The 72,089-nt window shown below is 41.3% G+C and overlaps 1 protein-coding gene and 1 pseudogene across 1 annotated transcript; one reads left to right on the plus strand and one right to left on the minus strand.

Annotated features, from left to right (window-relative positions):
- The first annotated feature begins 1,848 nt into the window (after positions 1-1,848).
- Positions 1,849-2,385, plus strand: LOC102668736 (uncharacterized). The gene has a single exon (XM_006603297.1). The coding sequence runs from the start codon at positions 1,849-1,851 to the stop codon at positions 2,383-2,385; it is 537 nt and encodes a 178-aa protein (XP_006603360.1).
- Positions 2,386-15,830: 13,445 nt separating this feature from the next.
- Positions 15,831-23,147, minus strand: LOC100775948 (extra-large guanine nucleotide-binding protein 3-like; annotated as a pseudogene).
- Between the last annotated feature and the right edge of the window lie 48,942 nt (positions 23,148-72,089).

A 72,089-nucleotide genomic window follows, 5' to 3' on the forward strand; every position in this document is an offset into this window, starting at 1 on the left:
ACAATGGTATTGGGCTTGCAAATTCATTATTTGTTATTTACTTTCCAAATTTTTAAATAAATACTACTTTCATGGCATTGCAATTTATGCTGTACAAGACTAACAACTGGTGATCCTATATCAAACAGTTCTAAAAGTATACCAGTAATGCATACAAACAATTTGACAGTAGTTTTCGAATAAAACATATAAATACCTGAGTTCGAGGCTTCAGCACAATTCACTTTCCAGCAATGACCGCAAGACCAGTTTTAATTAATTTTGAAACAACAATGACCTCTGCCTTCTCAACAATGCCTATCACCACAGGATAATTTCAAAGTCAACAGAAGCACAATAAATCTTATCATAATAATAATAGGAAGAATTTTATAGCTTTATATCAACTTAAGTGAACTCAAAAACATCAATGACTGTTCACCAATCAGACCAGAAAACAATAAGCGAAACCATTAAGAAGATTTAGAGGTCAATTATTTTTTCTGTAAACAGTATTCATAATAAAAGATTATGGTTCTATTTGATCTATGTAATTGACCCTCGTAGTGGGAAAAGGCTTGGATATGGCTTGTGTGATGCACTTGTAATAAAATGAATACATGTTGAATCAGGAAATTGGAATATTTATGTTGGTGGACACTTTTTCTTCTGTGAATCTTAATCAGGCTAGATGCTGTTAGTGGTAACTGTGGAAGCTGCCTTTTTCTGTTTTAAACTTGCATGTTGAATCACGCATGAATAATTGTCAAGGGGTTGCCTCATTGAGCTTTGAAAACCCCTTATGTTTTGATGAAATAGAAACTATACTGGTCAGTCCTTTGAATGGCAGAAAAAACAAGGAGATAGTATAAACACAAAAGAAATTAGCTCAAGACAGCACCCAATGACTCAATACTTCCCATTCCTAATAACAAGTATAACATTTGCTCTGCAGGTATGAAGACATTCTTCTACCCTTGTGGAACATTTTAAAAGATTGCTTCTGTTGCAAGAAACAGGCCCATATGTAAGTTAGCTATAATGCACTGTGTTAGTATTAAAGTGATGAATTTCTGATTGTTGTTTGATTTTAAATGTTTCCTGCCAACAAAGCTTGAATTTAAGATCAAGTTGACATCAATCTTAAGTTCTTAACACTATATGGGTTCAAATTAGATTGTGCACCTTATTCAAATATGTTCCTTGTTTACTATGACATTTTTGGGAAGCTAGAATGATGAAATCTGGAATCTTTACTTCATCAGCTTAGCTGAAGATTAGATTAGGGTTTCCTACAACCACCACACTGCATTACAGAACAAGATCACTCGTTGATAAGGACTCAGACCACCCACGCCCACAGAGACCCACTATTTGGAAAGTATATTCTTGGAAAAATAGGACTTAAATTTTAATAAATGTAATGTTAGAACTCGATTTTTGAGAGAAAACCTGTGAGTTTCTGAACTTTAGGACAACCAAGAAACTGCTGTAATTTCTGTGATCTGGTTTCATTTAATCCTATTTTTGATCTATTACAATTGGTGTTCTATCAGAAGCAGAGTGTTACATCTTGAATATTTTTACCTGCAATACTTATCCATAACTTACAAGTTAATGGTAAGGGTTCTCTTTGTTGCAAAAAGAAATTCATTAATTATAATGCTTACCTTCAATCTGGTTGGTTTGAAACATTTTAAGCATTATTGAGGTTCTTTAACTATGATTTCAGTTTTGTGTTTTTTCAGCCTCTGGAGAAGCATGTAATGACTTGATGGCATATTCTTTAATTTTGTCTTGTTGTTGCTATACTTTGCTGCAGGCCACTACTCTACAAAAAATGGATATGAATTGTTATGGGGGGAATTGATGGAAGAAAGACAGGAACTTGAATTCGGGGAAATATGGAAACTCAAAATTCCCCTAAAGACAGCAGTGTTCACTTGGAGGCTAATTCGGGATAGATTACCAACAAAGACAAACCTTCGAAGGAGAAAAATAGAAGTAGATGATATGCTGTGTCCTTTTTGCAGAAATAAGGAGGAGGGGGCTGATCACTTGTTCTTCAATTGTAGCAAAACCCTCCCGTTATGGTGGGAATCAATGTCTTGGGTCAATCTCACCACTGCTTTACCACAAAATCCTAGGGACCATTTCTTACAACATGGAACTGAGCTAGCAGAGGGAGTCAAGTCTAAAAGATGGAAATGCTGGTGGACTGCCTTAACCTGGACTATATGGCAGCATAGAAATAAGGTGGTGTTCCAAAATGCAACTTTTCACGGTTCTAAGCTAATGGACGATGCTTTACTCCTACTATGGTCATGGACCAGAGCAATGGACAAGGATTTCACTCTACACTTTAATCAATGGTCCTCCAATCTGAAGGAAGGATTCTGTAATTAGGGGGGCAGGTGTGGGTGGATTCTTGTAACTCATTTTTGTGTCTCCAGCTCTTTCCTAATATTTTGGAATAGCTGGATTCACATTTATTCCTATGTATTTTCAGTACCACTGGTACTAGTCTATAAATATATTATATTTTTGCTGAGCAAAAAAAAAAAACAACCACTAATCACTTTCCACCGCAGTTAAATTTTCAAACCCCCCAACCCCGATTTGGATTTGGCATACACTTCTATAGTCCTATCTGATGCAATCCTCCCTAGGAAAGGACCAGTTACCAGAGCCATGAGCAAGAGGCTCCAAGAGGATTGGGCTAGAGTTGATAAAGAAGGCCTTAGGGTTCTCATGAACCTTAGGGTAGATTTTTGAGCCCATGGGCCAAGGTTGGGTCCACTCTTCTTTGTAAATAGTAGAATAGGTTGTTTTCTTATTTTGGGCCTTGTATTTTGGCCATTCTAGTAGTATAGGGTTTTAGCCTTGTATTTCAGCCTTGTATTTCAGGGCATTTTGAGTAGTCTTTGTAGTAGGATTTTTTTTGTATTTTCATGTTTTTTTGTCATTATAGGGGTGTGTAGCTAAGCTCTAGCTTCTCAAGAAAGCTTCTCAAGGAGGTGAGCTTAGTTTTTAGATGGGTGTGTGTAGCTAAGCTCTAGCTTCTCAAGGAAGCTTCTCAAGGAGGTGAGCTTAGTTTTTAGATGGGTGTGTGTAGCTAAACTCTAGCTTCTCAAGGAAGTTTTCTCAAAGAAACTTCTCAAGGAAGTTTTCTTAAGAAAGCTTCTCAAGGAAGCTACCTAGTCTATAAATAGAAGCATGTGTAACACTTGTTGTAACTTTGATGAATGAAAGTCTTATGAGATACACTTCAAAGTTACACTTCTTTCCTTCTTTTATTCCTTCAATTTCGTGCTCCCCCCTTCTGTCTTTCTTTTCCTCCATTAAAGCATCCTCTTCAAGCTTCTTATCCAAGGCAATTCTTGGTGGTGAAGCTCCTTCTTCCTTGGCTTATTCCCTAGTGGATGGTGCCTCCCCTATCCTCTTCTCCTTTGCCTTCCGCTGCATCTCCATGGTGAAAAATCACCATTGAAGGACCTCATTGAAGCTCAAAGATCCAGCCTCCATAGAAGCTCCACAAGCAAGCTTCCATCAAGTGGTATCAGAGCACAAGAGCTTCAAGTAGGTGCTCCTTAAACCTCCATTAATTTTTTTGCTTTACCTTCTCTTCCATTGTTGTTTCTTCATTTTTCTCCATGTATCTCCTCACATGTCTTGTTCTAAATGTTGTTAACATGATTCTTTAGAGTTTCCACCGATTAAACTTGCTATAGAAGTTAGATTTGATTTTCTATGGTTCAAATTTCTTGTTCTTGTTCTTGAACCATGAATTGTGTTGAGTTTAGGTTCCTTTGAGTTTTGTCTTGTTATTTTTTGTGGCTGAAACCTAAACCATAAAATTCTTACAAAAATATTAAAGTAGAAGAAAACCTCAAAAATCTAGAGTGACTTGTTCACCTATTGTAGTTTTGTCATAGAAGTCATGTCTAGTCATGAAACTTGTCACATAAGATTTCTTATGTTGTGCTGAATTTTATTTTCTTGTTTCTTTGTCTAACTCATTTGTTCATGAGTGTATGAAATTCTTTTAGCCTATTATTTGATTTGAGTCAAATCTTTCATGTTAATTAGTCCTTAACATGTTCATGCAAAATTCTTAGAGAGTCTTTGATTGTGAACCTTTTCTTGAACTTTTAGGTTTCTTTATGATTGTGTCTATTGTGAATTTGAGTTTTGGTGATTGAATTGCTGGCTGAAATGTTGATCCTAAGTGAATATTGAACTCCGAAAACTGTGGTAAACAATCCTAGTGAGTTCAAAATACATAGGAAGGTTGAAAGTAAGCCCAAGGCAATCAATATACCATGCTTAAAGAAACAAATCGCTGGTGCTGGCAGCTTGGGCATACAAACTTGTAAAAATTACTGAGAATTGCTTACTTCGAATTTTGAGCTGAAATTTTTACTGAATTTTCTAGACATCTGGAAAAAAGTTATAAAAAAAGAAACAAGTGATTTGGATAAAAGGAAAAAATACGAAAAATCGCACAAGTTGGCAGGAAAATCAGTATCCAGAAAAAAAAGGTGAAAGGGAAGGGTGCTTGTTGTTTTGGCTCAAAATTTATTCTATAATTGGAAATTTCAATTCAAAATTAGTGTGAAGACAAGTGCCAAAGCTAGAGTTTTGTTGAGTCTTTTTTTTTTCAGTTTTTTTTTACTCTACTCTAGAGCCATTCTAAGTTTCTCTTTGAGTTCTAGCTTGCTTCTATGTCCTTTTCATTGCTTTAATTGTTGAATAATCCTTGAAAAATTGTCTTGTTAAAACTCCATTGGTTTAGCTTTCATTTCATTTTTCTTGGTCTTTGGTTATTGCTTATCTCTTTGTTTCCTTGTTTGTGGGTTGCCATATAGGGAATTGGAAGGAGGATTGGTGCCATCCCTTGAAGAATTTGAGTCCAGAAGCAAGGGGCCAACCACCTTAAGAGCTATTGGACGAAGAAGCACTCCAAATTGAGTGAATCACCAAAGAGAGAACAACCACCAAAATTGAGGACCGTTTTGTAATTTTGTAATTTGCAATTTACTTACCTTCATTGCTTTCAAGTTTTTGTAACAAAAAGGCCTTTCATTGGAAGTGTGTTGGGAGCCTCCAATAGGTTACCAAACTTCCATTTGTGTGTAATAATTTTAGGCAATTTTTGCTTAGGATAGTGAGTGCTTTGTTGGGAACCTTGAATGTGGTCATCCAAACACTCTTAGGATTCACCTAGTTTACATTTCTTGCTTACTTTCATAGCTTATTTCTTTTACCTTCCATTGTCAAATCGCCTAGATAGCTTGCATTTTACCAATTAGTTTTTTTTTACCTTATCTTTCACACCTCTTTTAGTGTTTATTTTGGCTAGTTTCAACCATAGTTTCTTTTACCTTTTGTTTTCAAACCTCCAACAAGAAAGAACCACAACTTAGAAACCAACATGAGTCATCATTCAACTAGTGTTAATGATGAGGGTACTAGTCATAAGGACCCTCTATCTAGAATCTTAGATGAGTTGAGTTCTCTCAAGTTATGGAAAGAAAAACAAGAGAGAAAAGAAAAAGGAAAAAAAAGAGTGGAAGAAACAAGTCAAGATGAAAGAGAGAAAATAAGAGAGGAAGAAAGAAGAAAAATAATAAAAGAAATGAAAAGAGAAAAACATGCCTCCTATAGTAGTCATGACTCTTGCAAGAGTTTAAGTGAAGAACTTAGCGACTATTATAGAGAGCGCCATAGTTCACATACTAAACATCACTCCCAAAGAAGGGAAAGGGATAGAAGGCCTCAAGAGGTTAACATTAGTCTTCCATATTTCCATGGAAAAGATAATGTTGAGGCCTACTTAGATTGGGAAATGAAGGTTGAACAACTCTTTGCTTGCCATCATATTAGCGAAGAGAGAAAAGTTCCATTGGCTACCCTTAGCTTTCAAGGGTATGCCCTCTATTGGTGGACTTCCCTTGTTAGGGAACGAAGGATTCATGGGGATCCTCCAGTAGAGTATTGGAATGATCTTAAGAGTGCCCTTAGGAAGAGGCACATTCCTCCCTACTATGAAAGGGAGCTTATGGACAAGCTCCAAAGGCTTAAACAAGGGAGTATGAGTATTGAAGAATACAGACAACAAATGGAACTACTCTTTTTAAGAGCTGGACTTAGGGAGGAGGAAAGGACAAGCATAGCGAGGTTCCTTAGTGGGCTTAATATGGAAGTAAGGGACAAGGTTGAACTCCTTCCATATAGGGACCTAGATGAACTAGTCCAACTTTGTATAAGAGTGGAACAACAACTAAAAAGAAAGCCTTCTTCAAAATCTTATGGCTTTCACTCTTATCCAAGGAAGGACCAAGCCCAAGGAGTTTTGGGGGCTACACCTTCAAAACCCAAGGAAGAAAAGGGTAAGACCATAGAGAAATACACCCCTAAGACTAGTTCCCAAGAAAGGACTAGCAACATTAAATGCTTCAAATGTCTTGGGAGAGGTCACATTGCCTCTCAATGCCCCACCAAGAAAACCATGATTATGAGGGGTCAAGACATTTATAGTAGTCAAGAGGAAACTACTTCTTGCCCTTCCTCTAGTGGAAGTGAAGATGAAGTAAGGGGTGAAGAGTCTAGTGAGGAAGTCTACCCCCATGAAGAAGGTGACCTCTTAATGGTTAGAAGGCTCCTTGGAGGTCAATCTTGTGATCTATCTCAATCCCAAAGAGAGAACATATTTCATACAAGATGCAAAATTTTAGATAAAACTTGTTCTCTCATTGTGGATAGTGGATCTTGTTGCAATTGTTGTAGCACAAGATTAGTTTCCAAGTTGAACCTCACTATCATTCCCCACCCAAAACCTTATAAACTTCAATGGCTTAATGAGAAAGGGGAAATGATAGTTAACCAACAAGTGAAGGTACCTTTCTCCATTGGGACATATAAGGATGAAGTTAATTGTGATATAGTTCCCATGGAGGCAGGACATATTCTTTTAGGAAGGCCGTGGCAATTTGATAGGAAGATCATTTACAATGGCCTAACTAATGAGATTACCCTCACCCATCTTGGCACTAAATTTGTGTTGCATCCTCAAACACCTTCACAGGTGGCCAGAGATCAACTAACTATGAAAGATAAGAGGGATGAGGAAGAAAAACTAGAAAAACAAAATAAAAAGAAGGATAGTAAGGCCTTGTCTTCAAAGGCCAAGGGGAAGGAAAAAGAGGAAAAGGATTCCTCCAAGAAGATTGTTAAGAAGGAAAATCATTTTGCAGCAAAAGGTGATATTAAAAGAGCACTCCTTCTTAAACAATCTTTCTACCTTTTCCTATCAAGGGAAACATCCCTTAGCACTGCCACAATTCCTACATTTGAGACCTTACCCCCAAAGGTCCAAGAACTCTTACATGAATTTGGTGATATATTTCCCAAAGAGATACCCCCTGGGCTACCTCCTTTAAGGGGAATAGAACACAAAATAGATTTAGTCCCAGGAGCAAGCCTTCCTAATAGGCCAGCCTATAGGACTAATCCTCAGGAGACTAAGGAGATAGAGTCTCAGGTAAAAGAATTGTTGAAGAAGGGCTGGGTCCAAGAGAGCCTAAGCCCATGTGCTGTGCCGGTGTTGTTGGTGCCCAAAAAGGATGGTACATGGAGAATGTGTACAGATTGCAGGGCCATCAACAACATCACTGTAAAGTATAGGCACCCCATTCCTAGACTTGATGATTTGCTTGATGAGTTGCATGGTGCCAATATCTTTTCAAAAATTGATCTTAAAAGTGGGTATCACCAAATCAGGATGAAAAAGGGTGATGAGTGGAAAACCGCTTTCAAGACCAAGTTTGGTTTGTATGAATGGCTAGTGATGCCTTTTGGGCTCACTAATGCACCAAGCACCTTTATGAGGCTTATGCATCATGTCTTAAGGGATTTCATAGGTAGATTTGTAGTTGTTTATTTTGATGATATTTTAGTGTACAGTAGGAGCCTAGATGATCACTTAGGACATCTCAGGCAAGTTCTTTCAGTCCTTAGGAAAAACACCCTCTATGCAAATATAGAGAAGTGTACTTTTTGTGTAGATAATATAGTTTTCTTAGGGTTTGTAGTTGGTAGAAATGGGGTCCAAGTGGAACCTGAGAAAATCAAGGCCATCCAAGAATGGCCCACCCCAAAAAGTGTGGGAGATATTAGGAGCTTCCATGGGTTGGCAAGCTTCTGTAGAAGGTTCGTTCCTAATTTCTCTACAATTGCATCACCTCTCAATGAGCTAGTGAAGAAGAATGTGGCATTTACCTGGGGTGAAAAGCAAGAGCAAGCCTTTGCTTTGCTTAAAGAAAAGCTTACTAAGGCACCTGTTCTAGCTCTTCCTGACTTTTCTAAAACTTTTGAGCTAGAATGTGATGCCTCTGGAGTGGGAGTTGGAGCTGTTTTGTTGCAAGGTGGGCACCCTATTGCTTATTTTAGTGAAAAACTTCATGGTGCGACCCTTAACTACCCCACCTATGATAAAGAGCTTTATGCCTTAATAAGAGCACTCCGAACTTGGGAACATTACCTTGTTTCCAAGGAATTTGTCATTCATAGTGATCATCAGTCACTTAAGTTCATTAGAGTGCAAAGCAAGTTAAACAAAAGGCATGCAAAATGGGTAGAGTACCTAGAGCAATTTCCATATGTTATCAAATACAAAAAGGGAAAAACAAATGTGGTAGCTGATGCCCTCTATAGGAGACACACATTGTTTTGCTCACTAGGAGCTCAAATTTTAGGATTTGATAACATTAGGGATTTGTATGCTTTAGATGAACATTTCTCTCCCATTTACAAGAGTTGTGGGAAAAAGGCCCAAGATGGATACTATTTGGCTGAGGGGTATTTTTTCAAAGAGGGAAAGCTTTGCATACCCTAAGGAACCATCAGGAAATTACTTGTGAAGGAGAGCCATGAGGGTGGGCTCATGGGCCACTTTGGGATAGACAAGACCCTTGTCTTACTCAAAGAAAAGTTCTATTGGCCCCATATGAAGAAAGATGTCCATAAGCATTGCACTAGGTGTGTGGCTTGTTTACAAGCCAAGTCTAGGGTGATGCCTCATGGGCTATACACACCTTTACCTATTCCATCTGCACCTTGGGTAGACATTAGTATGGACTTTGTCCTTGGGCTCCCTAGAACCCAAAGAGGTGTAGACTCTATCTTTGTAGTGGTGGATAGGTTTAGCAAGATGGCACACTTTATACCATGCCACAAGGTGGATGATGCTTCCCATATCTCAAAACTCTTTTTTAGGGAAGTTGTGAGACTCCATGGTTTGCCTAGGACCATTGTGTCAGATAGAGATGCTAAGTTCCTTAGCCACTTCTGGAAAACATTATGGGCTAAGCTAGGAACTAAGCTTCTTTTCTCTACCACTTGTCATCCACAAACTGATGGGCAAGCAGAGGTAGTGAATAGGTCTTTATCCACTCTTTTAAGGGCTCTTCTAAAAGGCAACCATAAGTCTTGGGATGAGTATCTTCCTCATGTAGAATTTGCCTACAATAGGGGGGTTCATAGAACCACCAAGCAATCCCCTTTTGAGGTTGTCTATGGGTTCAATCCCTTAACACCCTTAGACCTCATTCCCCTCCCTCTTGACACTTCTTTTATACATAAAGAAGGGGAATCTAGGTCAGAGTTTGTAAAGAAGTTGCATGAGAGGGTTAAGACCCAAATAGAGAACCAAACAAAGGTGTATTTAACTAAGGGCAATAGAGGAAGAAAGGAGCTAGTTCTTAATGAGGGGGACTGGGTTTGGCTCCATCTTAGGAAGGAAAGATTCCCTACTAAAAGGAAATCCAAGCTTAGCCCAAGAGGGGATGGACCTTTTCAGGTCTTGGAGAGGATCAATAATAATGCCTATAGGTTGGACCTCCCAAGAGAGTATGGAGTCAGCACCACTTTTAATATTTCTGATTTAATTCCTTTTGCAGGTGGAGCTGATATAGAGGAGGAGGAACCAACAGATTTGAGGTCAAATCCTCTTCAAGGGGGAGGGGATGATGCAATCCTCCCTAGGAAAGGACCAGTTACCAGAGCCATGAGCAAGAGGCTCCAAGAGGATTGGGCTAGAGTTGATAAAGAAGGCCTTAGGGTTCTCATGAATCTTAGGGTAGATTTTTGAGCCCATGGGCCAAGGTTGGGTCCACTCTTCTTTGTAAATAGTAGAATAGGTTGTTTTCTTATTTTGGGCCTTGTATTTTGGCCATTCTAGTAGTATAGGGTTTTAGCCTTGTATTTCAGGGCATTTTGAGTAGTCTTTGTAGTAGGATTTTTTTTGTATTTTCATGTTTTTTTGTCATGGGGGTGAGCTTAGCTATTATAGGGGTGTGTAGCTAAGCTCTAGCTTCTCAAGAAAGCTTCTCAAGGAGGTGAGCTTAGTTTTTAGATGGGTGTGTGTAGCTAAGCTCTAGCTTCTCAAGGAAGCTTCTCAAGGAGGTGAGCTTATTTTTTAGATGGGTGTGTATAGCTAAACTCTAGCTTCTCAAGGAAGTTTTCTCAAAGAAACTTCTCAAGGAAGTTTTCTTAAGAAAGCTTCTCAAGGAAGTTTTCTTAAGAAAGCTTCTCAAGGAAGCTACCTAGTCTATAAATAGAAGCATGTGTAACACTTGTTGTAACTTTGATGAATGAAAGTCTTATGAGATACACTTCAAAGTTCCACTTCTTTCCTTCTTTTATTCCTTCAATTTCGTGCTCCCCCCTTCTGTCTTTCTTTTCCTCCATTAAAGCATCCTCTTCAAGCTTCTTATCCAAGGCAATTCTTGGTGGTGAAGCTCCTTCTTCCTTGGCTTATTCCCTAGTGGATGGTGCCTCCCCTATCCTCTTCTCCTTTGCCTTCCGCTGCATCTCCATGGTGAAAAATCACCATTGAAGGACCTCATTGAAGCTCAAAGATCCAGCCTCCATAGAAGCTCCACAAGCAAGCTTCCATCACAATCATACTTGACTCGAACTTTGGGATTTTGGTTCAATTTAGTCCTGGACAAGCATTTTGTCATTTCCCCAAATGCTTCTGTTTTTATTGAATTCATTCAAGGACAAGCATTTCGTTAGAAGACAATCCCAAAACGAAAAATGGGTTCTTGTCCTTTTGTTTACTGCAATTACTAATTGGATTCTATATTGAGATTTGTTCAATAACCATCCACTAACTGGGGGGAGGGGGGGCATAAACAAAAGGTACCACATAATCTGATTGTAGGTAAACAAGGGGTGCAGTGGGAGCTGTGTAGACATGGAAATGGAAAAAGCTAGTCTGAGCCCAAGGGGTGCAGCGGAGGAGCAGAAAGAAGAAGTTATCGAGGTGGCAGAAATGGATCATAAGCAAAAAGGCTTGGTGGTCTTGTCTGGTGCCAAAGCTGGTATTATGGAGGGAGAAAAGCAAATAACAGGTCCTTTTATCTTTTAATTCTAGAGGGCTGGGTGGTGGTGTCAAAAGGTCAGCCATTAGAAAGTTGACTTTACAAACAATGTTGATGTTCTTTGCATCCAAGAAACAAAAATGGAGTCTATTGATAGAAGACTATGTCAGTATTTATGGGCTGACTGTAATGCTTCTTCGGAGTATGCACCTGCAATTAATGCTGCTGGTGGCCTCCTATGTATATGGAATAATGATTCTTTTTTAGTTGACAGAAAGGTAGTGGGGAGAGGTTTTATTCTATTGGAAGGGCTGCGGATTAAAGACAATAAGAGGGCTTCCATAATCAATGTTTATGCCCCATGCGATTTACAAAGAAAGAGACAGCAATGGGATGAGATCCTTCAGTTCAAGACAACTTCTCAAGCAGGCCTCTGGTGTGTATTAGGTGACTTCAACTCTATAAGGCACCAAGATGAGAGAGTGAGCTCAGCTCAGTCAGTGGGTGTTGACCCTAGTATTTCTGAATTCAATTCTTGGATTTCAGACATGGCTTTAGAGGATGTTAGGTCTGTTGGGAGAAGATTCACTTGGTGTAGACCTAATGGCAGTGTTATGAGTAGATTGGATAGGTTCATCTTATCAGATGATTGGCTGGTGCATTGGCCTGATTCTACTCAGTTCGTGCTTGACAGGGACTACTCTTATCACTGCCCCATCCTATTGAAGTCAAAGAACATAGATTGGGGGCCAAAACCTTTTAAGGTTATGGATTGGTGGTTGAAGGATAAGGGCTTTCAGCAACTAGTGCAATAGCAATGGGGCAATTATCACCCTCCAGGATGGGGAGGATATGTTCTGAATCACAAAATAAAACTCCTTAAACAGTGTTTAAAGCAGTGGAGCTTATCAAATGGTGAAGCTAATGCTAGAAAAGTTAATAATATTAAAAAGGAGTTGAATGCTTTGGAGAATGGATTAAATGACAAACCTCTATCCCAAGTGGAAGTGAATCTTAAGAAATCCCTTCAAGTCTAATTGTGGGAGGCAGCTTATGCATATGAATCTATGTTGAGACAAAAGGCTAGAGTTAAGTGGTTAAAAGAAGGGGACAACAACTCTACCTATTTCCATAGATTGATCAATCATAGAAGAAGAAAAAAATGCTATTCAAGGTATCTTCATGGATGGTGTGTGGGAGTTGGCTAATAATCACAAACAACCTATTATAAGGAAGTTTGAAGCCAAACTTGCAAAATGGAAGCAAAGAAGCCTATCTGTGGGGGGGGGGGGGGGGGGAGAATCACTCTCATTAATTCAGTTTTATCAGCCTTACCTATCTATTTACTATCTATGGGGGGCAAAATGGAAGCAAAGAAGCCTATCTATTGTGTGGCTGGGGGATAATTTAACTCTACAAGCAAAATATCCTACTTTGTATTTAATAAGCAATCAACAGACCTTTCTATTTCTATTTTTTACACATTTAAAACTCAAACATATAAAATATAAAATATATAACAAACTAACAAAGATAAAGACAAAAAAAAAAGGAAATATAAACTCACCTCACTTGCTGTTGCTGCCCATCATTTCACTCTCACAACAAATAGGAATCATGTACCTGCATGGACGAATCCACATAAAGCTCTAAGGAGATGATTGCTCCCATTAAGATATTTTTTGTACTTAAATATATTTAATAAAAAATTTACTTTCCAAATTGAGCCATATGTCTAATTCAATCACCCGCACACCTTTCTTCAGTGCATTTATGATGGGGACGTCACTGTAGTCTCTGCTCCGCTGATTCCCAGTTAAATAGGAATTATGGCCAGTATATATGAAATAATGTGACAAGGGTAAAGTCATATCATGGTGCACCTGAGATGGAAGAAATAATCACACAACACACAATGATCAGAATAAGCAAATGCATATAATTAAGCATGATACAATATCAATATTGATGGAAGTAACAATGACTTGTCAAAAATTTGGATGAAATTCAATATGTAAATCAAAGCTTTGCCCCTGAAACCCTCTGTGTAATATCTCGGGGCCTGATTTTTACCAAATTAAGGCACTAGAGAAGAAGATCCTAATCTAAATGACTGATTCCCAAAAACACAATCAAAACCAATGTAAAAACTAAAAAGCAATGCCATATCCCAAAGACACCGGGACACTATATAGTGTATCCAACAATAAAGGGTATTTCCATGAATGGAATATAAATCAAAAGGCTTCATATGCCTTGCAATACCCTATCCTTCCCAAAAGAAGCAACTTATAAGAGAAAGGATCAACTGCATAAATGATGAATCCATTCAGAAAATTGAGGGGAGAAAAATGCTAATCCTCAATCGTGTTATCATTTTGTATTAGGAACCTGAGTCACAAATCTTCATGGTCAACCAAAATGCAATAAAACTCAGACATTTCTTTGGGGGGTGAGTCCAAAAGTACAAACTAGAAAACCAAGAAGAAGCTAAATCACTACAGATTCAGTTACGATTAACCTTTTGTGCATTACAATAAACGAGAACTAGCATGAGTAGACCAAGCTTTTGCAAAAACTGAAGTAAAATAAAACCAAACACCCCAATTGAAAAAGTACAGCAAACAAATACAGTAAAAAAAATAGAATAAGGGAATGAATCGAGTAAAATCCAATCTAGGGAGAAAAGAATAACACCCAATTGGAAAGTAAACAATGCCAAATCCAGATCTCATAGATCATAGCACTTGTAAGCAACTATAATGACTTAGTATCGTCTTAGTCTAATTTAAATCTCCAAATTCACAGAAACATGAACGGGTAACAAAAACATATTGTTTGGAAAAATAATCATATTGCCTAGTCTCAGCTTACTCAAATATCAATCATATTAGTTAGTCTAACTAGGGTTTCGAAACATCACAACAGAGACAGGCCATTGAACAATGGATTTTCATCATTAACATACAATAGAGGCATACCTTCAATGGCTTCCCTGGGAGTCTTAAAGCCAAGCACAATGGACTTCCAAAATCAAATCCCACCCTTTCTGGGACTCGATTTTTTCCTAGTTTTCTTCGACCTGCGAAAGTGAGCAAATGTTCAAACGAGGAACGCCTAATGTTAAAACCAAAGGACGTACCTCAAAAGGTAAGTGTCAGACACGAACTCCACAAACACGAACTTGACAATGTGGTTGCAGTCACGGAAGCGCAGCCCAGTTTGTGACAAACACGAACTCAAGAAGAAGGAGAAACAACAAGAACGCCCTGGGAGTACCCTTTCCGGGACTCTTTCCTTTCCTAGTTTTCTTCGACCTACGAAAGTGAGCAAATGTTAAAACGATGAATGCCTAATGTTAAAATGAAAGGACGTACCTCAATCAATAAGTGGCAGAGATGATCTCCACAAACACAATCTCCACAATGTGGTTGCAGTAACAGAAGCGCAGGCCAGTTTGAGACAAAGACGAACTCAGGCAGAAGGAGAAAGAAGAAGAACGATAGGGTTCAAGCGCGCGGGTTGTGCAATTTCAGAAGTTTAATATATAATGATAACAACATCAGTTTTTTAAAAATAACTGATGTTAACATCAACTACATAAAAACCGATGTTAACATCAACTCGATAACATCGGTTTTTACAAAACCGATGTTAACAACGGCATACTAACATCGGTTTTTCCAAAACCGATGTTAACTACTCCATAGTAACATCGGTTATTAAAATAACCGATATTAATATCGACTAGTTAACATCGGTTTCGGAAAAACCGATGTTAACTAAGTCTACTTATTTACAAAAATGCCACCGCGCTTTTGTTAACATCGGTTTTGTGAATAACCGATGTTAACCGTCCGATGTTATATGTAAAAATTGTAGTAGTGAATACTTTGCAAGAGACTCATTCATTGTCTAATCTATATTTGGATTATGAGATGATATTTGACTCGAGCTTATAGATAGGAATCATAAAATGATCTTAATCTTATTGTCAAACACACCCTTGGGGAAAATTGCAATGTATGTCACAAATATATTGGTTGAACCAAATGTATTTTCCATAGGAGACAAGCTGAATTGGATAGAATCATTGTTATGGACAACAAAACTCTCATTGAACAACATATGTATAACTCGAGTTCAAGACCATTGGTTAAGCTGAAACAATCCAATGTCTCTTGATCCACTCACATCTCTTAATTTGTTTTCTGCTTTACATTTCACACGAACTAGTTAGAACATGAGTAGTGGATGTGCTAATTGTTCTAATTATCTATTCATGCAGTTTATATGCATGCAGTTATACATATTAAAAAAAATAAAAATCTTGGGGAGCAACTGCCCCCTAACCTCAAAACCTAGATCTGTCCATGTCCATAAAAAATTGTCCATAGCTGTTTGTGGATTTGATTAAGCCAGACATGAAACTAATAGGATAGAAGAGTTCTTCATAATTGGTGCTTAGTCAAGAACATATTTGGCAAGTTCTGCTTCATCTAATTTTGCTCTATTTGTTGCAGAAAAGGCTTCAATATCTTCCATGCCGGGGGAACCAGACCTATAGGAAGAACTCAACAATTAAGCCAGGCATCCACTACAAATTCCAGCAAGTTCAGTAGCAGATTAAGCATAAATGGAATATTAATTCGAGCCACAAACTACATTGTGTGAAACACCAAAAGGTATGCAATAAGGGAATTGTGTAGAATGACATTATGATTACAACTATTTAATGGAACTTCATTCTTTCTAGCAACCATGTTAGGACCCTAATATTGATGCCAATTTAGTATAGTTGCCAAAATATATAAACATTTGCTTCTTCCATTTGTTAGGTGATCAATTTCATATATAATCTATATTCTCAATTGCAAGTAGTAAGATTAGGTCTGAATCAATTAATTACAACCCATATGCACTACATAACAACTAAGCATTGACAAACCTACAATTCCTCCTAATTTCCCCCTCATTTCTTGTAAGAACATTGATGTTTCCCATCTTAATCATAGATTTAGCAAATGAAGCAAACAAAAGTTTTACATTAGAGGCATAAGCCCACACTTGCTCTGTAATCTTTCCATGTAAGTCATGGTTGATAAGAACATTGTCAGAACCTAACAAGCCTTTCCCTTCAAGAATGTTTATGAAGTAGTGATTGTCAAATCTTTTTGGGGTTTCAAAATCAAATGGTGCAACTTAATTGCTTATCTCAAAAGTATTTACCATAAACATACGTCTAAATATTTGAAATAAAATCCATACCTGCTTAAATATAGTGCTAGTACCAGATCCTTGAATTCCAAGAAGAAGCTTCTGAGCTTTTTTTTGTTCCACATAATTAGGAACTATGGTATGGTGACTAGTTTCATCCTTTTTCCCATGAGGCTGACCATGGGGAAAAGGTAGAGAGAATAAGGCACATACAAATCTTGTTGAGGCCTATCAAGGAAAAAGTAAACATTTCTTTCATTGATATTCTACATGCTCATATGATGTCAGATATTTCCTTCAAGAAATATTCAGTCAGCCAATACCTTCTCCCAAATGTTTCCTCTGATATTATTTTGACCTTCCTCCTCATAACGACCATCATCATAAACCAAAAAGTGTGTATCACGTGGGCACTATACATTTGCCAGCTGAAAATTCAAAGAAAAAGGTTATTATTAGTAATACCATAATCCCATGATACTATGATAATGATAATGATCATCCAAAGATTAAAAGGGATCATCATGCACAATTATAGGCAAGTTGTAAATGTTTTACTATTGTCCTTATGGATCATCCAGAGATGTTTTGTTATTATCCTTTTTGATGAGAATCATGAAACTGGCCAAATACAGGCTAAAGGCCCAAGTGGAGAAGGACGAAGGCCCAAGTGGAGAAGGACAAAGCCCCCAAGTGGAGAAGGATGAAGGCTCAAGTGGAGAAGGATGAAGGCCCAGAGGCAGAGACACTATCAAGACTATTAATTGATGCTGAAGGCCCAGATTAATTTGAAGGCCCATAATAAATATGTTCTATTTAGTTATAATTTTTATTTATTGTAATTTTGGCCCAAACTGTTTAGAAGGCCCATGTCTATTTTTATCTTTTTGTTCAGATACACTATAAGTATTGGTTTTTATTTTCAATAAAAAAAAACTTTTGGCATTTTGATAAAATTGGGTGAGAGTTTCTCTCTGGGTTCCTTGTTGAACCAATATCAGACTTATCAAGGTAATCCTTGTGGCGTCTACCCAGACTTATCTTCCTTCATCGGAAGTGGCATCTACCCTGACTTATCTTCCTTCACTGGAAGTGGCGTCAACCAAAAACTCTACAGCCTGTATCAAGCGATCCGTGCCCCGTAAGGTTCACATCATCTGGTATCAGAGCTTCGGCTCTTGATACAGGTTCTATCTTATCCTATTATTTTTCTTTGTAATTTGTCCAGGTTCGTGTTTTGTCCTTGTTCTGTTATTTGTTTTTCTTGTTTGCGTCTTGTTGCGTTCTTGTTTGTGTCTTTGTTTCGTTCTTGTTCTTGTCACGTTTGTGTTCTTGTTGTTGTTCTTGTTTCTAGTGTCTTTCAGACTTTGTGTCGTAAAAAAAAAAATTGTTTGGGTTCTGTTTCAAGTAAAAAAAAAAAAAGTTGCAGAAATTTTGAAGAAAAAAAAAAGAGAAGAAAAGAAGAAAGAGAAAAAAGAGAAAGTGGGTGTTTGATCTTTCAACACGAAATTGAGGCAGTTAGAGGTTTTTTTTTGGCAGAAAATCGTGTACCAAATCCCCTTATCTAGATTCTCCTCTGAATTCTGAGCGTTTTGATATATAGTGGGCCTCAAACGGACAACCGTAGCAAAAGTTATGAGCATTTGAAGTTTACTTGTCATATCTGTTATCTTATCTGTTATCCTATCTGTTATCTTATTTGTTATCATATCTGTTATCCAAATTAAATCTAATTTGTTATCCAAATCTGATCTATTATCCAAATCAAATCAAATCAATTTTTTCATCCAAATCAGATTTGTTATCCAAATCTAATCTGTTATCCAAATCAAATCCAATCTGCTATCCAAATCAAGTCCAAGTTGTTATCCCAAATCAAATCTGTTACTCTGATAATTATATTGTCTTTCCTTTTATTTTATATTACCTTGTGTGTCTAATTCGATCCATCCAGGAACTTAAGAGGGAGTGAGTGGTAAAAGGCAAGAGTGAAAACATCACACAAAAGCCTATATTGAGAGCATCAAACACGAGTGAACTACCATTAAAGAGAGAAACACGTGAGAAGAGTGTGGTGAGGTCCTGAATTTTTTTTAATTTACTGCAAAATTCTTTGTTCCTTAATCATGGCAAGAGCTGGTGACAATGGTGGTGTATATCATCAACTGGATGAATCTCAACGCTTATTTCTGGACACATGGACTACACAAATGCAACGTTTGTTGAACCGTAACAAAGAAAAGCCCTACAGACGAATAGCCAAATCTTCCTCGTTTACTCTTAAACCTCTATCCCCTAGAGAAGTGTGTGATGACCAAATCAGAATGAGAGAAAAGAGAGAACAAGAGAAAGAAAATAGTGAGGCACCACAAAGGAATATGAAAAAGAAGAGTGATACACCCGAGGAAAAGAGTGATACACATAAGAGAGAGAGTGATACACTTGAGAGAAAATTTAATTATTTTGCAGAGGCGAGTGAAGTGAGGAAAGTGTTACCTGCTCATGAACCACTCAATCTACAGTATTGCAAAGACAGTAAAATTTCTACTGATAATTCTAATGAGTTTACTATTTCTATTTCTCCTAGTGTTCAACCATTATTGCAGGAATTTAAAAATGTCTTTCCTAAGGAGATTCCTCATGGACTACCACCTTCAAGAGGCATAGAACATCAAGTTGATCTCCTCCCCGGAGCTTCATTGCCTAACAGGCCAACTTACAAAAGCAATCCCCAAGAGACTCAACGTAAGGATGCACATGCCAAAGTTGAGTATGTGAAAAGATTGTATGACCAAGTGAAGGTGCAAATTGCAAAGAAGAATGAAAGCTATGTCAAGCAAGCCCACAAGAAAAGGAAGGAAGTGGTACTTGAACACGGTGATGATCCTGAACATTTGAGGACAAATGTTTTCCAAGAAGGAGGGAATGATGAGAATCATGAAACTGGCCAAATACAGGCTAAAGGCCCAAGTGGAGAAGGACGAAGGCCCAAGTGGAGAAGGACAAAGCCCCCAAGTGGAGAAGGATGAAGGCTCAAGTGGAGAAGGATGAAGGCCCAGAGGCAGAGACACTATCAAGACTATTAATTGATGCTGAAGGCCCAGATTAATTTGAAGGCCCATAATAAATATGTTCTATTTAGTTATAATTTTTATTTATTGTAATTTTGGCCCAAACTGTTTAGAAGGCCCATGTCTATTTTTATCTTTTTGTTCAGATACACTATAAGTATTGGTTTTTATTTTCAATAAAAAAAAACTTTTGGCATTTTGATAAAATTGGGTGAGAGTTTCTCTCTGGGTTCCTTGTTGAACCAATATCAGACTTATCAAGGTAATCCTTGTGGCGTTTACCCAGACTTATCTTCCTTCATCGGAAGTGGCGTCTACCCTGACTTATCTTCCTTCACTGGAAGTGGCGTCAACCAAAAACTCTACAGCCTGTATCAAGCGATCCGTGCCCCGTAAGGTTCACATCACTTTTTGTGTTATCATATAAGAATATTTTATCATTTTCCAAAATCCTCCGAGCTTTGGGAAATAGCTACAGCCTGTGTTGTTGATATCTTGAACCATCTGGTGGCAGACCCGAGTCTTACATATGGATAATATTTAAACAAGGATAAAAGCTTACCTTGAGTACCCTCAATTCAAGTTCTATGATCTCTCGACCATTCATGTAAACCTCGGTGTTTCCATTACTAGCATCAAGGCTAAGTTTCCCAGTGAAATTCAAGTTTGAACTTATGATTCTGTTAGGTTTCTCCCCCTCCTATTAAATGAAGAAGAACATAAGTTAAATCATGTCATCTAATTACAAATGGAAATATAGAATTTAGATAAGTTAACTTGATGAATTTGAAAATAAAACTTTTAATATGCTGGGAAAATGGAAATATAACATCTTGACTAGTCACTTTGTAAATTTGAAAATAAAATTTCCAACATTCCATCCTATACTAAACAGAAAAATAATACTTTGTACAATGAAAAAATGAAGCAGAAATATTCTTAGTAATAAAGCACAAATCATCACCTTTCCTCAGAGACCAGATTCTTTGTCATACCAATATCTACCAGGCTTCAACTTATGCGGAGGCAAAGGGCATCTAAGTAATTCTGCCATCTCGTCTGGCTTCAAGGGCAATCCATTGACAATCAGTTGTTCCGGCCGAAGCTGATTAGCACAACATTATTTCTCTGCTTTCATAATTTGCTTGACTTCTAGAGGGCTTAATGTTGGATCAAGTGGCCTCGGAATAATTAAGAAGGGGGGGGGGGGGTTGAATTAATTATTAATGAACCTTTACTAATTAAAATTTACCCTTCTTAGGCTTTTACTATGTTGTTAAGAAAGTAAAGAACAAAAATATAAACTTAACCAAAAGTAAAAGCGATAATTAAAGTGCACAATGGAAATTAAAGAGTAAGGAAGAAGAAGACAAACACACAAGAGCTTTATAATGGTTCGGCAACAACCCGTGCCTACATCTAGTCCCCAAGCGACCTGCGGTCCTTGAGATTTCTTTTCAACCTTGTAAATTCCTTTACAAGCAAAGATCCACAAGGGATGTACCCTCCCTTGTTCTCTTTGAACAACCTAGTGGATGTACCCTCCACTAGAACTGATCCACAAGAGATGTACCCTCTCTTGTTCTCAGTCACAACAACCCAAGTAGATGTACCCTCTACTTGTACCACAAAGGATGTACCCTCCAATGTGTTAAGACAAAGTTCTCAGGCGGTTAGTCCTTTGAAACTTTGTGAATGGGGAAACAAAAGAATTCTTAGGCGGTTAGTCCTTTGAAATCTTTTGTTTATGGGAAAAGGAAGAATCAAAAGAATTCTCAGACTTGGTCGTTTTGAATTCTTTGACAAGGGAGAAGGGAGACACAAAAGAATTCAGGCGGTTAGTCCTTCGTTCTTTTGGAAAAGGGAGAAGAGAGACACAAAAAGAATTTAGGCGGTTAGTCCTTGGCGAATTCTTTTTGGCAAAGGGAGAAGGGAATGAAAAAGATGAATAGCACAGTTTTGTTTTCAAGGTTTAGAAAACCAGAAAACTTTAGAAAGTTTTTGGCAAAGGAAGAAGAAGAAGAAGATGTTCAAAGAGATTCAAAAATTGTAAAGGATTGTAATAATTGTTATGAATGAATCTAAAATGCAAGTCAAGGTCTTACTTTTATAGATTCTTCATGTCTGGTCAAGAAAACCATTAGAAGAGTTATAACCTTTAGAAAAATTTGAAAACCATTGGAAGAGTTATATCTTTTGATTTTTATTCAAAACCGATCACTGGTAATCGATTACCTAATCATTGTAATCAATTACACAAAGAATTTTAGTGAAAGGATGTGACTCTTCATAATTGAATTTGAATTTTAACGTTCAAACATACTGGTAATCGATTACCAAATAATTGTAATCGATTACACCATTTTGAAATCAATTGGAACGTTGAAAATTCAGTTGAAAGCTTTTTGAAAACAATCTTTGCTACTGGTAATCGATTACAAGAGAGTAAAAACTCTTTGGTAAAAGGTTTTGTGAAAAATTTATGTGCTACTCAATGTTTTGAAAAAAAAACTTTTTAGTACTTATCTTGATTGAGTCTTTTCTTGATTCTTGAATCTTCAACTTGATTATTCTTGATTCTTGATTCTTGAAACTTGATTCTTGAATCTTGAAATTAAATTTCTCTTGATTCTTGAAGTGTTCTTCAATCTTGAACTCATTCTCTTGGGCTTTTTGTCATCATCTTTGTTATCATCAAAACTCCTTGAATCAGTCTTGATTCATCATCATGAAGCTTGCTTCTACACTTAACATTCGGGACAACACCCTTGAATATCTACCCAATTTCAGTCTCCTCTATTCATCAATTGGCTAACAAATGCATGTTACACATTTGCGTCCTTCAGGCACATATCCCATTGCTCTAAGCACACAGTTGCTACAATACTTGGCATTACAAACTATGCAAGACTCCTTAGTTTCCCACTTCCTTTTTCCACACCTGTAACAAACTCTTATTTTCTTTTTCTTCCTTTCGTTCAAACTGGCTTCACAACCTCCACCTCCTTCCTCTGAGGTCTATCAATAGTATTAAAAGTGGCAACCGAGGCCCTCTTCACTTCATTACCTGGCTTATGAGGATTGCTTAGAAGATTATGAATTGAAGAAGGCGAAGCCGAAGGTGATGCAGAATAAAGATCTGGGTTGTGTAAGACAGAAACCATAGAATCTGAACTTCCTGACACCCTTGGACTTTGATTAGGAGAGCTTGTTACGCTAGCAATATGAGACACCAGTAGAGGGATTGGTTCAATCACCATATGCCCCCCGTGAGTATTTGATCTTTGTGATCTAGAGAGTGGTTGAGCAGTGGGAATTGCTCTTGAGTTTGCATCAAAAGGCTCAACTCTTGGTACTTCATATGAAACTGGTGGACCAACATATTGTATAGCTATAGAGTAATCAAGATTAGAAGCATCATCAGGTATGGAAGCACCAGGAGGAGCATCTTCTTCACTAATTCCCTCCAGCTTTCATCCCTATTTTGATCCATATTCTTTGTAATCACAAACACTCCTCAAACTTCAAACTTTAAGTTCCTCAATCTTCAGCATCAGATTTAATTATAAGACCTCGTTGCTTTCTCTAAAACAACAAATCCCAATATAATTGTAACTAGATAGAAATCAACATATATCTTCAGAAAAAAGAGCTTGAATTATGTTTAAAATATTAAGGGGTTTTAGGAGTTTTGGTTTTGCACATAGAGAATCAGTCACAGCCATGGTCCATCAAGCAGCCACAATCAAACATTGAAACTTGAAAGCCTTCATAGTTGAATGGTTTTCTTTTATATTGGAAAAACAAAAAAAAACTATGCATGCCAAATAAAAATCAAATGAAATTAAATTAAACCAAATTCAACTCATAGTATCTAAGTTTGACAACAAACAAAAACATAGAAACCCTATGAAAAAGTGAATTTATCAACAGTAAAAAATAGACAACAACAAGAAACAAAACATGTAAACTGTTCAACTTTATCAGCCTTAGATGTTAGAAAGATAAGAAGAGGGAAGAACGGGTCACAAGTGTTGGTTCTTTTGAGTGTTGAAAAAACTCGTAAGAGTCAAACCACTTGCTGCTAATGAATGCCACCCGAAGAAAACCAACTTAGAAACAACTCAAATGTTAGAACTTTCATTTTTTGGGTCCTAGTGTTTAAGCCTAATTTTCATTTTTATAAAGCTAGTCAAGCCCAAATAATAACATATGGTTTGTGTAGGGGGTTATCATTAGCTAACTTCATGGGCCAAAAAGAAGTAGCTAAAGTAGAATCCTTTATAATACAGATCTTTGATCTAGCATCTTGAGTACTTAAGTCAAGCTTACAGCTGAGAAATCTGGTTAAAGTGAAAAGTACATAAAGCTTAACAGCCTTGACCATAAATTTGAAGCCAATGCAAAGCCAAAGCTAGTAGATACAAGTTACAGTCCCAGAACAGAATCATCACAAATTTATAACACAATTTTATATTAATTTTAGCATTTTAATCACATGCCATTTTCTTGAAAGGAAAATTCAGTTCTTTTACATATGCATTGTGTAGTGCAAAGTAAGCATGCCGACCTTTATAAATGGGACAAGAGGAAGTTGAACAGAAGTTGGATAACAACCAAGATTAGCAAGTAGACATGCATTCTTTATTTGCTCCCTTAAAACCTCTGTCAATCCGTATATAGCTTCTTGATTGTATTCAAAATTACTTCTTAAGTTTGTCACTTACAAATTTTGCGATGTATTGGTTATAGGTAATACTTTTTGAGAGGCATTGGAAGTTAACCCGTGTTTATCTTCTTGTTGCTTTAGTGAAGATACTTTCATACAATTTTTAACCTACCATCACTGCATTGCAGGTATGTATGTTGGTATCCCCCTTAATTGTTACTTAGAATTGTCTTAATATATGAATTTTGTTTATTATTAGAATTTTATGCATTATGAGTGAACCTTAGTTTCCCGTTTGAGGTTCAATATAGTAATTAATACAGACAGTTTGGATTAATCATTGTTTTGAATCTTGAATTGTCTGTTTGGACAGTTTGGGAACACTTTTTTTTACTTCATTCATAGTCATAGGTTAAGTATGTAGTATTAGATTTTATGAAATTTCAGTGGTCTCCATATTGCTTTGTTCTCTGGGTGCATACTTGATCGTGTTCACCTGATGTGTCCGCTTTCATTTCATGTACTTGGAGACCAATGCGAAATGCTGCTGAAATTTCATCAAATTGATCATAACATACTTAACCTGTACGGGTGAATGAAGTAAAAAATCATGTTCCTGAATGGGATAGGGCCTTACCTTTATATGAAAAAAGTGAGATTTTCATGCATATATGATAATGTAGCCGGTATGACAGGCTAAAAAACATGGATTGAAGTTGGATAAAAGCACCGCGCATAAGTGATGAGTATCAGAACGGGGTTGAAAGTTTCTTGCATTTTGCGCAAGAAAATGGATCAGCGCTAGGTGGAAAATATTTATGTCCTTGTGTTAAATGTGTCAATGGGAGACGTAAGTCAGTGAATGACATTAGAGCACATCTTATATATGAAGGCTTCAGTCCGACTTACACAAATTGGATATGGCATGGTGAATTGACACAAATGTCAACTGCCCCTGACACTGAGTCAAATGATGCACAAACAACAAATCGTATGGAAGACATGATACACAATCTTGGGCAAGAGGGTTTTCAACAAGCTCATGCAAGTTATTATGACAAATTAGAAACAGATTCGAAGATGCCTTTGTATTTGGGATGGACATTCCTCACTCGATTATCAGCGGTGTTAGGTTTGGTGAACTTGAAGGCCAAATTTGGGTGGAGTGACAAAAGCTTCATTGACTTGCTTGTGTTGTTGAAAACTATGCTTCCTAAGGACAACATGTTTACCCAAGAGTCATTATGAGACAAACAAAATATTATGTCCCGTGGGTATGGAGTACCAGAAAATTCATGCATGCCCTAATGACTATATTTTGTATAGAAATCAGTTTGCGGAAATGCACAATTGCCCAACATGTGGCGTATCACGATACAAACTGAACAATGACCAATGCAATGATGATGGAATCACAAAAACAATCGTCCAACAAAGGTTTGTTGGTATCTTCCAATAATACCAAGGTTTAAGAGATTGTTTGCTAATGTGGAAGATGCAAAATACCTTTGATGGCATGCAGATGGTAAAATAGTTGATGGTTTCTTCTGACATCTAGCTGATTCTCCATAATGGGAGAAAATTGATCGGTTGTATCCAAAATTTGGACAAGATCCCAAAAACCTAAGGCTTGCTCTTGCTTCAAACGGAATGAATCCCTTCGAAAACTTGAGCACCAACCATAGTTCATGGCCTGTTTTGCTAATGAGTTACAACCTTCATTCTTGGTTGTGCATGAAGCGAAAATACATTATGTTGTCTATGATGATATCAGGTCAAAGAAATCTAGGAAATGATATTAATGTCTATTTGACTCCCTTGATTCCCCTGATTGAAGACTTGAGAAAATTGTGGGTTGAAGGGGTTGATGTCTATGATCCGAGTGTTCAACAAAGGTTCAGGTTACGTGTAATGATATTTTACACCATAAATGACTTTCCAGCTTATGAGAATTTGAGTAGATATAGCGTGAAAGGACACCATGCATGTCCTATTTGTGAGAAAGACACCAGTTACATTCAACTTAAATATGGAAAGAAGACAGTATACACAAGGCACCGGAGATTTTTAAAACCTTTTCACCCGTATCAGTGATTGAAGAAAGCATTTAATGGACACAATGAGGTTGAAAGTGTGCCTAAACCCTTAGGTGGATGCGAAGTGTATGATCGGGTGAAAGACATCGATACTATCTTTGGTAAGACACAAAAAAAGGATGCATCTAGGAATAAAATTTGGAAGAAAAGGTCAATATTTTTTCATCTTCCTTATTAGTGTGATCTACATGTATGACATTGTCTAGACGTCATGCATGTCGAGAAAAATGTGTGTGATAGTTTGATTGACACCCTTCTTAACATTAAGGGCAAGACAAAGGATGGTTTGAAATGTTGTCAAGATTTGGTTGACATGGGTATACAAGACCAGCTACATCCAGTTGCACGAGGTGATCAAACGTATTTGCCCCCAACATGGCACACAATGTCAATGGCAGAGAAGAAAAGTTTTTGTCATTGTCTTAAAAATCTTAAAGTGCCACAATGATACTCTTCAAATATTAAGAGCCTTGTGTCAGTTAAGGATTTGAAGTGGTTGTTTTGAAATCTCATGATTGTCATGTGTTAATGAAACAATTGTTGCCAGTGGCCATTCGTGGTATCTTGCCTGAAAAAGTTAGGTTTGTCATATGTCGCTTGTGTTTTTTCTTTAATGCTATCTGTAGCAAGGTTATTGACCCTCAACAGTTGGATAACTTGAAGAATGAGGCTTCCATCATCCTTTGTGAATTGGAGATGTATTTTCCGTCGTCATTTATTGACATCATGATTCACTTAATAGTTCACCTTGTGCGGGAGATTTGGTTTTGTTGCCCGGTCTTTTTACGTTGGATGTATCCTGTTGAGCAGTACATGAAGGTGTTGAAAGGATATAAAAAGAATCAATATCGACCAGAAGCAAACATTGTTGAAAAATATGTTGCTGAAGAAGCTATTGAATTTTGTTTAGAATATATTAATACCGCTAAACCAGTTGGGGTTCCTGAAAGTCATCATGACTACAACATTGAAGGTAGGGGTACACGAGGATTCAATGTTGTAACCATGGGGTCGCCAGTAGTTGTCACAAGCTCATTTATACGTATTGAACAACACAACAGAGGTGATCCTATACATAGATGCTGACAAAAAACATGTCACCGCTACTCATCCAAAAATGAACAAGATGAGGTTGTTGCAACAACACAATAGAACTTTGATCAGTTGGTTTAGAGAAACAATCTTGGCAGATGATAGTGCTTCAAAGACATTAAGATTGTTAGCTGTTGGTCCAAATCTAAATGTTCCAACTTGGAAGGGATACGATATCAATCACTATTTTTTCTACACAAAGTCACAAGATGCAAACAGTAGTGTGCAAAATAGCGGGGTTAGTGTTGATGGTCATTCAGATCACTTTTGTAGTGTTTTTGATAACAATCTAGTTCAAGCGTCCATGCCTTACTATGGAGTGATTGAAGAAAATTGGGAGCTTGATTACTGTGAATTTAGAGTGGCTATTTTCAAATGTTTGTGGGTTAATGGAAATACTGGAGTACATAAAGACAAAATGGGATTTACTTTTGTAGACCTTGAAAAGGTTGCTTTGATGGAAGCTTGCTTGTGGAGCTTCTATGGAGGTTGGATCTTTGAGCTTCAATGAGGTACTTTAATGGTGATTTTCCACCATGGAGATGCAGCGGAAGACAAAGGAGAAGAGGTAAGAGGCTGCGCCATCCATTAGGGAATAAGCCATGGAAGAAGGAGCTTCACCACCAAGATGAGCCTTGGATAAGAAGCTTGGAGAGGATGCTTCAATGGAGGAAAAGAAAGAGGGAGAGAAAGAGAGAGGGGGGAGCACGAAATTGAAGGAAGAAAAAGGGAGAGAAGTTGAACTTTGAGTTGTGTCTCACAAGACTCTCATTCATCAAAGTTACAACAAGTGTTGCACATGCTTCTATTTATAGACTAGGTAGCTTCCTTGAGAAGCTTTCTTAAGAAAACTTCCTTGAGAAGCTTCTTTGAGAAAACTTCCTTGAGAAGCTAGAGCTTAGCTACACACACTCATCTAAAAACTAAGCTCACCTCCTTGAGAAGCTTCCTTGAGAAGTTAGCTACACACACCCATCTAAAAACTAAGCTCACCTCCTTGACAAAATACATGAAAATACAAAAAAAAAGTCCCTACTACAAAAACTACTCAACATTCCCTGAAATACAAGGCTAAAACCCTATACTACTAGAATGGCCAAAATACAAGGCCCAAAAGAAGGAAAAACCTATTCTAATATTTACAAAGAAGAGTGGATCCAACCTTGACCCATGGGCTCAAAAATCTACCCTAAGGTTCATGAGAACCCTAGGGCCTTCTTTAGTAGCTCTAGCCCAAGCCTCTTGGAGTCTTCTATCCAATACCCTTGGGGGGTAGGATTGCATCATCCCCTCCACCTTGGAAAGGATTTGACCTCAAATCCCGAGGTTCTTCATACTCTAGGCTCCTTCCCTCGACACCTGTAAAAAGAATAAAAACATATGTATTAGTGGTGTTGGGTATGTTAGAGTAGGGTAAGGTCTGAAAACTCCTTTCATGGACATCTTCCCATGAGGGAACATGGTTCCTCACCAACTCAATGAGTAGTGCTACAAGTATAGAAAAATATGGGACAAACCTTTTGTAAAAGTTTGTTAAGTCATGGTAGCCCCATATTTTCCTTATACTTGGTGGAGTGGGCCAATCAGGAATGACCTTTATTCTCTTAGGGTCCGTGGGAACCCCTTGATCACTATTTAAAAAATTAAGGAATGTAATGCAATAAAGCGTACCTTTTTCTGTATTTTTATGTTGATTATTCCTACAAAAAAATACGACAAACCTAAGGTGTCCCATATGAGCACCTAAGTTTGTATTAAAACCAAAAATAAGAACAAACCTACCTAATGAGTCCCTATGTACATGAATCATAAAGACGTTGGGTGCATGACTGGTTTTACGAAAGAGGGTTGTAACACTCAACAAATTCATCATATCACTTATTGTAGGGATTTGGTGCCTAATAATACCTATTTTGGGCACCAACAAAGCACAAGGATTTAAGCTCTTACGAACCAAACCCTCATCCAACAACTCCTTTACTTGAGGAATAACCTCAAGCCCAAGAGGTGTGGCAGTGCTAACAAGTGTCTTTTTACAAAGGAGAAGATGTGGAGGTTGTCTAAGAGGGGAAGTTTCTTTAATATTTGTCTTTATTTCAAAATGACTTTCCTTCTTAACTAACCTCTTGGAGGAGACACTTACCTCCTTACACTTCTCCTTAACCATTAAAGGTTGTCCTTCTTCTTGGGGGTAGATTTCTTCACTAGATTCTTCCCTTTTTGCTTCTTCACTTTCACTAGAGGAAGGTGACGTAGTAGCCTCATCTTGGCTACTATAAATGTCTTGGCTCCTCATAATCATGGTTTTTGTGGTGGGGCTGATGTGCCATCATTTTCTTCTATTTTCTAAACCCTTTTTGCACCATTTTAATTACTGATTGGTCTTAATTGTCAATTAATCAGGCAGTTTTATTATTTGGGCTCATTTAGCTAATTTGATGTTTTTAATCTAATTTCAGGAATTAATGAAACATTGGGCTTAATCCGGATTTTGGTTATGGACTTGAAGAGGGCAAATAAAGCAGCGCTTACCTTAGTTAATTTCTAATTAGGAAATTTCGCAATTTTATTTTAGGTTGTTCAGTGTTTATTTCGTTTTGGGCCAGAGTATTGTAATAGAGCCCAGTGACTTTGAGTGACTCTTTTTAAATAGCTGCCTTGGGATTCGTGCAGGGCATTCTGTTATGCTATTCAATATTCAGAGCTTTGTTTTAGGGTTTTCGTTTTTCTGTTTTGATGCTTCTGAGTTCGTAATGCAATTATACGTTTTCTGCTTCTAATTACAATTTCGTTCTTGCTTCTTCTTCTACTCTCATTTACGTTTCTGTTCCATTTTACATTTCTGTTCGTTTACATTTCTGTTCATTTACGTTTCCGTTCATTTACGTTTCTGCTTCATGTTTCAATTGCGTTTTCTGTTTGAATCCATGGAAGGCTAGATTTTCTGGTGTTGTTTCCTTTTGAGGACGAAGCCCAACTCTCTTTGAGGTTTCGCTTGTAATGTGGTTTCCTGGCAATTCTCCCTTCACCAGTATCCCAAATTCATGAATATTAATCAGTGCACGCTTCGTGTTCGATTAATTGCCTCTGAGCCTAACTTGCGTTCATGCTTAATGGACGAAGGGCTAACTGGTGTATGTGGTGCCTAATCACGTATTGAAAACCCTAAGTTGATTTTCGCTTAGTAAATTGAAATAGGGTTGGATTAAGTGGTTGACTGTTAGGGACAAATTCTCCATAACCCAGGATAAGAGAATGGCTTCTGAATCAGAGGAAACAACCCGTTTTTAATATTAGTAGTTTCGTATTCCAGTTTACTTGTTCTGCTTTTTAATTACCAAATAATCAAACCCCCCCCCAATCGTTACTGTTACTGCAAGTATATTATGAACATTTGGTTTGTCACTGCTCGTTGGGAAACGATCTAGGATCACTTCCTAGTTACGAAATTGAAGGAAGAAAAAGGGAGAGAAGTTGAACTTTGAGTTGTGTCTCACAAGACTCTCATTCATCAAAGTTACAACAAGTGTTACACATGCTTCTATTTATAGACTAGGTAGCTTCCTTGAGAAGCTTTCTTAAGAAAACTTCCTTGAGAAGCTTCTTTGAGAAAACTTCCTTGAGAAGCTTCTTTGAGAAAACTTCCTCGAGAAGCTAGAGCTTAGCTACACACACCCATCTAAAAACTAAGCTCACCTCCTTGAGAAGCTTCCTTGAGAAGTTAGCTACACACACCCATCTAAAAACTATGCTCACCTCCTTGACAAAATACATGAAAATACAAAAACAAGTCCCTACTACAAAGACTACTCAAAATGCCCTGAAATACAAGGCTAAAATCCTATACTACTAGAATGGCCAAAATACAAGGCCCAAAAGAAGGAAAAACCTATTCTAATATTTACAATCGATTAAAACTTATTTTACAAAAGAAAAGCGATTACCGATGACAGGAGAAGGAGATGAAGATGCACAAAACAATAAAGAGGACCCCTAAGGGTCCATGAATCATGTTCAAATCCTTAAAGACAAACACTAACCGGATGAAGAACGAAGAACGAATGAAGAACGATTACGGTTGCAATTTGGCAACGACTTAGCTTATTTTTCTCTTCTTCCTTCTTCTTTTCTCTTCTTTCTCTCCAATCCTTCACCCTGGACCTTATAACCTCTCTCTCAGCCCTCTTCACACCTATTTATAGCAAAACAAGGCATTTGGGGTCATGACAGCTCACCCAGGCAAGCTGAGCTCGTCCAGGCAAGCTGGTTACTTCACCATGAAGTTATTTGGTGGCCCAGGTGAGCTAGAGGCTAGCCTAGGCGAGCACGGGGTTAGAAAAAGCTTCCAAATGACCCTTTTGCCCTCCCTTTTGGGTATTTTCTGCATTCCTTACCGAAACATCGAAAAACCTTTCGTATTGCACGACAACTGGGGCCAAGCAGCTCAATTCGACTAGCAAGTATAAAAAATTTAGCAAATAATAGCCCTTGGGCGAAATTAGGGTATGATAGTTGCCCCTATTTACTTATCTTTTATTGGAAATAAAAGGGAAGTAAAGATAAGGACACTAATTTCGTTTGAGCGATCCTACTATTCGACCGGGCAACTGGTGAACCAAGGAAGTGAAACCGAGAAAACATGCAGACATTGAAGTTCTTTTTTTTCAAAGCATGGAAGTAGAGGATGTCGAGTCCTATGAAGCATAAACAAGGATATTGAGTTCTATAAAAGACAAAAGGCATTGAAGTCTTTGAAATTTAAATAAAGACAATATCGTTTTCTGAAAGCGTAAATGACTGAAGATATTGAAGTCTTTTGAAATGTAAATGAATACATTATCGTCTTTTGAAAACGTGAATGACTAAAGACATTGTCGTCTTTTGAAATGTAAATGAAGACATTATCGTCTTTTGAAAGCGTAAATGACTGAAGACATTGAAGTCTTTGAAATGTAAAGGCAGATGAAATTGATAGTCTCCGCAAGACAAAAGACTCTGATAGTCTTTGAAAAGTAAAGGAGCAGATGACCTTGATTGTCTCTGCAAGACAATAGACTATGATAGTCTTTGAAAAGTAAAGGCGGATGACATTGATAGTCTCCACAAGACAAAAGACTCTGATAGTCTTTGAAAAGTAAAGGAGCAGATGACCTTGATTGTCTCTGCAAGACAAAACTACAAGACAAAAGACTATGATAGTCTTTGAAATGTAAAGGCGAGGACTTTGAGTCCTATGAAGCATAAAGATAGAGGACTTTGAGTCCTATGAAAGATAAATGCGAGGACTTTGAGTCCTATGAAAGATAAAGGCAAAGACTTTGAGTCCTATGAATGATATAAGAGAGGACTTTGAGTCATGTGAAACAAGTCAGTAGGTACTAGTACCTAGGGGCTTAACCTTATGAGAAAGCAAGAGATTGACTCTTTGAGAAGGCTTCTCATTTTAAAGATAGGATATTTAGATTTGGGAAATTGGTATGCACTTATAACCTAACATGATTTTTGGGATGCAGATGCATGCAAAATGCAAAAGGTTTTGAATCATGAAAATTGTGTAATGCTCATGACGTTCTTTCCTATTTTTGTGATTTTGATTTTGATTTGATTTTTTTGTTTCTTTTTTTTTCTTTTGTGGAAAACATAGATTGACTATCTCTTTCTGGAAGACATGATAATTCATGCAACCTCACTATATTATTTTTTTTTTTTTGCAAATCTCTTCAGGGACTCCCTTAGAGTGTATGTTTTGTTTGATTTAGTCACTTGACCATTTTGGATTGACGACAATGGAGTCGTTTGACATTTAATCAATCAACTGAAATATGGATCCTAGGGTTTTCCCCTTTCCTTTTAAAAACTTCAATTATTATGCACAGTAAGAGAAAGATAAGGCTTTAGGACCAATCGCATGCACCATTGAAGGATGGCAATGGATTTTTACACTTTGGTATATGACCAAGTGAAACTTTCTTGCTTTAAGATTATAGAGTGATGTCAAGGGTCTATTGATCTCACTGAAATTTGATGACATGGGCTAATCACGAAAGAATTTACAATGAAGCTACCCTTGGATTTGAAAGGAATCCCAAAGGAGTCTGCATGAGAGACTAACATCAATGTACCCTACTATTGCAATTGTCTTTGGGCATTTTCCGCGAGCTCCTAGTGGAATGAGCTTTATTCTCAAATGTGCAAGTGCGAAACTGTTAGTTGATGAATACGACTAACTTTTGTGTATAAAACCTGTGTATATTGTATCAAACTTCTCCAATTTATAGTTGTTTTGCAATATTATAAGTACTTTTTGTTAAATATAGGTAATAGATAATTTATACGTTTTTTTTGTGTGTTTAATAATCAATTTCTCTCAATTTCAGGTTAATTAGGAAAATTGGCAAAAGTAATGTTTTCAACTTCTCGCTAAGCCAATATGCTGGCTTAGCGAGCATTCGCTAAGCGCGACATTCAGTGGCTAAGCGCAAGGAAGAATCTAGAAGAAGATGAGCTGTCAAGTTCGCTAAGCGCACCGCTTCAACTCGTCCGCTAAGCGAGAGAAGCGCGCTAAGCCAAAAATCACTAACGTTCGCTAAGCGCACGAGCACGAACAAGGTCACCTATTTAAGCCTGAAATCAGATTTGCAAAGGGAGTTTGGGATTTTTCTTGAAGAAGCCTCTGCATGCACGAGAGTCTGGCCTTGACTTGAAGCTTTTGCATGTTTAGGAAGTTCTAGAGAGAGAAAGGTCCAAGTTCCAAAGAGTTCTGAGAGATTTTGCTGTGTAAAGATCTGCAGAGATGCGAGTTCGATGCGGAAGCCATTCTGAGAGCTTGAGATGAGTTTGTGAGTGATTGTGAGATCCTAGAGGTGAAGGAGACATCCTCACCACTTGTGTTTTTGCAGTCCTTCATCTTGTTCTTCTCTTTGTTGTAAAGGAGGTTTCCGGACTATGGAAAGCTAAATCCTCTGTTGGATCTTCCCTGTAGGTACCTGATGTAAATATATTTCTATCTATTTAATGATGTTTTGTGTGTTCTCTGTGTTATCTGCTTTTCATTCCAGTGTGCTTTTACCTTGATCATGTAGATGCATGATTTGTTAGGGTCATTCAACAGTGGGAACTGGTATGATTCTGAAGTCCTTGATAGTACGGGACTAAGTTGTTGTGCTATCACGAGGGATCGGGGTACAAGAACTTAGTTGTGTATGTGTGTCTTAATACGGTCTTGGTTGAGTTTAGTCTTACAAGAGGGATCTGCGAACGAGGTTTGATCAGGACTAGGCTAGGCTACCATGGGGAATCGGGGTCTAGCAGTCCAGGAGACAACATAGGAACGAATAAGCATTGTTAGATAGAAAACATCCTTTTTAGCATCAGGAACCTATGAAGAAGACCAACGCTTTCTCAACTTGTTTTTACACAGTATTTCTCTTGCGTGATTTTCTTTCTTTTTGCGTATATAGTTTAAATACTTGTTCATAACCACAGTCATATTTTCATACCAAACGCCTATTTATCGAAATAGCTTGCCAGATAACACAAGTTCCCCGAGAGTTCGATACTCGGTTCTTACCATTTTATACTACTTATGCGATCCGGTGCACTTGCTGGCCGCGAACAAGTTTTTGGCGCCGTTGCTGGGGAACTTCTTTTTATTTGGGAAGTTAGCTCATTTTTAGGTGTCTATTATTTATTTGTTATTCTTTGGTTGTTTCTGTGAATATTTGTTCTTTAATTTATATTTATCTTCTGTAATTGAACTGGATAACCACTGCACTGTTAGTACTGTTTATGCATAGATCTCTTACTGGCACTTTAGTTCCTTTGGGCTTAGAAATAGAAGCTACACTAAGAAGGAACAGGGCTGAGAGGAGAAGGAAACTGTTGCAAGACAGAGTAGTTGCGTCCATTCTTGAGGAGGAGACTCATTTTTCTGATTCATTATCACCTGATTCACCATCATCTAGGGAATCCGCTAATCAACATTTTGAAGCTGTTACCATGGAAGATGAGCATGATCAGAGGACTACCCTTGAGGACTATTCAAGTGGCTCTGTACCACAATTTTTCACTAGCATTGCGCGTCCAGAAGTGCAAGCGTAGAACATCACCTACCCACATTCTTTGATCCATCTGATACAAGGGAATTTATTTCAAGGATTACCTAATGAAGATCCCCTATGCACACTTGGCAACATTTATTGAGATTTGCAATACTGTTAAGATTGTCGATGTACCAGATGAAGCAATCAGACTCAGCCTTTTCTCATTTTCACTGGCAGGAGAGGCCAAGAGGTGGTTCCACTCATTCAAAGGTAAATAGTCTTAAAACCTGGGAAGAAGTTGTGGAAAAATTCCTAAAGAAGTATTTTCCAGAATCTAAGACTGCTGAAGGGAAGGCAGTAATATCTTCATTTCATCAATTCCCTGATGAATCCTTGAGTGAGGCGTTGGAGAGATTCAGAGACTTACTGAGAAGAACTCCCACCCATGGATTCTCTGAGCCAATCCAACTGAATTTTTTCATAGATGGGCTGAGACCACAAACCAAGCAATTACTAGATGCTTCTGCTGGGGGGAAAATAAAGCTAAAAACCCCAGAAGAAGCAATTAAGCTCATAGAGAACATGTCAGCCAATGATCATGCCATTCTGAGGGATAGAACCCCTCAACCCACAAAGAAGAGCCTATTGAAGCTAACATCACACGATGCTTTGTTGGCACATAACATGTTGCTATCTAAGCAACTTGAGATCCTAACGAAAACACTTGGTAAGCTGCCAACTAAAATGTCGATTGGACAACCTACACATTCTTCTGTTTTGCATGTGTGGTGAAGCTCATGAGACAGGCCAATGCATCCCCACTGAAGAAAAGACTCAAGAAATTCATTTCATGGGGAATCAGTAGAGGCAAGGGTACACTCAAGGAGGGTTTTCAGGCTTCTAGCAAGGTTCTTATAATCAGCAAGGACAGTGGAGGACACACCTTGGCAACCAGTTCAATAAAGACCAAGGTGGATCCTCAAACAAGCCAATTCAACAAGGGCCTAACATCTTTCTGAGGGCAACTAAGTTGGAAGAGAACTTGACTCAGTTTATGCAGGTAACGATGTCGAATCATAAGAGTACTGAGTTAGCACTAAAGAACCTTGAAGCAGATTGCTGACAAGTCATCAAACAACTTTGGAGCAAATACGAAAAATAATCCTAAGGAGGAATGCAAGGCTGTGATGACCAGGAGTAAAAGGTTGGTGGAAGCTGAGGATGAAGAGAATGTGGTAGACAAGAAAAAACTGAGTGAAAAGAAAGGTGCTGAGGTTAAGAAAAATGATGTGAAGGGTAAAGAGAATCAAGAAAAAGGGAATAAAATAATGGTCCAGAATAAAGAGATGGAAGACCATGAAAAAGAAAAAGAAATAGAAAATGAGAAAAATGATAAAGAAGAAAAAAAAAAGATTTCAGAGAAAAGTAGAAGTGGAAAGGCTGTGGACAAAGGTGTGGAAGTACCATATCCAGTGGTACCTTCGAAGAAAGAAAAAGATCATCATTTTGGCAAGATTTTTGGATATTTTCAGGAAACTGGAAATAACCATGCCCTTTGGCGAAGCTCTGCAGCAGATGTCACTCTACTCTAAATTTTTGAAAGATATGTTGACAAGGAAGCACATGTACATTCATCAGGAAAACATCATAGTGGAAGGAAATTGTAGTGCTGTAATCCAAAAGATCCTTCCACCTAAGCACAAAGATCCTGGGAGTGTAACCATTCCTTGCTTAATAGGAGATGTCAATGTGGGAAAGGCTCTAATTGATCTGGGAGCCAACATTAATTTGATGCCACTCTCTATGTGCAGAAGACTGGGAGAGTTGGAGATTATGCCCACTCGAAAGACTTTGCAATTAGCTGATCGCTCCATTACCAGGCCCTATGGAGTGATTGAAAACGTGTTGGTCAGGGTCAAGCATTTTATCTTCCCAGTAGACTTTGTGGTCATGGATATCTCTGAAGATATTGACATCCCTGTAATCTTGGGAAGGCCATTCGTGTTAACTGCAAGCTGCATAGTTGACATGGAAAGAGAAAGCTGTAGTTAGGTTTTGAAGACCAGAAAATTGATTTCGACTTGTTTGTGGAAGACAAGCCTGCTCTAGAACACAATGTTTGCTTGCAGGTAATGGGAGAAGGTCAAGAGGTTCTGAAGGTGAGAACCAAAACATGAGATTGCCCAGAGAGGTAAAAGCGTCAAGCTAATGACGTTAAAGAAGCGCTTCCTGGGAGGCAACCCAGTTTTAATCTTTGTTGTGTTTGTTTTTTTTATGCATTCGATAATTTGGAACGTGCTATGTAATCTGTACATAGGAGTATATCAACCAATCTTTGAATGCTTAACATAAGGGTTTCAATTTCATGGAAAAAGGACTGAAAAATAACTCAGAAAACATTTTCTGAAAAACAGTCTTTTCGCTAAGCGCACGCCTCGCACTAAGTGCATCTCTGTTCATGCGCTAAGCTGCGAGTCTCACGCACTTCGCGCTCAATCCTTGCATCTGAGGCTGATTTGGTCCGCTAAGCTGGCCAAGGTTGAGGTAAGCTAACTTCGATTCTATTTAAATTCAGCTAAGCTTCAGCCTGATCGCTAAGCGACAACTTAGCCGTGGCTAAGCGGGACCTATTGTCGCCAAGTGCAATTCCTTACGGCCATAACTAAGGTCAATGAAGCTAAGTGCCAGTCATGGCAGCTAAGCAAGATTCATTGCGGCAATATAAGCGTTAAGCGAGTACCTCTCAGCTAAGTGCATGCTCCTCTGTGCTTAAGATGCATCATTTTAGCTAAGCTGGCCAGAGTCAGGCTTAGCGAGAGTTGCAGCTTTTCTAATCTGCAGACCTCGCTAAGCGGACTTACTCTCGAGCTAAGCCGAGTTTCTGTTAAAAAAAAATTGTTTTCGAATTTGAAACGTCAGCTAAGCGCACGTGTTCACTAAGCGAGCCTGGTTGAGAAACCAAATGTCTCTGTTGCTCGCTTAGCGCAACAGTCCGCTAAGCGAAGGTATCAAAAAACTGCTTAAGTGAGTGTAACAAAAATTACACTCACATTTTCCAGATTATAGAAACCTCGCCTCTTCATTCTCTCTCTCCAAAAATTTGCACATTTTGCATCTGTACTCTCTTTGTGCATTTTCGACTTTGAAGCATCAATCATACACCATCCAAGTAAGTTCCTTGATCCTTTTTCTCTTTTTCTTGTCTCAACTCTAGGGTAGAAGACTTTAACTATAGCTTTAGATTTTTAGGGTTTTTAGTTTTTATGTTTTGTTAGAATTAGATTAAGATTAGGGCTATGTAAGCTTGTATACTGAATTGAGTATGGCGCACACATTGCATGACTGATATGCCTTTTAGAGGCTTGAAAAGTGCGAGAAAACGAGCAGTGTTTTCTGCGTTTTCTGGAAAACGCGATGAACTCGCTAAGTGAGCATGCCGCGCTAAGCGAGTTCATCAATACTCATTGTATATAAGCGTTATCTGAACGCTTAGCGAGTTCATCTTTTGAGGATGAACACTCATCCTCTTGCTGAACTACCTGTGGCTAAGTGAGGCTGAATCGCTAAGCCCAGGTAACTTAACCATTTTTTTTGTGATGGTCGCGCGCTAAGCCAGAATCTCCTATGCCAAGCATAAATCCTTGTGGCAATTACTGAGCTGAGCGTTCCTGTTCACTAAGCCTCCATAACTTAGTGAAATTTTTGCTCAGTTTAGTGCCGCTAAGCGCAACCTACCCTTGGCTAAGCGCAAATCCATGTGGCTGACCTTAGGCTTAGCGGGCTCCTTGCTAGCTAAGCCAATTTTGCAAACACTGGACCGTAGCAATTTCCGCTAAGCGGCACTCCTGTGTCGTTAAGCCCAATGTTGTTTTTTGTGGAACCCGCTAAGCAACCCATGTGGAAGCAATGCCTTCCAAGGTTATTTTGATGATGCCAAAGAATCAAGAGTTAAGCAAATTCCAAAGATTCAAGAATCAAGATTCAAGAATAATCAAGATCAAAGATTCAAGACTCAAGATTTAAGAATCAAGAGAAGACTCAATCAAGATAAGTACTAAAAAAGTTTTTCAAAACATTGAGTAGCATAAGAAGTTTTCACAAAATCATTACCAAAGAGTTTTACTCTCTGGTAATCAATTACCAGAAGGTAGTAATCGATTATCAGTGTTTTAAAATTTAAATATTTCAAATTTCAAGAGTAACAACTTGTGTTTAAACATCTTCAAATCATTTTAAACTTGTGTAATTGATTACTCAATACTTGTAATTGATTACCAGAGCTTCTAAACGTTTTGATTTTCAAAATTTAAACTGAGGAGTCACATCTGTTGATGTGTAATTGATTACACCTTGATGGTAATCGATTACCAGTGACTGATTTCAAAAAATAAATTTCCAGAAGTCACAATTCTTCAAGTGACTTGTTTCTGAAGATCTTTTCAAAAAGTCACAACTTTTTAAGTGACTAGTTTTCAAAAGAGTCACAATTTTTAAGGTGACTACTTTTAAAGAAATTGCCAAGAGTCACAAACTTTAACTTGAGTCATCAAGTATAAATATGTGACCATGGCATTAATCTTTTAACAATCAATCATCTTCTTTCAACATCCTTCAATCAATCTTTCAACAATCTTTCAAAATCTTCTTTCAACATCCTTCAATCAATCTTTCAACAATATTTCAATATCTTCTTTCATCCCTTTCAACACTTTCAACAAAATTTTCTAATTCATTTCTCTTCATCTTTCTAAAAAGTTTTTGTTCAACACTTTCTCTTCCAAGAAAAGTTCTTTGTTCAAAAACTTGTGGTATTCATCTTTTTCATTCTCTTCTCTCTTTGCCAAAAGAATAGAAGGACTAACCGCCTGAGATATCTTTTGTTTCCCCTTACAAAGATTCAAAGGACTAACCACCTGAGAATTCTTTGTCCCAACACATTGGAGGGTACATCCTTTGTGGTACAAGTAGAGGGTACATCTACTTGGGGATTGTTATACTGAGAACAAGAGAGGGTACATATCTTGTAGATCAGTTCAAGTGGAGGGTACATCCACTTGGTTATTCAAAGAGAACAAGGGAGGGTACATCCCTTGTGGATCTTTGGCTTGTAAAGGATTTTACAAGGTTGAAAGAAATCTTGTGTTTGTCTTCTTCTTCCCTACACTCTTTAATTTCCGTTGTGTACTTCTAATTATCGCTTTTACTTTTGGTTAAGTTTCTCTTTCTGTTCTTTACTTTCTTAACTTAGTAGTAAAAGCCTAATTGAATCTAGTAACATTAAGAAGGATAGATTTTTAATTAGTCAAGACACGTTCATAATTAATTCAACCCCCCTTTCTTAATTATTCCGAGGCCACTTGATACAATAACCCATGTTTCGCCAAGCGGGGGCGTGTCTTTTACATAATGCCGCTATAACTATCTCGCTAAGCGTCCATTGTCTTTTTTTTAGTGTTATTTTTTAGTTTTTCTCTTTTAATTTTTTAATAAATTGAGTCCTGATCAAATGTTTGATTCCTTTGTCTGCAGATGCCTTCAAGGAAAAGAAAGAGTGGCGGTTCAAGGCCCACCACTCAATATGATACAAACCCTAATTTTTGTTTAGGTCGCCCTTTTGGGTTTTCAACCTACCAGGTGAGAAATTTTGATCTACCCCTAGGTTCGCTTGAGGCTTATGCACGGTGCCTCTCATTGCCCCAGTGTAGGGCTCTGAGGTATCTATTTTTGTCTTTTGTCACGACCTTGTAGCAAGGAGAAATGAAAGAAACTGTGCAGATTCTCAAAAATGAATTTTCAAGGATGAGAAACATTTAAAAGATTTTCAATTGACAGATTAAGTCGAACGACTCCTGTTCTTGATAACTCACTTTTCTCTCAAAAAGACAAATTTTAGGAATGATAAAAATGAGGTCCCATGAATGTCTGCACTTTTATTTGAAACACAGTCAATCAAACATTTTTTTGAACTTTTTACTTTACTCATCGTTTATGGCGCCCTCACCAAACGTGTAGAACGAGCAATTTCTGATTGAACAAACTTGAAAGTCAAACTTAGGAGCGCAGGTCGCTTAGGAAAACAAACCATCGGCTTACATTCACATTCCAGTGAAAGTTAAATAAGCAAAGATGTAACTGAGAGAATGAGAGACATCAAATTTATCCATATTATTAGCATTGTCTGTTGTTTACAGTAATGGCATAAACTTGAAAATCCTAATGAGTCATTGGAGACATCTAACAACAACCTTCACATTGCCCTAAGCATCATACATAGTATTGCTTGACAACATCAGAATTCATGAGTGATTCTCCTCTTCAAATTTTAGCCAGCCCGCATCAATTAGACTTTGCACCTTATGTTTTAGGGTCCTACAATGCTTAATGGAATGCCCCAGAACTCTCCCATGATAAGCATATGTCACGTTGGGGTTGTATTGTCTGGGAAACAGAGGTTGAGGAGTCTTTGCTGGGCTTATGACTGCCATTGAATTATCGAGCAAATAAGGGAGTAAGTTAGCATATGGCATTGGAATCGGGGTGAATTCTGCAGGCTTATTTTCTGGAAAATTCATTCCCTGGTAGGTGTTTTGATTTGTGTTAAGGGTAGTGTTTAGTATCAGATGTGTGGTAGGAAGGCTTTGTGGCTAATTTAGGGGTGGCCTTTGCGGATGATTGGGCATTCTTGACTGGTAGGGTGGTGGGTAATGAGAAGGACTAATATTGGTCGAGTATTGATATTGTTGAGCTGGTGGGGAATTTGGCCATGTAGGAATGGCAGTCACAACATGGGTTCCTCCCTCATTTTCTTCATTTGCCCCAGGCTTCCCATTCATCAAAATAGGATAATCAAATTTGCCTCTTTTCAGACCCACTTCGATCCTTTCGTCGGCGAAAACCAAATCGGTGAAGCTTGAAGGCGTGTAAACCACCATCTTTTCATAGTAGAACATCGGTAACATGTCTACTATCATTGTTATCATTTCCCTCTCCATCATTGGGGGCGCTACATGAGCTGCCAGATCCCTCCACCTCTGGGCGTATTCTTTGAAAGATTCATTATCCTTCTTGCACATGTTTTGTAGCTGCATTCTATCTAGAGCCATATTAGAATTATACTGATACTGCCTAATGAAGGCAACCATTAGGTCTTTCCAAGAATGGACTCGGGAAGGTTCCAAGTTAGTATACTAGGTGACGACTACCCCAGTAAGACTTTCCTGGAAGAAATGCATCAATAATTTTTCATCTTTCGCATATGCTCCCATTTTCCTACAGTACTTCTTCAGGTGGTTCTCGAGTACTAGGCATAACTCTGCCATGTCTGCAAAGGCATAATTTCCGCCCCATTTGATGGCCCTTAGCCTTTCCTCTATATGATCAAGTTTTCCCCTTTCCACCATAGCAGGAGGGACTCTTCCCACCGCAAAATGTGAGGGTTGTGGTTGTTGGCGAAATTGAGGGCCCCCCAAAGTGTCTGGCAGGGGTACACCACCAACTGCTTGCCCCTCAGTGGCATATCCGAGGTGAGGTTCAAAGTCAGCTAGATTGTGGTGTGGTACTTCATGTGTCTCCCCCATGGGTTGAGAGACATGTGCATTATCAGATTGAGGTTGTTGGCTCTCAATGAGTATGTGAGTGGAGTTATTGATATTCTCATCGGAAGTGTGTGCAACATTGGGTGGTGTATAGTTGGGAGGCAAGCCATATAGTGGGAAGGCATGCTTGTTCTGAACTTGCACAAAATGGGGGCCGCCAGTACTTCCCAACTCTTTGTCTCCCTGACCTACCATATCCGAGGTGGATGATTTATTTGGTTGAGGCCAGATGGGGGAGTCGGGTCCACCTCAGCAAGGGTGTTGGTAACGGCAACTGCAACCGCATTGACCTCCATTATATTCTTCATGCTCATCATGGCCTCCATCATTGTGGCCATTTGCTCTTCCATGGCCTCCATGTCGGCCTTTATCCGCTCTTGCACCTCCTCTATTTCACCCATTACTCTAGCTCTAGCACGCATTGGGTAAGGGTGCCGTAAAGTGCATTCTTACCTTTTGATAACAATGATTTTAGTTCTGATTTCAAGGAAAGAATGCAATGAGCAATGCAACCAATGAAAAGCATGGATGTATGTGAATGATGCATTGTTGAAGCATTGCAAATTTTACACTAGACATAGGGTTGAATCAATTTAGATTTTCATTAAAACAACATGCTCCATCACATCTTGTCAAAGTGAAACTGGAAATAAAACATGGACATCAATAGTCCTTATTTTTTTGTAAATTATTTAGCTTAATCATGTGTTGGTAGTAGACAAAGAAACGATGTAACTCAATCCATCTTCTGCCCCAACTTTGCAAGCTGGTTACTTCCATACTTGACCTTGACCTTAACTTGATGAACCTTTCCTTAAAAGCATGTGCTTGGTTCAACCCTATAATCCAAGGAATAGAATTTTGATTTGCCAATACTTTGACAACCTATCAGAGAGGTGAATGACTAGGGCATACTTATGTTATGCATGTAGTTATGAGACTGAAATGAGATGCCCTAAGAACCATCATTTCCTAGTCAATCATTTTTTAAGAGAAATGGGTGTATCATCCCAACATGGTTGGTTTATAGCCATCATCATGGTACCCAACACATGTAACTAAGAATGTGGTGTAAACTTTCATTCTTCATTGTGACCTGTTTTGTTTTCTTTTTTTTGTTTTTTTTGTAGAGGAAAATGCAAGGATCATGCATGAGTGAACATGGCATGTGAACGATGGAAGTAGAATATATGCAGTTGGCAGAACAAAAGCATGCTAAATGAAGGTGTATGATAATGTAGTGATTTATGCAAATGCAATGCACAAATATGATGCATGAAGGATATGCCCATTACGATGCCATGAAGAGATGCATGACGCAATCAAGGAATATGCTAGAGTAAGTTTGCTATGTGCCCCCTAATTCAGGAATCTAATGGAAAGGATCCAAAAGTCCACTTCTAGTGATAACTCCCAAGGGTGGTTTCATGTAACTTTATTAGCTTCTAGAGATATCATCCTCTTAGGCAATACATTGTGGCGATAGGGACTATTAGCGAAAATGCATCACTAAAAGAGGAAAACGCTAGATGAGGCTTCACTGTCATCAAGTGAGTCGGAGACCCAGCATGATTGTCATACCCTAATTTCGTCCGGGGATTATTACTTGATGACATGCAATGAATGAAGTCCCGAGACGTCTCAGAAATCAAAAGGAAGCAGGCTTGCGTGGTTCGTGAAATTCCGTAATGTGGCAGAAATCGAAAAGAGGTGTTTTTGCGCAATCCGTGAGTTTTCGTAACTTCTTCGAAAGCTAAAAAAGAGTAAATACATAATCCGTAAGGATTCGTAACCTTGCGGAAGGAAAATAAGTATCGTTACGAAATTCGTAAAGTTTCGTAACGTCACGGAAAAAGAATTACAAAAAAATAGAAAGGGGGTGCATTTAGTAAAAAAAGGGGGTGCAAATAGCAACCAGGCCCACTTGGGCCCTCCAGAAGATTCCTCCAGAAGGCTGTTGCTTCTGGAGGAAGCAACCTTGCTCGCCTGGGCGAGCTGGGCGGCAAGCTTCTCCCCTGTTTTGCTATAAATAGGGGGAGAAGTGAAGAAGAAAAGGGTTCAGCCCCTTAGGCACTTCTCTCTCTTTCGAATTTGCTGAGGAAAATTATTTTCGTGAAGAAAATCCAAGCCGAGGCGCTTCCGTAACGTTTCCATGAGTAATTACGCGAAGATTCTCGACTGTTCTTCAAAGATTCATCGTTCGTTCTTCGTTTTTTTCAGTCTTCAACGGGTAAGTACCTCAAACCAAGCTTTTCAATTCACTCTATGTACCCGTGGTGGTCCACATTTTGTTTCATGTATTTTTATTCTCGTTTTCATTTACTTTTTATACCCCCTTTTGACGTGCTTAAGCCATTTATTTAAGTCATTTCTCGCTTAATCTAAAAATAAAATAAATTTCCACCGATCGTTTGAATTGTATCATCCGTTAATTTTGGTTAAAATGAATTCCGACCGTTCGGTCGTGCCGTAACCACGTTGGAAATAAAAAAAGAGGTAAAATAATAATATAATAATAAAAAAATGCCCTTTTAGTAAAATAAAAGCGAAAGATCAATTAGACATTTTCTCTTTGGGATTTGTCATTCTAAAATTGAATTGACTAAATAACTAAAGTAAAACTAAGGCTAAAATCAACTCGCCTAGTCAAGCTCGTCCACAAAAATAGGATTTTGAAAATTTATCATTTCTGTTTCTTACCAAGTAAAAATGGATCATTTTTAAGGTCCAACGCCTTAAAATGATCACCTTTCAAAGTAAAAGAATCACTTGTTTCACGCATAAGAAAGAACTACGTAGGTCTGATTTCCTCTCCAAAGGAGGGTACGTAGGAGCAAAAGCCCCGCTTTTGTCGACCTCAAAAAATTAAAAGAAATAAAAGTTACGATAACACAATTCCACAATTCTAAAAAATAGGTTGTTGTCTTCCGAGACAAACGTAAGAGGTGCTAGTACCTTCCTCAAGCGTAAATACAACTCCCGAACTTAGAATTTTCATTTTGACCGGTTTCCTTCGGTTTTTCCGACGTTTCCCACAAATAAACGTTGGTGGCGACGCCGCGCATCTTTCCTCCTTTGGAAAGCGCACCCGTGAGCCTCGCCCGCGAAGGGCACGTTGCGACAGTTGGCGACTCCACTGGGGACCTTTTTGTGAGTTAGGCCTATTCTAAGGAATTGTGGAATTGTGAAACCTTGTGTGTGCATTTATTGAACTGTGTAAAATGTAAATAATTGTTGTCTATTTTGCATTCTTTACACTGCATTCTAAGCACCCACGGGTTTGAGTAAAAAAGGGGCCCTACACCCGGGTTCATGGGAATTTAAGGAGTGGAGGTGAATCTATCATCATGCTAGGTCTCCGACTTGCTTGATAATAGTGAAACCTCGTCTAGAGCTTTCTCTCTTTATAATGTGTTGTCGCTGGTATTCCATGCCGCCACAACATTATTATCTTGAGTGATGATACCTCTAGAAAACAGCCGTGTGAGTTATGAATTGTTGGGGAGTAGTTATTAGAGACCCCTAGATATTGTCCTAGGTTCCCAAATAGGGGCAAAGAGCAAACACGCTCCGTGCCATTCATTCTCATGCATTTTTTTGTAAATAGCACTAGTTTATAGTTTTGCTAGTGATGTTTGTTTTCTTTAGAGTAATACGTAACCTTTTTTAATGCTACGTTGAGGCGCCATCATGTCCCAAAACGTAGCATTAAAATGGGGTCTCTGTGGTCTCGTGTGTATGAATTACCCCTTTTTCTTGTTCATGCATCCGCATTGCATCATTCATGTCGGAGTCTTGATCCACCCTTTTTTTAGGTAAATGATGGGGACAAATCAAAACGGCAAAAGGTTTTATCAAGTCAAGGTTAAAAGTCTAGATGTCACCAGCCTCAAGGAATTGGGACGATTGATGGGACCCCTCCAAAGGCAAGCCTTCCACAAAGTGTACGGGAAGATCCTAGATTTGGCCGCAGCGGAGGTATTTACGAAAGCCGTTGTATCCCTCACCCAATACTATGACCATCCGTTGAGGTGTTTCACGTTTGGGGACTTCCAAATGGTACCAACTATTGAGGAGTTTGAAGAGATATTAGGATGCCCTCTCGGGGGGATAAAACCGTATCTTTTCTCCGGCTTTCTTCCTTCCTTGAGCAAGGTTGCGGCCGTGATTGGAGATTCAGCAAAAGAGTTGGATCGCATGAAGAAAATTCGGAACGGCGTAGTGGGCCTGCCTCGGAAATACTTGGAAGACAAGGCAAGGGATATGGCGAGCCAAGAGAAGTGGGGCCCGTTTGCGGATGTTTTAGCTTTGCTGATTTTTGGGGTTGTCCTCTTTCCGAACGTTGACGGCTTGGTAGACTTAGCCGCCATTGATGCTTTCCTCGCATATCACCATAGCAAGGAAAGTCCAGTGGTGGCTATCTTGGCAGATTTGTTCGACACCTTTGACCGGAGGTGTGAGAAAAACAGTGCACGGATTGTCTGTTGTTTACCCGCTCTCTGTGTATGGTTGATTTCACACCTATTCCGACAAGATACGAGACACCCGTGTCCGCTTCAAAGCTATCACTCATGCGCTGAAAAAGGAAGAGTTGTTTGGGACCAACATTTGGCTGGGATAGGGGGCAGCACGATCAATTAGTTTCCTCGTTGGAAGGAAGGCAAGGAAGGAGTTCTTTACTCGTGTGGGGACTATCCTAATGTTCCACTGATAGGGACTAGGGGTTGTATTAATTATAATCCCGCACTCGCCATAAGATAGCTAGGGTATCCCATGAGGGGAGCGCCAACCGAAGAATGTCTCTCGCCTTTCCTTGTGAGAGATCTAGGAGCGCAAGGTCTCAAGGTTATACAAAGAATCTACAAGGCGTGGAGGAGTCCGTTGAGGAAAGAATTCACACGCGGGGCTTAGATTGGCTCTCCAAATTGAAAGTTATCGATGAGGAGAACTTCGAAGCTCCGGAGGAAGATGAAGAAGTCCGAGCTCTAAAGTTAGAGCTAGGGAAAGCGAGACTCGCCAAGGAGAAGTTCAAATCAGCTGCTACACACATCCGGAAGGAGTGCACCGAGTTACAAGAGGAAAACGCGGCCACTGCAAGAGCCCTTGAACAAGAAACCAAGAGGGCCCGCAAGGAGGAATATGGCCGAGAGAAATTCCGAGGAGCATTGTGGGGTAGCAACAATGAGCTCAAGCTCCGAAGAGAGGAGAGAGATCGGTCGCGGGTGCATGGCATGATCTTAAAAGAAGAGTTAGTTGCTTGCGCGAGGTCCAAAAGGAGTTCGGCTCAACACTTGGAAGCCACGGAGCAAAGCATGCTAGCTATCATAGGGCAATACAAGGAAGAATTGAACCAGTCCATGGCCCATGAACAAAAGTTAGTCGAGGATTTCGCACAAGTGTATGCCGAAAAAGAAGCAAGAGGGAGGGTGATTGATGCGCTGCATCAAGAAGCGACTATGTGGATAGATAGGTTCGCCTTAACCTTGAATGGAAGTCAAGACCTCCCGCGTCTATTAGCTAAAGCAAAAGCCATGGCCGAAGTGTGTATTGCCCCCGAGGAGATTCATGGGCTAATCAATTACTGTCAGCACATGATAGATTTGATGGCCCATATAATTAGGAATCATTAGGTTCTTTTGTAACACCTTTGTATAATCTTGGCTAGATGAAAGCTTTGTTCTTTTTATAAAATGAGAAGTTCTGGACTCATTACGTTATCTAAAAATCTTGGGGTGGATCCAAGTGCTCCGATCATCCATTTGCATACTCATGTTTTGGTGGCATACTCACCGTTGTTTATTTCTTTAGGAATTTCATCATAACTAAGAAAACACCAAGGCACCCCTATAACACTCGATCCAGAAAAATGGATAATGAAGAGGGCGTGCAGGAACAGATGAAGGCCGATCTATCGGCCTTAAAAGATCAAATGGCTTCCATCTCGGAGGTCATGTTAAAACTCCAGAAAACCATAGAGGATAAAGCCACCGCAACCGCCTCCAGTACAGTTAGGGAAGCGGAGCCAGTGCTGTAGCCCGCCTTGAATCCGGGCCTAGACAGAAACACGGCCGTGTTCGGTCGAAGGTATAGTCCACAAGCTTATCCTTATGGCCTGCCTCCGGACTTCACCCCCCGTGCCACCCCAGAAGATTTAAGCCAAGCCCCTACTTTTGAGGGGCAACTCCCACCTTATGAAGACTATCCCGGGCAAGACGAAGAGGAAGGAGATACCCATCTTGGCCCCCTGCTCCACCTCAAAGATCCATCCCCGCATGAACCACCCCAGCCGAACATAGTCCGCCATATCCCGGCCTCACCCACACCCGTAAAAGAATTTGTTTCCTTCGCGGAAGATAAGGGAAAGATTGAAGCGCTTGAAAAGAGGTTAAGAGCAGTCGAAGGCCTCGGCAATTACCCATTCTCGGATTTGGCAGATTTATGTCTTGTGCCCAACATCGTCATTCCTCCCAAGTTCAAAGTACCATACTTTGATAAGTACAAAGGGACGACATGTCCAAAGGGGCATCTCCAGATGTATTGCCGGAAGATGGGGGCGTATTCTGCGGACGAAAAGTTGTTGGTCCATTTCTTTCAAGACAGCTTGGCCGGGGCAGCTGTAGCATGGTATACCAATCTGGAAGCTTCCCAGATCCGATCATGGAAGGACTTGGCAACTGCCTTCATTAGGCAGTACCAGTACAATATGGACATGGCTCCCGATCGGAACCAGCTTCAGGGTATGACTAAACGAGAGCATGAGTCCATTATGGAATATGCGCAGAGATGGAGAGATCTCGCAGCCCAAGTCGTACCGCCCATGACAGAAAGGGAGATGATCACAATTATGGTAGATACGTTACCCACGTTCTACTATGAAAAGCTGATAGGCTACATGCCAGCTAACTTTGCGGATCTCGTCTTCGCCGGAGAAAGGATTGAATCCGGGCTACGAAAAGGCAAGTTTGAATATGCTGCCAATATGGCCCCCAACAACAACAGAAGAGCCCCAGTAGTGGGCGCGAGGAAAAAGGCAGGAGACGCCCACGCGGTCACCACCGCCCCAACATGGATGAAAGCACCCCAAAATATCCAAAGCTCATACTAGCCCAATCCCCCAAATTTTTTAATCCGAGCCAGGAATTCCATCCCGACTCAAGTAAAAGGACCACCCGCAGCAGAAAGAGCGCCGGCCCAACGCACAGCTCCAGCCGCACCCCGGCCAGTTAATAATACAGCCCCCGGCGCGACCTATAAATATGCACAGCACCCGAAAGACAACTTCCCTCCTATTCCCATGGCATATTCTGAGTTATGGCCTTCATTATTGGAGAATCACTTGGTGGTGGCCATACCCGAGAAGGTTCTCCAGCCACCCTACCCCAAGTGGTATGATCCGGGTGCCAAGTGTGTGTACAATAGCGGAGTTCCCAGACACAATATTGACTCCTGCATGACGTTCAAGTATAAAGTGCAGCATCTGATTAGTGCCGGCTGGCTAGCGTTTCAGGAAGAAGGCCCAAATGTTAAAACCAACCCGCTAGCTAGTCATGGAGGTGCTAGCGTGAACGCCGTCGAAGAGGACGGTCCATCAGGGACAAAGAGGTTAGGAGACGTGGCTACTTCTAGACGCTTCATCTATCAGTCACTGCAAGCGGCGTGCATGGTCTCCCGAGGTGGAGGCGAAAGGGACGAATGTTTATTTCACCTCGGGGAGTCGCACGACATGGAAACCTGTCCCGCGGTAGAAGAATTGCTTCAGCGGCTCATGGATTGCGGGCAACTTGAAGTATCCATAGGAGAGAGGGAAGAACCACAAATTTGCATGCAGTCGGAAGAGAAGAAGGTTCCTTTAACCCCCAAAGCCCTAGTGATATGCTTTACTAGGAAAGGGACCGGCTCCACACCTATATACCCACGGGCGGCGCCCAAGCCAACGCCATTTGCATATCAAAGTAATAAGGTCGTTCCGTGGAAGTATACCCCTCCCGCGTCCAGTGAAAGAGTTGTAACCGAAGTTGACTCCCTATCAGCTAAGGTAACCAACATCACCAGCCTCAGTGGCGTAACCCGCAGTGGTCGGGTGTTCGCTTCCCCTCACCCGGCGGAATTGCCCTCTAAAGGGAAGGCGCCCATGGTCCAAGAGCCCACAGACATAGCCACCCCCTCGAAAGAAGTAGATCCTCCCGTGGCAAGAGGAGCCGAAAAGAAAGACGGACTTCAAGGAAAAACAGTGACTTTGGAAGAGGCCCATGAGTTCCTCCGCCTCATCCAACAAAGCGAGTTTAAGGTAGTCGAGCAACTGAATAAAACTCCAGCAAGGATCTCATTTCTTCAACTACTCATAAACTCCGAGCCTCATCATGCGCTGTTGATAAAGGTTCTTAACGATGCCCATGTGGCACATGATATCTCAGTGGAGGGTTTCGAAGGCATCGTTAATAATATAACCACCAACAACTACATCGCGTTTGTGGAAGAAGAGATTCCCGTTGAGGAGAGAGGACACAACAAGGCTCTACATGTGTCGGTGAGATGTATGGACCACGTTGTCGCCAAGGTACTTATCGACAACGGATCGAGTTTAAATGTAATGCCGAAGACCACTTTGGAAAAGCTTCCTTTTAGTGCGTCACGTTTAAAACCGAGCTCGACGGTGGTGCGGGCCTTTGATGGTACTCGGCGGGAAGTAATGGGGGAAATCGACATTCCCATTCAGATAGGCCCCCACACTTGCAATGTGGTGTTTCAAGTAATGGATATAAATCCTGCCTATGGCTGCCTCTTGGGAAGACCGTGGATTCATGCCCTGGGGGTGGTCCCTTCAACGCTTCACCAGAAATTGAAGTTCGCAGTGGGTGGACTTTTAGTGATAGTGTCGGGTGAAGAGGATATATTAGTGAGCTTCCCCTCCTCCGCACCATACGTAGAAGCGGCGGAAGAGTCATTGGAAACGGCTTTCCAATCCTTTGAGGTGGTGAGCTGCGCCTCTGTGGAACCGAGTCCGTCGTTACCTTCTCTCTCCAAAGCGGCCATAATGGTGGCGCGTGTTATGCTCAGGAACGGATTTGAGCCCGGAATGAGTCTAGGCAAGGACTGCCTCGGGAATGCCGACGTGGTCGATATCAAGGGAAATCCATACAAGTATGGATTAGGGTACGAACACGGGATGCCAGGGAGGAGGAACGTGCCATCAAGATTTCGGGCGGATAGGGCATGGCCCGACCGTATTAGCCAATGTTTCACCAGCGCTGGAATGGCGTCCGAGGAGGAGGTGGCTGCAATAGAAGAGGAGTTCCCTCAAGATCCACCAAGTTTTGTGCAACCATGCCATCCCGATTCCCAAGTGGGGAACTGGTGCGTGATATGCCAGTCAGAACTGGTCCGGTTAAGCAAAAGTTACAAAGAATGAGACCCGAGATGTCCTTAAAAATTTAAGAAGAAGTAAGGAAGCAGTTTGATGCAGGTTTCTTAGCTGTGGCACGATACCCGAAGTGGGTGGCCAATATTGTCCCAGTCCCGAAAAAGGACGGCAAGGTTCGAATGTGTGTAGACTACCGGGACTTGAACCGGGCCAGTCCAAAAGACAATTTTCCCCTGCCACACATTGATATATTGGTAGATAATACAGCCAAATTCGCTCTTTTCTCATTTATGGATGGTTTCTCGGGGTATAATCAAATAAAGATGGCACCCGAAGATGTAGAAAAGACCACTTTCGTCACCCTATGGGGGACATTCTGCTATAAAGTGATGGCCTTTGGGTTGAAAAACGCTGGGGCAACCTATCAACGTGCCATGGTGGCGTTGTTCCATGACATGATGCATAAGGAAATAGAGGTCTACGTAGATGACATGATTGCCAAGTCTCGGACTGAGGATGAACACCTTGTCAATCTGCGTAAGCTGTTTGGAAGGTTGCGGAAATACCAATTAAAACTGAACCCAACCAAATGCACTTTTGGGGTGAAGTCGGGGAAGCTGCTAGGATTTATCGTAAGTCAGAAAAGGATAGAGATAGATCCCGAGAAAGTAAAGGCCATCCTTGAAATGCCGGAGCCACGCACGGAGAAGCAGGTTCGGGGATTTTTGGGCAGGTTGAATTATATCGTTAGATTTATCTCGCAACTCACCCCTACCTGTGAACCCATTTTTAAGCTGTTACGTAAGAACCAAGCGGTCCTATGGAACAGTGACTGCCAAGAGGCCTTCGAGAAGATCAAACAGAGTCTCGCGAATCCCCCAGTGCTCATGCCACCTGTAACAGGAAGATCTCTTTTCCTGTACATGACCGTGTTGGACGAGTCTATGGGGTGCGTGTTGGGTCAGCATGATGATTCTGGGAAAAAGGAGCAAGCCATTTACTATCTAAGCAAGAAGTTTACCGCATGTGAGATGAATTACTCAATGTTGGAAAGGACATGTTGTGCTCTGGTTTGGGCATCACATCGGCTCAGGCAGTACATGCTCAGCCATACCACGTGGCTTATTTCCAAAATGGATCCCGTAAAATACATCTTTGAAAAACCGGCCCTCACGGGACGAATCGCCAGGTGGCGGGTACTATTGTCTGAATTTGATATCATTTACGTCACCCAAAAGGCAGTAAAGGGAAGTGCCTTAGCGGATTATTTGGCCCAGCAACCCCTCCAGGATTATCGGCCGATGCACCCCGAGTTCCCAGATGAAGATATCATGGCCCTGTTTGAAGAGAAGCAGACGCATGAGGACCTAGACAAATGGATTGTTTGCTTCGATGGGGCATCAAATGCTTTGGGCCACGGAGTAGGGGCAGTCCTTGTATCCCCGGATGATCAGTGTATTCCTTTCACGGCTAGGCTAGTGTCATACCCTAATTTCGTCCGGGGACCTTTGCTTGATGACATGCAACTTTTGTTTGGTCCTGGTGAGGTGCTTGGCACCCATCATTAGGCAATCTGTGAAATTCCGGGACATGCCGGAAAACAAAAGAAAATATTGATGCACAATCCGTAAGGTTCCGTGACACACCGGAAATCAAATGGAAGCATCGTTGCACAATTAGTGAGGTTCCGTAACATTCCGTAAGTCAAAAAGGGGATGATTATGTAATCCGCAAGGTTCCGTAAAATTACGGAAAGAAAACAAGTATCGTTACGAAATTCGTAAGTTTCCGTAACTTTACGAAAAAAGAATCAACAAAAAAAGGGGCAGGGGGGTGTACTTAGTAAAAATGGGGGTGTAAATAGCATTCAGGCCCACTTGGGCCCTCCAGAAGATTCCTCCAGAAGGCTGTTGCTTCTGGAGGAAGCAACCCTGCTCGCCTGGGCGAGCAGGGTGGCAAGCTTCTCCCCCAATTTTCTATAAATATGGGGAGAAGTGAAGTGGAAAAGGGTTCAGCCCCTTAGGCACTTCTCTCTCTTTCGAATTTGCTTAGAAAAATTGTTTTCGTGAAGAAAATCCAAGCCGAGGCGTTTCCGTAACGTTTCCGGGAGTGATTTCGCGAAGGTTTTCGACCGTTCTTCGACGTTCTTCATTCGTTCTTCATCGTTCTTCGGTCTTCAACGGGTAAGTACCTCGAACCAAGCTTTCCGATTCATTCTATGTACCCGTGGTGGTTCACATTGTGTTTCGTGTATTTTTCTTCTCGTTTTCATTTAGTTTCCGTACCCCTTTTGACGTGCTTAAGCCATTTTATTTAAGTCATTTCTCGCTTAACCTAAAAATAAAATAAATTTCCACCGATCGTTTGAATTGTATTATCCGTTAACTTCGGTTAAAATGAATTCCGACCGTTCGGTCGTGCCGTAACCACGTTGGAAATCAAAAAAGAGGTAAAATAATAATATAATAATCAAAAAATGTCTTTTAGTAAAATAAAGCGGAAAATCAATCGGACGTTTTCTCTTTGGGATTTCTCATTCTTAATTGAATTGACTAATAACTAAAGTGAAACTAAGGCTAAAATCAACTCGCCTAGTCAAGCTCGTCCACAAAAATAGTTTTTTTGAAAGTTTATCATTTCAAATTTTTACTAAGTAAAATGGATCATTTTTAAGGTCCAACGCCTTAAAATGATCACCTTTCAAGTAAAAACGAATCACTTGATTCACGCATAAGAAAGAACTACGTAGGTCTGATTTCCTCATCGCAATTGAGGAATACGTAGGAGCAAAGGGAAACACCCTTGTCGACCACAAAAAGAGAAAAATATAAAAAGGGTATAAAGGATATAAGGACATAAAAGGGAACGTAAAAATCAAAGTCATGTTTGCACATTCGATTAAAGGCTACCGTCCCTTGTGACGGACGTGTGGGGTGCTAACACCTTCCCCGTGCGTAAATACAACTCCCGAACCTTTCACTTAAAAGTTCGTAGATCGCGTCTTTTCCGGTTTTTCTGACGTTTTCCTCAAATAAACGTTAGTGGCGACTCCGCACGTATTCCTTTCGTGGAACACGCATTCCCGCGAGTCACGCGTCGCCCTCCCGCCGAAGGGTAGGTTGTGACAGTTGGCGACCCCACTGGGGACCTGTTTTTAGAGAGTTAGGCCATTTAATCTTGTGCAATGCTTTACCATGACTTACTCCTTTGTTGGTTTCCCTTCATTATGTTCTTGTGTATATAAAATCTTTGTTGCTTTTAGTGCGTTTTAAAATGTATGCATGAGGTAAATATTTATTCATTTGATGCACACAAACACCAACACTATTTGCACACACTGTGAGTTGAAAAAGGGCCATATACCCGGGTTCATAGGAACATAAGGAGTGGAGGTGAATCTGTGATCATGCTAGGTCTCCGACTTGCTTGATTACAGTGAACCCTCATCTAGAGTTTTCCTCTTTGAAAACATATTGTTGCTAGTAGTCCCTACTGCTGCTGTATGTTCTTCGAAGGGGATAATACCTCTAGAAACCATCAAGAGAGATATGACTACCTTGGGGGTTATCACTAAATGCCTAGTTAGCTCTCTCCCTTATAGGTCCCTTAAATAGGGGCACGGAGCAAACACGCTGTGTGCCATTTTTCACACTGCCATGCATAAGTATCATATACCCTTTTGCTTATGTTTAGTGAATATTGTCGTACTATGTACATTCCCGCATTGCGCCTTTTGCATATGCATCGCATATGGATTCTGTCTTGATCCCCTCTATAGACAAATCAACGGAGGGTCCGGGTCACCGTCTTAAATACATACGTTGGGGCACTTTGCTACCCCTAGATGTTGTATCTAAGAAGGAGACAGTTTCCCGGGCACCCGCATTCTTAAATTACATCTGTGTCATATGCATTCCTTCATGCATTCATCCATTCCACCCATGAGATATCGGAGTTTTGATTTGCACCAGCTTTTTGTCTCACTTTAGTAAGCATGGGGACAAATCAAACCGACAAGAGGTTTTACCAAGTCAAGGTTAAAGGCCTAGATACCACCAGCATCAAGGAATTAGGGCGGTTGATGGAACCTCTCCAAATGCAAGCCTTCCGCAAGACTTACGGAAAGATCTTAGAGTTGACCATAGCAGAGGTATCCATAGAAGCCATTGCATCACTCACCCAATACTACGACCAGCCTTTGAGATGCTTCACGTTCGGAGACTTCCAATTGGTACCAACCATTGAAGAATTTGAGGAAATTCTAGGATGTCCTCTCGGGGGAAGAAAACCATACCTTCCCTCCGGGTGTCTCCCCTCTTTGAGCAGAATTGCAACTGTGGTCAAGGATTCAGCAAGAGGTTTGGACCGCATAAAACAGACTCAAAACGGCATAGCGGGCCTACCACGGAAGTACCTAGAAGACAAGGCGAGGGGTATGGCCAATCAAGGAGATTGGGTCCCGTTTATGGATGTGTTAGCTTTGCTAATTTTTGGGGTCGTCCTCTTTCCAAACGTAGATGGTTTGGTGGACCTAGCAGCAATCGACGCTTTCCTTGCATACCACCATAGCAAGGAAAGTCCGGTGGTAGCTGTCTTGGCAGATTTATTTGACACATTTAACCGAAGGTGCGAAAAGAGTGGCGCACGGATCATCTGTTGCTTGCCCGCCCTCTGTGTTTGGTTGGTTTCACATCTGTTCCAGCAAAACACGAGGCATCCATGTCCGCTCCAGAGCCATCGCTCGTGTACTGAAAAGAGAAGAATAGATTGGGACCAGCTTTTGGCTGGGATAGGAGGTAGAACAATCAATTGGTTCCCCCGATGGAAGGAAGGAAAGGAGGGAGTCCTTTTCTCATGTGGAGGGTACCCAAACATTCCGCTGATAGGAACGAGGGGTTGTATTAACTACAATCCCGCGCTCGCTATAAGACAACTAGGGTACCCCATGAGTGGAGCACCGATGGAAGAAAGCATGTCTCGTTTCCTTGTGAGGGATTTCGGCGCGCGAAATTTCAAGGCTATACAAAGAATCCATAAGGCAAAAACCCCGTTAAGGAAAGATCAAGAACTTAGGGGCATTCGTAATGGCATCATTGGTGGTTACCATGAATGGATGAAAGTTCATATACGAGGTTTAGATTGGCTCGCCAAGTTAAAAGCCATCAGCGAAGAGAGTTTTGAAGCACCGGAAGAGGACGAAGAAGTCCAAGCTCTCAAAAGCGAGTTAGGAAAGGCGAAACTTGCCAAGGAGAAGTTCAAGTTGGCCGCTACACACATCCGGAAGGAGTGTGCCGGATTACGGGAAGAGAATGCAACTACTGCAAGAGCCCTTGAACAAGAGGCCAAGAGGGCTCGCAAGGAAGAGTATGGCCGTAACAAATTTCGCGGAGCTCTGTGGAGTAGCAACAATGAACTCAAGCTGCGAAGGGAAGAGAGGGACCAGTCGCGAGCACATAGCATGGTCTTGAAAGAGGAGTTAGTTGCCTGTTCAAGGTCCAAAAGAAGCTTGTCTCAGCGTTTATGCGAGACGGAGACCAACATGCTAGCTATCATCGCCAAGTACCAAGAAGAGTTAGGTCTAGCCACGGCCCACGAGCATAGGGTCGCGGACGAGTATGCCCAAGTATACGCGGAAAAAGAGGCTAGAGGAAGGGTGATCGACTCTTTACACCAAGAGGCAACCATGTGGATGGATCGGTTTGCTCTTACCTTGAACGAGAGTCAAGAACTTCCCCGATTGTTAGCCAAGGCCAAGGCGATGGCGGACACCTACTCCGCCCCCGAAGAAATTCATGGGCTTCTCGGCTATTGTCAGCATATGATAGACTTAATGGCCCACATAATTAGAAATCGCTAGGAAACTTGTATGGTCTCTCAGACCTTGACTAGATACGACTTTCTGAAATAAAATGAGTTGGTCCCATGTTTCTACTCCAAAAAGCTTGTGCGAATCAAATCACTCCTGCATTTTATCTCTAGCATGCATTCTTTCTTACTTTACCCACTCCTCACGTTTGGTTTTTTAGGGAAAAACACCATAACTAAACGCGCCACAAGGCATCCCTAAAGCACCAGATCCAAATCTAGAATGATGGGTGATCAAGAGGAGACACAGGAACATATGAAAGCCGACATGTCGGCTCTGAAAGAACAGATGGCTTCCATGATGGAGGCCATGTTAGAAATGAGGCAGCTCATGGAGAAAAACATGGCCACCGCTGCCGCTGTCAGTTCGGCTGCCGAAGCAGACCCAACTCTCTTGGCAACTGCGCACCATCCTCCCTCAAACATAGTAGGACGGGGAAGGGACACACTGGGGCACGATGGCAACCCTCATCTGGGATACAACCGAGCGGCTTACCCTTATGGATTGCCGCCCAACTACTCACCACCCGTCCTGCAAGACGATGCGAGCCATATTGCTTCTCTCGTCCTTGAAAGAGAGCCTCCTCAACAGCCCGACGAGGTCCACAAAGACCCTCAAGACTATGCTCGAAGGGATGTCGAGTTCTATCCCCCGATCCCCGAAGGGTCGGCACCCAGCACGTTGCCTCAGCCCAACATCACGACACAACCAATAGTTTTGTCCACGGAAGGACCACCCCCGGCAACTGAAGAAAGGAGGAAGCTCGATCTCCTCGAGGAGAGATTGAGAGCCGTGGAAGGATTTGGGGACTATCCGTTCGCAGACATGACGGATCTTTGCTTAGTACCCGATGTTGTTATCCCCCCGAAGTTCAAAGTATCGGACTTCGACAAGTATAAAGGGACGACTTGTCCCAAAAACCATCTCAAGATGTACTATCGCAAGATGGGCGCACACTCTAAGGATGAGAAGCTATTAATACACTTTTTTCAAGATAGCTTGGCCGGAGCCGTGGTAGTTTGGTACACTAATTTGGAAGCTTCCCGTATCCGTACTTGGAAGGATCTGATTACTGCCTTCCTAAGGCAATATCAGTATAATTCCGATATGGCTCCCGATCGCACTCAGCTGCAGAATATGTTCAAGAAAGAGGGAGAAACCTTTAAAGAATACGCACAGCGGTGGAGAGACCTGGCGGCACAAGTGGCTCCTCCCATGGTTGAGAGAGAGATGATCACCATGATGGTAGACACTCTGCCAGTGTTCTACTATGAGAAGCTAGTAGGTTACATGCCATCCAGCTTCGCGGATCTAGTGTTCGCCGGGGAAAGAATCGAGGTAGGGTTGAAAAGAGGAAAGTTCGATTACATTTCCTCCACGAGTGCGAATGCCAAAAGAATCGGGACAACGGGGGCAAAAAGGAACGAAGGAGATGCCCATGTCGTCTCTTCAACGCCCGCGTGGGTCAAACCCCCGCAGACACCTCATGGTACCCATCAGTACGCGCAACATCACCCGAGCTTCTCGGCTCATACCGGGAACGCCTCTAGTTCAGCACCTGTGCAGCCTAAGGCACCCACCCAGAGGGAAGCTCCCCAAGTTCCAACTCCGAACACAACTCGCCCGGCCGGTAATTCCAACGCAACAAGGAACTTCCCTCCGAGGCCATTTCAAGAATTCACCCCACTCCCAATGACGTACGAAGACCTCTTGCCGTCCCTCATCGCCAACCATTTGGCCGTGGTAACTCCCGGAAAGGTCCTCCAACCCCCTTTCCCAAAGTGGTATGACCCTAACGCAACTTGCAAGTACCATGGGGGTGTCCCGGGGCATTCCATTGAAAAATGCTTGGCCCTTAAATACAAGGTCCAACATTTGATAGATGCTGGATGGCTGACTTTCCAAGAGGATCGGCCCAATGTGAGAATCAACCCGCTCGCCAATCATGGAGGGGGAGCGGTTAACGCCGTTGAGTCCGATAGGTCGCGCAGGTCTAAACCTTTAAAGGATGTGGCAACCCCTAGGAGGTTTATCTTTGAGGCCCTACAAAAGGGAGGTGTGATTCCTCACAGTGGGCGTAAGGAGGATTCCTGTTTACTGCATTCCCGCGAGCTGCATGACATGGAAATGTGTTTGGGAGTAGAGGAATTGTTACAGCAAATGATAGATCAAGGTCGACTGGAAGTTAGTAGTGAAGGAAGAGAGGAGCAGCATATATGCATGCAGTCCACGGATGGGAGCAGTGTTACGAAGCCCAAACCCTTGGTGATATACTTCACCAAGGGCACAGCTTCGCAAAAGCCCGGACACCCCTTAGCAGCTAAACCTGTTCCTTTCCCATACCAAAATAGCCACGCAGTCCCATGGAGATATACACCTCCGAGGAGGAAGGAAGAAGAAGCCACCGACGTCAGCTCGTTGTCGGCTAAGGTAACAAATATCACGGGACTGAGTGGTGTGACCCGTAGCGGTCGTGTGTTTGCACCTCCGGACCTACCAGTCCAACCCGCGAACGTCAAGGGGAAAGGAAAAGTGGTGGAGGAACAAGATGGTGAAGCACCCCACGCTTCGAATAAAGATATTCTGGCGAAAGGTCTTCCGGAGAAAAAGGATGGTAAAAAGGAGGTGTCGTTAGAGGAAGCCAGTGAGTTCCTCCGTATAATTCAGCAGAGCGAATTCAAGGTTATCGAACAGCTCAACAAAACTCCGGCCAGGGTCTCGCTGTTGGAGTTACTCATGAGCTCCAAGCCTCATCGGGCTCTGCTAGTAAAAGTTCTGAACGAGGCCCATGTGGCCCAAGACATCTCGGTAGAAGGTTTCGGAGGGCTGGTCAATAATATCACTGCCAACAACTATCTCACCTTCGCCGAAGAAGAAATCCCCGCCGAGGGGAGAGGGCATAATAAAGCTTTGCACGTATCAGTCAAGTGTATGGACCATATCGTAGCCAAAGTGCTCATCGATAATGGTTCCAGTTTAAACGTGATGCCTAAGAGCACTTTGGAGAAATTACCATTCAATGCCTCCCACTTAAAGCCGAGTTCAATGTTGGTTTGTGCCTTCGACGGCACCCGCCGAGAGGTTAGGGGAGAGATCGATCTCCCAGTACAGATAGGCCCTCACACCTGTCAAGTTACTTTCCAAATAATGGATATTAACCCCCCCCTACAGCTGTCTGTTGGGGCGTCCGTGGATCCACTCAGTGGGAGTTGTTCCCTCTACACTCCACCAAAAGTTGAAATTTGTAGTGGAAGGGCATCTGGTCATCGTATCAGGCGAGTAAGACATCTTGGTGAGCTGCCCATCCTCTATGCCTTATGTGGAAGCCGCAGAGGAGTCATTAGAAACCGCTTTCCAGTCTTTTGAGGTGGTAAGCATTTCCTCCGTGGACTCCTTCTCTGGGCAGCCTTGCCTGTCCGATGCAGCAGTAATGATGGCCCGAGTTATGTTGGGGAACGGTTACGAACCCAGAATGGGTTTAGGCAAGGACAACGGCGGCATAACTAGCCTGATAAATGCCAAAGGAAATCGTGGGAAGTATGGTTTAGGCTATAAGCCCACTCAGGCAGATATAAAGAGAAGCATCGCGGGAAGGAAGAGCGGTGGTCAAAGCTCGCGGTTGAGACAAGAAAGTGAAGGAAGCCCGCCCTGCCACATAAGTAGAAGCTTTATAAGCACGGGTCTGGGAGATGAAGGTCAAGTGGTGGCGATATACGAAGATGATGTTCCGAGTACATTGGATTTGGTACGACCATGCCCTCCTGATTTCCAGCTGGGAAATTGGCGAGTGGAGGAACGCCCCGACATTTACGCAGCGAACATAATGTAAACCTTTACGGTTTTAAAAGCTCTATAGTTGGGCCTAGGCTTTAGAGTTTTTCTTTTGGTTAAGGCTTTGTGTATTTTGTTTTTTAAATTTATAATACAAGGATCTTTCTTCATCTGTTCCTACGTCTTTACCCATTCTCATCCATTTGCATGTTTACTTCTTTATTTCTGAAACGGCAGATCTGATGACGAGTCCCCCGAAGGTACTAATACCTGGGACCCGCCTATCAACTTCGAGCAAGAAACGAATCAAACGGAAGATGAAGGGAACGAGGATGTGGGACTTCCCCCATAATTAGAAAGGATGGTCGCCCATGAGGACCAAGAAATGGGGCCTCATCAAGAAGAAACAGAACTAGTAGACTTGGGAATTGGTAGTGGAAAAAGGGAAGTAAAGATAGGCACAGGTATTACCGCACCTATCCGTGAAGAATTAATAATCCTGCTAAGAGACTACCAAGACATCTTTGCTTGGTCATACCAAGATATGCCCGGTTTGAGTTCTGACATTGTACAGCACCGATTACCTCTAAATCCCGAGTGTTCCCCGGTAAAGCTGAAACTGAGAAGGATGAAGTCCGAAACATCCTTGAAGATAAAAGAAGAAGTGAAGAAGCAATTTGACGCTGGTTTTCTGGCCGTCGCTCGGTATCCAGAATGGGTTGCCAACATTGTATCGGTCCCTAAGAAAGATGGGAAAGTACGAATGTGTGTGGATTATCGGGACCTGAATCGGGCCAGTCCCAAGGACAATTTTCCTTTGCCACACATCGATATCCTCGTAGATAACACGGCCAATTTCGCTTTATTTTCCTTCATGGACGGTTTCTCCGGTTACAATCAGATAAAGATGGCGCCAGAGGATATGGAAAAGACTACCTTCGTCACCCTGTGGGGGACGTTCTGTTACAAGGTGATGTCCTTTGGACTCAAGAATGCCGGGGCAACTTATCAACGGGCCATGGTAGCTTTGTTCCATGATATGATGCATCAAGAGATCGAGGTCTACGTGGACGACATAATTTCTAAATCTAAATCCGAGGAAGAACACCTTGTCAACCTACGGAAGTTGTTCGAAAGGCTTAAGAAATATCAATTAAGGTTGAACCCCGCCAAGTGTACCTTTTGGGTCAAATCAGGGAAATTGCTTGGTTTCATCGTGAGCCAGAAAGGGATAGAGGTAGACCCCGAAAAGGTGAAGGTCATCCTTGAGATGCCAGAACCCCGTACTGAGAGGCAAGTCCGAGGCTTCCTGGGACGCTTGAATTATATTGCCATATTCATATCGCAGCTCACCGCCATTTGTGAGCCGTTGTTCAAGCTCTTACGCAAAAACCAAACTGATCGCTGGAATGAGGGTTGCCAAGAGGCTTTTGCAAGGATCAAGAAGTGTCTTATGAATCCCCCTGTGCTTATGCCACCAGTACCTGGAAGGCCTCTCATCTTGTACATGACAATCTTGGACGAGTCGATGGGGTGTATGCTGGGGCAACATGACGAATCCGGAAAGAAAGAGCGCGTTGTTTACTACCTAAGTAAGAAGTTCACGACCTGTGAAATGAATTACTCCTTGCTCGAAAGAACGTGTTGTGCTTTAGTATGGGCATCCCATCGCCTAAGGCAGTAAATGCTGAGCCATACTACCTGGTTAATATCCAAGATGGACCCGGTTAAGTACATCTTTGAAAAGCCAGCTCTCACGGGACGAATCGCCCGGTGGCAAGTCCTGCTATCCGAGTTTGATATAGTTTACGTCACCCAAAAGGCGATAAAAGGAAGCGCCTTAGCAGATTATTTGGCTCAATAGCCTCTTAACGACTATCAGCCCATGCATCCTGAATTCTCGGATGAGGACATCATGGCCTTGTTTGAGGAAAAATTGGACGAAGATCGGGACAAATGGACCGTATGGTTTGACGGAGCGTCAAACATTCTAGGCCATGGCGTTGGGGCAGTATTAGTCTCTCCGGACAATCAATGTGTACCTTTCACAGCCAGGCTAGGATTCGAATGCACCAACAACATGGCCGAATATGAAGCATGTGCCCTGGCCGTCCAGGCAGCGATTGACTCCAATGTCAAACTACTCAAGGTGTACGGCGACACAGCGTTGGTAATCCATCAGCTGAGAGGGGAATGGGAAACTAGAGATCCCAAGCTGATACCCTACAAAGCCTATATCAAGGAATTGGCTAAAACCTTTTATGAGATCTCTTTCCATCATGTTCCCCGCGAGGAAAATCAAATGGCAGATGCGCTTGCTACTTTGGCGTCTATGTTCCAGCTAACGCCGCACGGGGATCTACCCTACATTGAATTTTGGTGTCGTGGCAAACCCGCGCATTGCTGCCAAGTAGAAGAGGAATGGAACGGTAAGCCTTGGTATTTCGACATCAAGCGATATGTCGTAAGCAAAGAATACCCGCCAGAGATTGTCGACAATGATAAGAGGACATTGAGAAGGTTGGCGGCCGGTTTCTTCATGAGCGGAAGCATACTGTATAAGAGAAACCATGACATGACACTCCTGCGGTGTATGGATGCCAGGGAGGCGAATCACATGATCAAGGAAGTCCATGAGGGCTCATTTGGAACGCACGCCAACGGGCATGCTATGGCCAGGAAGATCCTAAGAGCAGGTTATTACTGGCTCACCATGGAAAGTGATTGTTGTGTCCATGTAAGGAAATGCCACAAATGTCAAGCGTTCGCAGATAATGTCAATGCTCCACCGCATCCTCTGAATGTCATGTCCGCCCCTTGGCCTTTCTCCATGTGGGGAATAGATGTCATCGGGGCCATTGAGCCCAAGGCCTCGAATGGTCATCGCTTCATCCTCGTAGCGATAGATTATTTCACCAAGTGGGTCGAGGCAGCTTCCTACACCAATGTCACGAGGGGTGTAGTGGTCAGGTTCATTAAGAAAGAGATCATCTGCCGATATGGTTTGCCAAGGAAGATTATCACGGACAACGGCACCAACCTGAATAACAAGATGATGGGGGAAATGTGCGAGGAGTTTAAAATCCAGCATCACAATTCCACACCCTACCGGCCAAAGATGAATGGAGCCGTGGAAGCGGCCAATAAGAATATCAAAAAGATTATCCAAAAGATGACCGTGTCATACAGAGATTGGCACGAAATGCTCCCATTCGCGTTACACGGTTACCGAACTTCAGTGCGAACGTCAACTGGGGCAACGCCGTTCTCATTGGTATATGGGATGGAGGCTGTGTTACCATTTGAGGTAGAAGTCCCGTCATTAAGGATCTTGGCAGAATCTGGATTAAAGGAATCAGAGTGGGCTCAAACGCGCTATGACCAGCTCAACCTCATTGAGGGTAAGCGCTTAACGGCCATGAGTCATGGGCGTTTGTACCAGCAAAGAATGAAGAGTGCATTCGTCAAGAAGGTACGCTTGCGCAAGTTCCATGAGGGAGACCTTGTGCTAAAGAAAATGTCCCATGCTGTCAAGGACAATCGAGGAAAATGGGCCCCAAACTATGAAGGGCCTTTTGTTGTGAAGAGGGCTTTTTTCGGAGGAGCCCTGGTGCTTACCAACATGGATGGCGAAGAGCTACCTTCACCCGTGAATTCTGATGTCGTCAAGCGATATTATGCTTAGAATCTGGGGCAATTAAGGATGTCGTTGCATGTTCTTTATCTTTATGTGTTTTCTGGATTTCCCCCAGGGATTCCCCGTCTACAGTATCTCTTGTTACAATCTTTTAAAGAAATGAACGTGGATTCGAGGCTTTAGTCCTCACGTTGGTTTCAAACCTTGCGTTAATTTGTGATCACCTGAGCCCTTCCGCTCAGTTCATGGGATGCCCCAAGCGCTTAATTAAGATTGAACCTAAACCAACTTTCACTAAAATTTGCTGCGTTTGAAAACATTCATGCATACGCATACGCATGCATATTGTTGTGGTAAAACAGGGGCAAGATCATCTTGAGCTACCTTCTGGTGTAGGGACAAAACATGAACAGCAGAAACCAATCAAGGTAAGACAACAACGAGGTCAAGATTGGTCGTACCTGGTTGTTTATTACTTGCAGGTACTTAGGAACGGATGCAAGTGGGGATGGGGTCACGACCGACCGATCGTTGCCCCTTCTCTGCGCTAAACAAGTAGAGAACGTTGCGCAAGGCAGCCTAGTATCCTTTGAATTCGCAGTATTTTACTGCCATTGTTTATTTTTTAGTAATTAACGCCTAATTCTAACTTAAGTAGGCTCAAATAGGCAAAACGCTAACCCATAAGGAAGGAGGGGACATGGTTAATGTTCCCCTCAAAAAAAAAAAAAAAAGTGCAGGTTAGCTCGCCTGGGCGAGCAACCCCTGCACCAAAATATAAAAGTGACGAAAGGGGGGACGTTTTTGCATTCAAAAACTTCTTTTCCCCCCTTTCAAAAGCCATACCCACGGAATTTACGAGTTTGCAGCCCTAGGATCTCTACTTTTCGCATTCTTCGATTCCGTTTTGCGCTTTTATTCATCACCAACAAGTAAGTATTCCATCCTTAAGCTTTCTAGCTTTTCATTGGTGTATTTTGATCTCCTTTTGGTGCTCTAAATTGTGGGAATGTGCTCAAATATGTGGGGCAATTTTGGTTTGTTTTCTTGCTTGATTGGGTTGAATTGGGGGTTTGTATGAGATGGCCCTAGGCCTATAATGCATTTTGAAGCAATGGGACATGCCACATTGTCCCCGTTCTCTTGCTATTGATGCCTAAACGCGCGCCCACCAAGTGTTCGGTGAAATGCCTCAATGGCATTAGCGCGTGATTTTCGTAGGGGAAACAACCCATGGGGCAATTTGGTTTGCACATATTTTCTATTTTTTGGGACATGCATTCAGTTTCGAAAGGGCTAGAGTAATTGCCCCACATATATCCTAGGCCTAGGAACCAAAGTTTTTATGCAAAAGAACACAAGAGGGGGTGCATATTGGGTAAAGTTACCCTTTTTGGCCAGCAATCAGCTATGAGCCACGCTACAATAATTTCCCTACGCCTAGATGTTTAGGAATTTTGCTCATCATAAATGTGTAGGTTTAGAATAGGTAGCAAAATACCTTTGGCAATTTACACTTTGGGTATGGTAGCAAAATACTTGGATGTATGTACATGTAATTTTTGGTAGTCAAAATGTCTCACAAAAAATATATATATGTTGCATGTTATGTAAAGAAAATACCGTACAAAAATACCTTTTAATTTGAATGCAATTTTAGTCAGCAAAAGAAAATATATTTGAATTTGCATGCGGCTTTAGGTAGCAAAAACACTTGAATAAAGCATGAAATGTAGCACCTTATTGTGTAGATAGCCAAGATTCATCACAAAGTTTGTATATGCATAGGTATTAGAAATACCAGAATGTGCACGTGTGCAATTTTTGGTAGCCAAAATGCTGTGAGTATGCATATATGTAAATTTAGCCAAGGAAGTGTATGTGATGTAGGTAGCAAATACACCTTGGAAGTACATATAAATAATCTACGTAACGAAGGTGCCTTGATTGCACATGGGTGCATTTTTCTTAGGTAGAAGAATATCTTGTGCGAGTGAATGTTCATAAGGAAGTATGTGCATGAGTTTGCTCTAAATTTACATTGGTGTTTGTGTTTTTTGGAGGAGGTTGTATGCCATTTTTGTTTTAAGAGTAGCATTTCTTGGTAAAACTAACTTTCCAAATGTTTGCCTTTGCAGGAAATGGCCCCGAGGAAGCTTGCCTCAAAGAGGTCCAGGAAGGATAAGGCGGCCGAAGAAACTAGTTCCACTCCTGAGTATGACAGTCACCGCTTTAGGAGCGCTGTACATCACCAGCGCTTCGAGGCCATCAAGGGATGGTCATTTCTCCGGGAGCGACGCGTCCAGCTCAGGGACGACGAGTATACTGATTTCCAGGAGGAGATAGGTCGTCGGCGGTGGGCATCACTAGTTACCCCCATGGCCAAATTTGATCCAGACATAGTCCTCGAATTTTATGCCAATGCTTGGCCAACAGAGGAGGGCGTGCGTGACATGAGGTCCTGGGTGAGGGTTCAGTGGATCCCGTTTGATGCAGATGCTATCGGCCAGCTCCTGGGATATTCGTTGGTGCTAGAAGAGGGCCAGGAGTGCGAGTATGGCCAGAGGAGGAACCGGTCTGATGGGTTCGATGAGGAGGCCATCGCCCAGTTGCTATGTATACCGGGGTAGGATTTTGCTCGGACTGCTGCAGGAAGGCGAGTGCGAATTATGCGCACCAACATGACCACCCTGACTCAGATATGGATGACTTTGCTGCTCAGCAACATCCTGCCCACCGACCATAATTCCGACCTCCCCCTACCGAAGTGTCAGCTGGTGTACGCCATCCTGACGCGGATGAGCATCCATGTGGCTCAGTTAATCGCTGATGCCATCTATATTTTTACAGGTATGGCGCCTACCAGGCACCCTTTGGATCCAGATAAGTCCAACAGGGCCCTGGGATTTCCCGCGTTGATCACAGGACTCTGCCAGTCGTTTGGAGTCCCCGTTACACCTACCAAGGTGATTCGGCCGCCCATCACCCGGGCTTTTATTGAGAAGTACTGCACCCAGAGATAGGCTCAGGGGGATGCTCCACAGGCCGCGGGCGCGCCACCACCACCTCATCAGGCTGGCCCGGCTGGGTCATTTGACATGGAGCAGTATTTACGACATTTGGTTCGCCAGCAGGCGGCCAACCATCGGGCACATGTACAGACCCATGATTGTCTGTACCAGCTGAGCCTCAGCATGCAGAGCCAGGGCTTCGCTTCTTTTTCATGCCCTACTCCAGACCAGTTCAGGGCAGAGGTCGCATGGCCCGGGGATTGGCCCGAGGCCCAAGCAGGAGAGGCGCCCCCAGAAGCTCCCGGCGATGGAGAAGAGGCCCACGAGGACGAGGAGATGGCCGATTTGCTTGACTTCTTGGGAGGGAGTGGAGCTACATGACTGGGAGATCCCCAGATTCATGTTTTCTTTCGTATTTCGTTTATCATTTTTATGTTATGTTATTTTTTTTGACTTGAGAGACTAATGTTTGTTTTTGTTGTTTCGATTGTCATTTGTACAGCGCATACATTTTTGTTTGGATTGTTGCGTTAGTGTTTATATCATTACTATCAATGATGTTTGAAATTCTGGAGCCGTGTAGAGTTCTTCGTTTAGGAACATCATCCAAAAAAATAATAAATAATAAACCAAACAAAAATCATGATAAAAATAAAAATAAAAATAAATGAAAAAGAGAGCAAATAAGAAAAGAAGAGAGCAAGTAAGGGAAAAAGAGAGCAAGTAAGAAAAAAGAGAGGAAAAAGAAAAGAAAAATAAGTTGTTTAGCTGAAAAACCGACATGCTTTTGAAAAGAGATGACTTCCAACTCTTCTTTGGGAAATTCGCCGATCATAGCTGGTTTTGGAAAAAAATGTGTGTACACCCGAAGGGTGAACGCTGTGAAATTTCCCCGGACGCCCAAAATGGACTCGGATGAATGCACAAATGGATAAAAGAACATATTTTGGAAACATTGGGTTGACTAAAATAGAGGGAATGAATCCTGAGCCCTAGCATCACATGACCATAAAAATTTGACACTTGAGTGTCCACATAGGTGCATGCATGACCAGTTTTGCATAAAGTTTCCAAATCATCATTTTTGCATTTGTGTCGTGGAAATAATGTGGGGCATCCCTTTTATCCTTGAACCAAACCAAATCCTAACATGTATCATGTCTAGCCATTCTACAAGTCTTGAGCCAAAATCCTAACTCACCATAATCCTTACCCTCGGAAGCAAAAAAGGGAAAAAGGAAAATTTCCAATCAAAGGAAAAAAGAGAGGAAAGGGAATTCCCAATCAAAGAGTGGGAGAAAGCGAAAAGAAAAGAAAGAAAAATCCCAACCAAAGAGTGGGAGAAAGTGAAAAGAAAAGAAAGAAAAATCCCAACCAAAGAGTGGGAGAAAGTAAAAGGAAGGAAAGAAAGCTCCTGATCAAGGATCGAAAGAAATCAGAAGAAATGTGCAGAAAGGTCTTTGGGCCGGACAATATCTATACAATACAGAATTGTCACCAAATGAACAAAAAAAAGGGAAAGGAAACCACGACCTGAAAGTGGTCTTCTCCCTTTGATTACCAACCAAAATCCTATGCGTCGGGGACTTGTTCGTCTCGCGCAAAACAGAAACAGAAAAGGAAAAGGCCAAAAACACACAAAAGCCGAAAAAAACCCACCAAAAAAAAAACCCATTCCCAAGGGAAGTCCTATTGATCCATGATCACGCATGTAATTTTTGATTTGATAGGAAATAATTTGCAAAGTCAAGTCATGACATATCTATGGTTCGGAATTAGGATAAAACACTTACCTGTGCGAGATTGATACACTTTGAGTGGATTTCTTCTATTTTTGTCGAACCCAGTGTTTCCTCTAAATGATCATTTAGAAATGAAATGCTAAACATCCAAAATCTCATTTATGGTTATGGGGGGGTTTCATCAGCAGACTCTCCTTCCCCCGTAAACGCATTGTTTTTCATTCAAAAAAGCATATGCTGCTCTAATCAGTTGGAATATTTGTCTCTTTACTAAAGCATGTTTGCATTTTAGTGAAGAAAACACCGAGACTTTTTCAAGTCTCACAAGTTATCCAGAACTACATAGGTCTGAGTTCCTCATTGGAGGATACGTAGGAGCAAGAGCCTCGCTTTTGTCGACCACACCGCTTTTTGTTACTGTGACCCAAGAGCTAGTAGCCCGCAGAGACGCCTTACGGTTATCCGCACCTCATCATTCAGTGACCCCAAGTGTGATTGATGAGCAGAGGCCAATATGGTCATTCTGCACCCTTTTGTCATCCAGAGGTGGCAGGCCCGATGACATGCGGAGACAAATTATGGTCATTCCACACCCCTTTTGCCATTCAGACACAGTCGTGTCCGATGGCACGCAGAGACAAATTATGGTCATTCTGCACCCTTTTGTCATCCAGAGGCGGCGAACCCGATGACATGCGGAGACAAATTATGGTCATTCCGCACCCCTTTTGCCATTCAGACACAGTCGTGTCCGATGGCACGCAGAGACAAATTATGGTCATTCTACACCCCTTTGTCATCCAGAGGCGGCGGGCCCGATGACATGCGGAGACAAATTATGGTCATTCCGCACCCCTTTTGCCATTCAGACACAGTCGTGTCCGATGGCACGCAGAGACAAATTATGGTCATTCCGCACCCCTTTTGCCATTCAGAGACAGTCATGTCCGATGGCACGCAGAGACAAATTATGGTCATTTTGCACCCCTTTGTCATCCAGAGGCGGCGGGCCCGATGACATGCGGAGACAAATTATGGTCATTCCGCACCCCTTTTGCCATTCAGACACAGTCGTGTCCGATGGCACGCAGAGACAAATTATGGTCATTCTGCACCCTTTGTCATCCAGAGGCGGCGAGTCCGATGACATGCGGAGACAAATTATGGTCATTCCGCACCCCTTTTGCCATTCAGACACAGTCATGTCCGATGGCACGCAGAGACAAATTATGGTCATTCTGCGCCCTTTTGTCATCCAGAGGCGGCGGGCTCGATGACATGCGGAGACAAATTATGGTCATTCCGCACACCTTTTTTCCATTCAGACAAAGTTGTGTCCGATGGCACGCAGAGACAAATTATGGTCATTCTGCGCCCTTCGTCAATCGCGGCCGACAAGCCCGTTGACACGCGGAGATTTACATCATCTTCCGCGCTCACAAGATCTGTCATCCTGACTTTTGAGTCACGCTGACGGGCGGAAATACCCGAGTGGTTATCCGTATAAACATTCTTTTGCTATCTGTAAGACAGAACGCTTGATAGCATGCAGA

This window comes from Glycine max, chromosome 4 (assembly GCF_000004515.6).
Source record: "Glycine max cultivar Williams 82 chromosome 4, Glycine_max_v4.0, whole genome shotgun sequence".
NCBI classification, from domain to species: domain Eukaryota; kingdom Viridiplantae; phylum Streptophyta; class Magnoliopsida; order Fabales; family Fabaceae; genus Glycine; species Glycine max.

What these genes read in the sequence shown, in the direction of transcription:
- LOC102668736 (XM_006603297.1), top strand. Translation starts at nt 1,849, where the DNA reads ATGGAAGAAAGACAGGAACTTGAATTCGGGGAAATATGGAAACTCAAA.